The 71,374-nt window shown below is 32.9% G+C and overlaps 2 protein-coding genes across 2 annotated transcripts; both read left to right on the top strand.

Moving 5' to 3' along the window:
- Positions 1 to 17,615: 17,615 nt before the first annotated feature.
- Positions 17,616 to 53,595, top strand: LOC132748281 (cadherin-23-like). The gene is made up of 36 exons (XM_060737854.1): positions 17,616 to 17,796; positions 20,536 to 20,603; positions 21,304 to 21,384; positions 21,812 to 21,990; positions 22,229 to 22,285; positions 25,331 to 25,420; positions 25,800 to 25,892; positions 27,740 to 27,871; positions 28,949 to 29,080; positions 29,283 to 29,361; positions 29,544 to 29,662; positions 29,913 to 30,119; positions 30,426 to 30,590; positions 30,955 to 31,107; positions 32,781 to 32,845; positions 33,225 to 33,483; positions 34,469 to 34,717; positions 35,278 to 35,362; positions 35,649 to 36,091; positions 36,530 to 36,668; positions 37,548 to 37,754; positions 38,066 to 38,376; positions 39,768 to 40,286; positions 40,602 to 40,787; positions 41,906 to 42,122; positions 42,382 to 42,482; positions 43,456 to 43,608; positions 43,942 to 44,070; positions 44,610 to 44,698; positions 45,152 to 45,238; positions 45,705 to 45,773; positions 46,484 to 46,550; positions 48,950 to 49,118; positions 49,533 to 49,596; positions 50,382 to 50,447; positions 50,985 to 53,595. The coding sequence occupies exons 2-36, from the start codon at positions 20,549 to 20,551 to the stop codon at positions 51,268 to 51,270; spliced, it is 5,502 nt and encodes a 1,833-aa protein (XP_060593837.1). The 5' UTR covers positions 17,616 to 17,796; positions 20,536 to 20,548; the 3' UTR covers positions 51,271 to 53,595.
- A 2,930-nt stretch (positions 53,596 to 56,525) lies between these two features.
- Positions 56,526 to 70,546, top strand: LOC132748292 (protocadherin Fat 3-like; the record flags this gene model as incomplete). The annotated part of the gene is made up of 11 exons (XM_060737865.1): positions 56,526 to 56,661; positions 60,143 to 60,235; positions 60,565 to 60,648; positions 62,970 to 63,139; positions 63,417 to 63,467; positions 63,880 to 63,969; positions 64,503 to 64,592; positions 66,851 to 66,862; positions 67,116 to 67,229; positions 69,323 to 69,452; positions 70,461 to 70,546. Coding segments are annotated over exons 2-11 (894 nt in total), but the record flags the coding sequence as incomplete, so codon positions are not given.
- Positions 70,547 to 71,374: the final 828 nt, after the last annotated feature.

The raw sequence follows: 71,374 nt of genomic DNA, 5'->3' as shown, positions 1-71,374 counted from the left end.
AATGAAAAAATACGTGAAGAGACTTGATTCTAATGATGATTATAAAACTTTTGATAGTTTTGCACGCATGTCAATTTAGTATCGAATTTACAGCCTTATTCACGAATAATAATAATAATAATAATAATAATAATAATAATAAGAGTATATAAATAACCAATATGTATATGAGTAACAGTAAAAATATAATCCCGAGGGAAATACTTTTAACCGAGACGTTATTGCATGTTCGCATGATTGAAATTATTGTTGGTACACAGATGAAATAACATATAATACAGGTCGAGTTCTGACTTGGATTCAGACCATTAAAAAATCTAAATAGTTATTTTCATCTGTTATTTAGCAAAATAAGAGATATGCACCAGAGATAAATCTTAAAGGAATCAAAGGATTGTACACACATGTTACATCAATAAATTCAGATTTATTTCAAAATAGTGCGCAGACCATTATATGTGTACATATTTTGGTTTCTTTCTTTGGTGAAGCAATCACTCTCCAGAGTTTGGGGTGATTGCTGGCGGCGTTAATTTCACGAGTTAAAGCATTAAACTATTTGAACCTGTCTAAAAAATATGTTGTGCGCATGGCAAATCTTGAGATACGAATTTAATTAAACGAAAAATTGAATACGTTACGTTAACAAATTGAAGTCGAGTTAATTTACCGAAACCCTCTATTTCTTATTTATTTATCAAAATTAGCTAGTCATAAATATCAAATTAGTTTTATAATGATATATAGTTTATTGCTGCATAAATTTTAATCTCTTTTTACAATGTATTTGTCATAGTTTTTCTTATTTTGTTTCATTTTAAGATTTCTAAAATTAAGGTAAATATACGTAACAGTGCACTGTAACACCGCACTTTGGGGTCAAACGCACTTTGGGGTCCGACCCCAAAGTGCGTTAAACTTCGCACCGCACTTTGGGGTCAAACGCACTTTGGGGTCAAAATCGAGAAATTGACCCCAAAGTGCGTTAATATGCTACATATCAACGCACTTTGGGTTCCAGAGATCTAAAGGTGTCATCTGAGATCTGCTTAAATACTGAGTACTGACTTATTTTCGATCTGCGACATTGAAATATTTGAGGTGGAGTTCAAGATGGCGGTCAATACATTGATGATGCTTAAGTGATAAAACTTTCATTAATTTTACTACTTGAAATATGTAAAAATTGTGTTCATATAACAAAATTACGGTGGCATAAAAGTGACATTTGCATTTTTTTTAGTTTTGCATACATATTATTTTTTAGTTTTGCATACATATTTTTTTTAGTTTTGCATTCTATATTTATTTTAGTTTTTTCGTACATATTTTTTATTGTTTTTCGTACATATTTTAGCCAATCAAAAGAGCCTTCACGCCTCATAAAAGCCCATAGTTGAGTATAAAACTAGCACAGTGGTTTGGTCACATTTCGACCCATTTTTGGAATCGGCCCAGTCGTTTTCGGCCGGGCAAGTCTGGTTTCGGCCGACCCTTTTCGGCCCATTTTTTTAAATTATATGTATTTTTTATGATATTGTTTTTTTTATTATTATATACTATTATATTAGTGTCTATTGGAAAGGGCTGAAGATTGGTGATAAGTTATTAAGTTAGTATTATGAATTTGCACCACTCAACCCCACGCCCTGAGAATAGCGGGGGGGGGGGGCATTGACTTTAAACCAAGCCGACCACTGGTAAAATCTTCGTCCTGCGGGGGATACTCAGATAACAACATTCCTGCCTCATGCCCCGGACGGGGCCAACATCAAAGCACGATTCTTTTTTTAACCCCCACTCCCCCGGGGGCAAGAGAGGTGGTTACAAATGACTGGTGTATTACAATAATGCTCAACAAAAAATCTAAAAAGGTCATTATATTCCACTGATTTAGAAAAAATGCTTAAAGCTAAGCTTTGAAGGATTTTTTGCACATCTAGAAAATTATATGGGTGTGCAATTCTTTTAAGATTTGGCGTTTCATGCTCCAAAACCCCATAAAGGATTTTTCAGGCACTTTGTTGTAAAATGCTAACCACATCGAGACCAATATGCAGAACGCTTTTCTTTGGGTTAACGCGGACTATATATATAGCTAAAAAGCACAGACCCACTTTGGGGTTTGGGAGCTCAAAAGCGCCTTTAAAAATCCAAATAAAAATGCATATTTGTCCCCAGCACCTGTACTGATATTATATATGCAAAAAAAACTTAAATATAAGCCGCATATTTCAACAAGATAAAAAGTGTCGGGGAAAAAATCCGCGACACCCTACCGTCATTTTTATTCGCCGTTTTTTTTCCAACTACAAAATCTTTGCGATAAATTTGCAATGCGACCAGGACAGCTATGAACGAAGCCTATCCGTCCCCAGCTTGTGCCCGTGTGCAAAATGCGGCAGCGCTTTTTAAGTTTGGGAACGCAACATAATCGGATTTCGTTTCATAAGAATTTATTCGAAAGATTTTGTATATGGAAAAAAAACGGGCGATTTGATGTTTATTTCGGCTTGTTGCGTTGTTTATATTACCGTTGATTTAAAATTGACCATGCATCGTGAAAAGAATTATGATCTTCCTTGTGTCGATGGACCAAAAGGATTATGTGAAAATGGATTGGAAATTGGAATAAAATACATGGTGATTATGACGGTAGGGGTGCGGGATTTTTTCCGGGCGAACATTTTATCTTGTGTGTATTATTATTAGTTGTTTTGAAATTATCGAATTTTTTTTGAAAGCGGCGTCTATAAGGATTTTCAAAGTTTTTTTGATATATATAATCAGTACATGTGCTGGGAATGTCAACTATACAATTTATTTGGATTTTAAAGGCGTTTTAGCTCCAAACCCCAAGTGTCTGTGACTAAAAGTGTTGTTTTTTTATACCTCCAAAATGAAAATGTTGGGGAAAAAACGAATGTCGAGCTGAATGTTGTGCTGAATGTCTAGCCAGCTTCACATCCCAGCTCGACATTCAAAAATAGAAAAAAAACGAATGTCGAGCTGAATGTTGTGCTGAATGTCTAGCCAGCTTCACCTCCCAGCTCAACATTCAAAATAGAAAAAAAAACGAATGTCGAGCTTAATGTTGTGCTGAATGTCTAGCCAGCTTCACATTCCAGCTCGACATTCAAAAATTGACAAAAAACAAATGTCGAGCTGAATGTTGTGCTGAATGTCTAGCCAGCTTCACATCCCAGCTCAACATTCAAAATAGAAAAAAAAACGAATGTCGAGCTGAATGTTGTGCTGAATGTCTAGTCAGCTTCACATCCCAGCTCAACATTGAAAAATAGAAAAAAACGAATGTCGAGCTGAATGTTGTGCTGAATGTCTAGCCAGCTTCACATCCCAGCTCGACATTCAAAAAAAGACTAAAAACTAATGTCGAGCTGAATGTTGTGCTGAATGTCTAGCCAGCTTCACATCCCAGCTCAACATTCAAAATAGAAAAAAAGCGAATGTCGAGCTGAATGTTGTGCTGAATGTCTAGCCAGCTTCACATCCCAGCTCAATATTCAAAAATAGAAAAAACGAATGTCGAGCTGAATGTTGTGCTGAATGTCTAGCCAGCTTCACATCCCAGCTCGACATTCAAAAATAGACTAAAAACGAATGTCGAGCTGAATGTTGTGCTGAATGTCTAGCCAGCTTCACATCCCAGCTCAACATTCAAAAATAGAAAAAAAATGAATGTCGAGCTGAATGTTGTGCTGAATGTCTAGCCAGCTTCACATCCCAGCTCAACATTCAAAATAGAAAAAAAACGAATGTCGAGCTGAATGTTGTGCTGAATGTCTAGCCAGCTTCACATCCCAGCTCAACATTCAAAATAGAAAAAAAACGAATGTCGAGCTGAATGTTGTGCTGAATGTCTAGCCAGCTTCACATCCCAGCTCAACATTCAAAAATAGAAAAAAACGAATGTCGAGCTGAATGTTGTGCTGAATGTCTAGCCAGCTTCACATCCCAGCTCGACATTCAAAAATAGACTAAAAACGAATGTCGAGCTGAATGTTGTGCTGAATGTCTAGCCAGCTTCACATCCCAGCTCGACATTCAAAAATAGACTAAAAACGAATGTCGAGCTGAATGTTGTGCTGAATGTCTAGCCAGCTTCACATCCCAGCTCAACATTCAAAAATAGAAAAAAAAACGAATGTCGAGCTGAATGTTGTGCTGAATGTCTAGCCAGCTTCACATCCGACCTCGACATTCAAAAATAGACTAAAAACGAATGTCGAGCTGAATGTTGTGCTGAATGTCTAGCCAGCTTCACATCCCAGCTCAACATTCAAAATAGAAAAAAACGAATGTCGAGCTGAATGTTGTGCTGAATGTCTAGCCAGCTTCACATCCCAGCTCGACATTCAAAAATAGACTAAAAACGAATGTCGAGCTGAATGTTGTGCTGAATGTCTAGCCAGCTTCACATTCCAGCTCGACATTCAAAAATTGACAAAAAACAAATGTCGAGCTGAATGTTGTGCTGAATGTCTAGCCAGCTTCACATCTCAGCTCAACATACAAAAATAGAAAAAAAAAACGAATGTCGAGCTGAATGTTGTGCTGAATGTCTAGCCAGCTTCACATCCCAGCTCAACATTCAAAATAGAAAAAAACGAATGTCGAGCTGAATGTTGTGCTGAATGTCTAGCCAGCTTCACATCCCAGCTCGACATTCAAAATCTGACAAAAAAAACAAATGTCGAGCTGAATGTTGTGCTGAATGTCTAGCCAGCTTCACATCCCAGCTCAACATTCAAAATAGAAAAAAACGAATGTCGAGCTGAATGTTGTGCTGAATGTCTAGTCAGCTTCACATCCCAGCTCAACATTGAAAAATAGAAAAAAAACAAATGTCCAGCTGAATGTTGTGCTGAATGTCTAGCCAGCTTCACATCCCAGCTCGACATTCAAAAAAAGACTAAAAACGAATGTCGAGCTGAATGTTGTGCTGAATGTCTAGCCAGCTTCACCTCCCAGCACACATTCAAAAAAGAAAAAAAGCGAATGTCGAGCTGAATGTTGTGCTGAATGTCTAGCCAGCTTCACATCCCAGCTCAACATTCAAAAATAGAAAAAAAACGAATGTCCAGCTGAATGTTGTGCTGAATGTCTAGCCAGCTTCACATCCCAGCTCGACATTCAAAAATAGACTAAAAACGAATGTCGAGCTGAATGTTGTGCTGAATGTCTAGCCAGCTTCACATCCCAGCTCAACATTCAAAAATAGAAAAAAAAGAATGTCGAGCTGAATGTTGTGCTGAATGTCTAGCCAGCTTCACATCCCAGCTCAACATTCAAAATAGAAAGAAAGCGAATGTCGAGCTGAATGTTGTGCTGAATGTCTAGCCAGCTTCACATCCCAGCTCATCATTCAAAATAGAAAAAAAACGAATGTCGAGCTGAATGTTGTGCTGAATGTCTAGCCAGCTTCACATCTCAGCTCAACATACAAAAATAGAAAAAAACGAATGTCGAGCTGAATGTTGTGCTGAATGTCTAGCCAGCTTCACATCCCCGCTCAACATTGAAAAATAGAAAAAAAACGAATGTCGAGCTGAATGTTGTGCTGAATGTCTAGCCAGCTTCACATCCCAGCTCGACATTCAAAAATAGACTAAAAACGAATGTCGAGCTGAATGTTGTGCTGAATGTCTAGCCAGCTTCACATCCCAGCTCAACATTCAAAATAGAAAAAAAAAACGAATGTCGAGCTGAATGTTGTGCTGAATGTCTAGCCAGCTTCACATCCCAGCTCAACATTCAAAAATAGAAGAAAAAAACGAATGTCGAGCTGAATGTTGTGCTGAATGTCTAGCCAGCTTCACATCCTAGCTCGACATTCAAAAATAGACTAAAAACGAATGTCGAGCTGAATGTTGTGCTGAATGTCTAGCCAGCTTCACATCCCAGCTCAACATACAAAAATAGAAAAAAAATGAATGTCGAGCTGAATGTTGTGCTGAATGTCTAGCCAGCTTCACATCCCAGCTCGACATTCAAAAATAGACTAAAAACGAATGTCGAGCTGAATGTTGTGCTGAATGTCTAGCCAGCTTCACATTCCAGCTCGACATTCAAAAATTGACAAAAAACAAATGTCGAGCTGAATGTTGTGCTGAATGTCTAGCCAGCTTCACATCCCAGCTCGACATTCAAAATAGAAAAAAAACGAATGTCGAGCTGAATGTTGTGCTGAATGTCTAGCCAGCTTCACATCCCAGCTCAACATTCAAAAATAGAAAAAAACGAATGTCGAGCTGAATGTTGTGCTGAATGTCTAGCCAGCTTCACATTCCAGCTCGACATTCAAAAATAGAAAAAAAAACGAATGTCGAGCTGAATGTTGTGCTGAATGTCTAGCCAGCTTCACATCCCAGCTCAACATTCAAAATAGAAAAAAAACGAATGTCGAGCTGAATGTTGTGCTGAATGTCTAGCCAGCTTCACATCCCCGCTCAACATTGAAAAATAGAAAAAAAACGAATGTCGAGCTGAATGTTGTGCTGAATGTCTAGCCAGCTTCACATTCCAGCTCGACATTCAAAAATTGACAAAAAACAAATGTCGAGCTGAATGTTGTGCTGAATGTCTAGCCAGCTTCACATCCCAGCTCGACATTCAAAATAGAAAAAAACGAATGTCGAGCTGAATGTTGTGCTGAATGTCTAGCCAGCTTCACATCCCAGCTCAACATTCAAAAATAGAAAAAAACGAATGTCGAGCTGAATGTTGTGCTGAATGTCTAGCCAGCTTCACATCCCAGCTCGACATTCAAAAATAGACTCAAAACGAATGTCGAGCTGAATGTTGTGCTGAATGTCTAGCCAGCTTCACATTCCAGCTCGACATTCAAAAATAGAAAAAAAAAACGAATGTCGAGCTGAATGTTGTGCTGAATGTCTAGCCAGCTTCACATCCCAGCTCAACATTCAAAATAGAAAAAAAAACGAATGTCGAGCTGAATGTTGTGCTGAATGTCTAGCCAGCTTCACATCCCAGCTCAACATTCAAAAATAGAAAAAAAAACGAATGTCGAGCTGAATGTTGTGCTGAATGTCTAGCCAGCTTCACATCCCAGCTCGACATTCAAAAATAGACTAAAAACGAATGGCGAGCTGAATGTTGTGCTGAATGTCTAGCCAGCTTCATATCCCAGCTCAACATTCAAAATAGAAAAAAAAACGAATGTCGAGCTGAATGTTGTGCTGAATGTCTAGCCAGCTTCACATCCCAGCTCAACATTCAAAAATAGAAAGAAAAAAAACGAATGTCCAGCTGAATGTTGTGCTGAATGTCTAGCCAGCTTCACATCCCAGCTCGACATTCAAAAATAGACTAAAAACGAATGTCGAGCTGAATGTTGTGCTGAATGTCTAGCCAGCTTCACATTCCAGCTCGACATTCAAAAATTGACAAAAAACAAATGTCGAGCTGAATGTTGTGCTGAATGTCTAGCCAGCTTCACATCCCAGCTCAACATTCAAAATAGAAAAAAAACGAATGTCGAGCTGAATGTTGTGCTGAATGTCTAGCCAGCTTCACATCCCAGCTCAACATTCAAAAATAGAAAAAAACGAATGTCGAGCTGAATGTTGTGCTGAATGTCTAGCCAGCTTCACATCCCAGCTCGACATTCAAAAATAGACTAAAAACGAATGTCGAGCTGAATGTTGTGCTGAATGTCTAGCCAGCTTCACATCCCAGCTCAACATTCAAAAATAGAAAAAAATGAATGTCGAGCTGAATGTTGTGCTGAATGTCTAGCCAGCTTCACATCCCAGCTCAACATTCAAAATAGAAAAAAAACGAATGTCGAGCTGAATGTTGTGCTGAATGTCTAGCCAGCTTCACATCCCAGCTCAACATTCAAAAATAGAAAAAAATGAATGTCGAGCTGAATGTTGTGCTGAATGTCTAGCCAGCTTCACATCCCAGCTCAACATTCAAAAATAGAAAAAAAAAACGAATGTCGAGCTGAATGTTGTGCTGAATGTCTAGCCAGCTTCACATCCCAGCTCGACATTCAAAAATAGACTAAAAACGAATGTCGAGCTGAATGTTGTGCTGAATGTCTAGCCAGCTTCACATCCCAGCTCAACATTCAAAAATAGAAAAAAAATGAATGTCGAGCTGAATGTTGTGCTGAATGTCTAGCCAGCTTCACATCCCAGCTCGACATTCAAAAATAGACTAAAAACGAATGTCGAGCTGAATGTTGTGCTGAATGTCTAGCCAGCTTCACATTCCAGCTCGACATTCAAAAATTGACAAAAAACAAATGTCGAGCTGAATGTTGTGCTGAATGTCTAGCCAGCTTCACATCCCAGCTCGACATTCAAAAATAGACTAAAAACGAATGTCGAGCTGAATGTTGTGCTGAATGTCTAGCCAGCTTCACATCCCAGCTCGACATTCAAAAATAGACTAAAAACGAATGTCGAGCTGAATGTTGTGCTGAATGTCTAGCCAGCTTCACATCCCAGCTCAACATTCAAAAATAGAAAAAAAACGAATGTCGAGCTGAATGTTGTGCTGAATGTCTAGCCAGCTTCACATTCCAGCTCGACATTCAAAAATTGACAAAAAACAAATGTCGAGCTGAATGTTGTGCTGAATGTCTAGCCAGCTTCACATCCCAGCTCAACATTCAAAATAGAAAAAAACGAATGTCGAGCTGAATGTTGTGCTGAATGTCTAGCCAGCTTCACATCCCAGCTCAACATTCAAAAATAGAAAAAAAACGAATGTCGAGCTGAATGTTGTGCTGAATGTCTAGCCAGCTTCACATCCCAGCTCGACATTCAAAAATAGACTCAAAAACGAATGTCGAGCTGAATGTTGTGCTGAATGTCTAGCCAGCTTCACATTCCAGCTCGACATTCAAAAATAGAAAAAAAAAAAACGAATGTCGAGCTGAATGTTGTGCTGAATGTCTAGCCAGCTTCACATCCCAGCTCAAGATTCAAAATAGAAAAAAAAACGAATATCGAGCTGAATGTTGTGCTGAATGTCTAGCCAGCTTCACATCCCCGCTCAACATTGAAAAATAGAAAAAAAAAACGAATGTCGAGCTGAATGTTGTGCTGAATGTCTAGCCAGCTTCACATCCCAGCTCGACATTCAAAAATAGACTAAAAACGAATGGCGAGCTGAATGTTGTGCTGAATGTCTAGCCAGCTTCACATCCCAGCTCAACATTCAAAATAGAAAAAAAAAACGAATGTCGAGCTGAATGTTGTGCTGAATGTCTAGCCAGCTTCACATCCCAGCTCAACATTCAAAAATAGAAAAAAAAAACGAATGTCGAGCTGAATGTTGTGCTGAATGTCTAGCCAGCTTCACATCCCAGCTCGACATTCAAAAATAGACTAAAAACGAATGTCGAGCTGAATGTTGTGCTGAATGTCTAGCCAGCTTCACATTCCAGCTCGACATTCAAAAATTGACAAAAAAACAAATGTCGAGCTGAATGTTGTGCTGAATGTCTAGCCAGCTTCACATCCCAGCTCAACATTCAAAATAGAAAAAAAACGAATGTCGAGCTGAATGTTGTGCTGAATGTCTAGCCAGCTTCACATCCCAGCTCAACATTCAAAAATAGAAAAAAAACGAATGTCGAGCTGAATGTTGTGCTGAATGTCTAGCCAGCTTCACATCCCAGCTCGACATTCAAAAATAGACTAAAAACGAATGTCGAGCTGAATGTTGTGCTGAATGTCTAGCCAGCTTCACATCCCAGCTCGACATTCAAAAATAGACAAAAAACGAATGTCGAGCTGAATGTTGTGCTAGATGTCTAGCCAGCTTCACATCCCAGCTCGACATTCAAAAATAGAAATAAAAACGAATGTCGAGTTGAATGTTGTGCTGAATGTCTAGCCAACTTCACAACCCAGCTCAACATTCAGAAATAGACAAAAAAAAATGTCGAGCTGAATGTTGTGCTGAATGTCTAGCCAGCTTCACATCCCAGCTCAACATTCAAAAATAGAAAAAAAAACGAATGTCGAGCTGAATGTTGTGCTGAATGTCTAGCCAGCTTCACATCCCAGCTCGACATTCAAAAATAGACTAAAAACGAATGTCGAGCTGAATGTTGTGCTGAATGTCTAGCCAGCTTCACATCCCAGCTCAACATTCAAAAATAGAAAAAAAATGAATGTCGAGCTGAATGTTGTGCTGAATGTCTAGCCAGCTTCACATCCCAGCTCAACATTCAAAAATAGAAAAAAACGAATGTCGAGCTGAATGTTGTGCTGAATGTCTAGCCAGCTTCACATCCCAGCTCAACATTCAAAAATAGAAAAAAACGAATGTCGAGCTGAATGTTGTGCTGAATGTCTAGCCAGTTTCACATCCCAGCTCAACATTCAAAAATAGAAAAAAAAACGAATGTCGAGCTGAATGTTGTGCTGAATGTCTAGCCAGCTTCACATCCCAGCTCGACATTCAAAAATAGACTAAAAACGAATGTCGAGCTGAATGTTGTGCTGAATGTCTAGCCAGCTTCACATCCCAGCTCAACATTCAAAAATAGAAAAAAAAAGAATGTCGAGCTGAATGTTGTGCTGAATGTCTAGCCAGCTTCACATCCCAGCTCGACATTCAAAAATAGACTAAAAACGAATGTCGAGCTGAATGTTGTGCTGAATGTCTAGCCAGCTTCACATTCCAGCTCGACATTCAAAAATTGACAAAAAACAAATGTCGAGCTGAATGTTGTACTGAATGTCTAGCCAGCTTCACATCCCAGCTCGACATTCAAAATAGAAAAAAAACGAATGTCGAGCTGAATGTTGTGCTGAATGTCTAGCCAGCTTCACATCCCAACTCGACATTCAAAAATAGACTAAAAACGAATGTCGAGCTGAATGTTGTGCTGAATGTCTAGCCAGCTTCACATCCCAGCTCAACATACAAAAATAGAAAAAAAATGAATGTCGAGCTGAATGTTGTGCTGAATGTCTAGCCAGCTTCACATCCCAGCTCATCATTCAAAATAGAAAAAAACGAATGTCGAGCTGAATGTTGTGCTGAATGTCTAGCCAGCTTCACATCCCAGCTCAACATTCAAAAATAGAAAAAAAAAACGAATGTCGAGCTGAATGTTGTGCTGAATGTCTAGCCAGCTTCACATCCCAGCTCGACATTCAAAAATAGACTAAAAACGAATGTCGAGCTGAATGTTGTGCTGAATGTCTAGCCAGCTTCACATCCCAGCTCAACATTCAAAAATAGAAAAAAAAATGAATGTCGAGCTGAATGTTGTGCTGAATGTCTAGCCAGCTTCACATCCCAGCTCGACATTCAAAAAGAATATAAGAAACGAATGTCGAGCTGAATGTTCTGCTGAATGTCTAGCCAGCTTCACATCCCAGCTCGACATTCAAAAAGAATATAAGAAACGAATGTCGAGCTGAATGTTCTGCTGAATGTCTAGCCAGCTTCACATTCCAGCTCGACATTCAAAAATTGACAAAAAACAAATGTCGAGCTGAATGTTGTGCTGAATGTCTAGCCAGCTTCACATCCCAGCTCAACATTCAAAATAGAAAAAAACGAATGTCGAGCTGAATGTTGTGCTGAATGTCTAGCCAGCTTCACATCCCAGCTCAACATTCAAAAATAGAAAAAAAACGAATGTCGAGCTGAATGTTGTGCTGAATGTCTAGCCAGCTTCACATCCCAGCTCGACATTCAAAAATAGACTAAAAACGAATGTCGAGCTGAATGTTGTGCTGAATGTCTAGCCAGCTTCACATCCCAGCTCAACATTCAAAAATAGAAAAAAAATGAATGTCGAGCTGAATGTTGTGCTGAATGTCTAGCCAGCTTCACATCCAAGCTCGACATTCAAAAAGAATATAAGAAACGAATGTCGAGCTGAATGTTGTGCTGAATGTCTAGCTAGCTTCAAATCCCAGCTCATCAGTGATAAATCGAATGTCGAGCTGAATGTTCTGCTGAATGTCTTGCCAGTTTCCCATACCAGCTCAACAGTGATAAGTCGAATGTCGAGCTGAATGTTTAATGACGATCTCTGTGCCAACTTCATGGACTTAGAGAAAATACTCGAGAGACAATTGATTAATTCAATGATATATTTACGAAAGACCGGTGGGGACATTACAACTTCATGAATTCCCGATTACAACTTCATGAATTCTCGATTACAACTTCATGAAGTTGAAATCGTGAATTCATGAAGTTGAAATCGTGAATTCATGAAGTTGAAATCGTGAACTCATGAAGTTGAAATCGTGAATTCATGAAGTTGAAATCGTGAATTCATGAAGTTGAAATCGCGAATTCGCGAAGTTAAAGTCGTGAATTCTCGAAGCTGAAATCGTGAATTCCGTATGTTGAAAACGGGAATTCACGAAGTTTAAATTGTGAATTCATGAAGAAAATCGGGAATTCATGAAGTTGAAATGGCCCTACCGGTCTTTCGTATATACTAGTAGACTTTTCCTGACACGAAAATAAGTCAACTGCAATATGAACTATATCATCTTCGAATCAATTCAATTTTACAAAAGCATCGTTCATTTTCCTCGAATTTTAATTTTGATATATTTCTGACCTCTAAGATACATATGTTATATGTATTATACAGAATTATCAAACTGAACACACGTTCAGTGAGTAAAAGATATTGTCTTAGCATAAGGTTGAAATACGCATACGTATTTAGCGATTGGCTGTATTTAATCAATGACTTACGATTTACTGATAAAAAATCGAACAGGAAGAAATGTAAAAACAAGACAATTGAACATCTTATTAATTGCTTATTTATCGGATTTCCTTGTTGTTGTTTTTTTAATTTTATTTACTCAAATTCAAATTTCAAATTCACTGTCATGAAGTCATAAAAAAATCCCAAAGACAAACTTATTTGTATAATCGAATTTATGTAAACGGTTATACTTTTTCTGTGCCCTTTTAAAGCATTGTGCAATGTATAATATAATGATAATAATAATAATAATAATAATAATAATAATAATAATAATAATAAAATCTTTATTTATAGAAGGTAACATACATATATAAATTGTTATGCTGGTAAGCTGAAAATATACAGCAGCGTTTCAAAATCATAGATTCATTTATTATACTAAGAAAGCCCTATTATAGCCTTATTCGTCATTTTCCGATTATGGACTCGTAGCTCCTGGAATTTGATAGGTCTAGTAATTAAGCGGGAAAATTGGATCATCATCATCATCATCATCATCATTATTATTATTATTATTATTATTATTATTATCATTATTATTATTATTATTATTATTATTATTATTATTATTATTAATATTATTATTATTGCTATTTTTATTATTATTATTATTATGGCTATTATTATTATTATAATTATCATAATTATTATTATTACTATTATTATTATTATTACTATTATTATTATTTTATTATTATTACTATCATTATTATTATTATTATTATTATTATTTTTGGTATTATTATTGGTATAATTATTATCGCCATTATCATTATTGCTGTTATTATTCTTTAAGCGGGAAAAATGAAATCATCATCATCATTTTTATTATTATATGTAACTATTGCTATTAATGCTATTATGATATTATCAATATTCGTTACCATTTATTAGAACTGATATGTTGACAAGGGAAGTAAGCGAATTATACCACATATTACATAATTATAGCAATAGGTTACATCCCTTGGTTCTGTTGGTATTATCAGACAAATCTTTACTTCCTATGTGCATGTTTCTGACCGTGCGTAATTGAGATCTTATATATAGTTTCAGATGATTTATTTTGTCATAACGAAAACTTAATTTGCACCTTTCATAAACATTTAAGACTTTCTTTTCAGTCTTTCGATGTATTACAATTAGATAGAATCTGCTTTCCCGTAAATTAATTTTGACTTGTTAATAAAAAGATATACTTGTGTATAAAAAGTGTTTCTTATTAACTTTTATCAGAAAGTTATGTTAATAATTTGAAGTATATCACATGAAAGTCAACGTATAGTGGAATCAGTTATTGTAACAAGCTGTTGATAATTGAACGCTGATAACAACTTGCACTTGGAATGTTTAAGGGGAGCGGTGGCCTAGTGGTTAAGGTGTCTGCCTCTCAACCCAGGGATCATGGGTACAAGCCCTAATCGTGCCACGACCATGTTTCTTCATATAACACCTGTACTGGTTGGTCCAAGGAGCTTCTCTGTGGGTGATTTCCCACGATTTGTTCAGCTATGTTAAAGTTCAGTACATCTACTTCATATGCTTGGCTAGAGCAAACATCTAAGCCTACTCGATCTTTCAAGACCTTCCATAGTAGGTGTTCTCTACGATAGCCCAAAATCAAATGAACCTTGCTTTTTACATATGCATAGTCGTTCGTGAAACGGTCGAATGACGCACAAATGACGTTCAATGGACGCAAAATGGACGTTCCTTTACCTTTAGTCACACGTTTTGTGCGCTTCAAGACCCTTCAGCGGTCGTTGACAGGTCGCCGAGTCCTTCAATGCAAAGCAAACGAGTAGCGATTGAGTAACGGCTGACTACCGATAGACGAACGTGTGTAACGCTCAGTGAAAGTTGGTAAAACGTTCCATGAACGTTCTTAAACGTTTTTCAGCGTTTGAAATTTAAATGTTGAAGAACGCTGGTCTGAGTGAGAACTTTTGTGCATGTTCAAAACTTTTTTTTTCGGACCAGCGTGCTCTACGCCGATTCGCAGCGATTACAGACGTTTTACTGGCGTTCACACAGCGTTCTTCTGGCGCTATACTAGCAACCTTGGGCGACTTACATCGTTTCCAAAAACGCCATAGAACGCTCACCAGAACGTCATGGTGTGACGGCCCCCTAAACGAGTGTGTCTTTAATTTCATATTTAATTTGATAAAATGTTGATAATTAAAGTCATAATAATTTGAATATATGTCTGACCGATCAGGGATTGCAAGATCAAACTGTACACCCGTACAGTAGTAAAAGATCTTCCTACAAAATATTGTCTTGGCAGAAGGTTGAAATACGCGTATGTTTATTGATTGACTGAAATGAATCAATGACTAACGATTTGCTGATAAAATATCGATCAGGAAGAAAAGTAAAACGTAAAATTGAACATTACTTTTTAAGTTGCTTATTTATCAGACTTCCTTGTTGTTTGCCAATCGTGTGATAATTAAATTCAGATGTAAAATGCACTGTCATGAAACTATAAAAAAACGAAGACAAATTTATTTGTATAATTGAATTTATGCAAACGGTAATTTTTTGAGTGCCCTATTAAAGTATTGTACAATGTACAATAAATTGTTATGCTGATACCCTGGAAATATACAGCAGCGTTTCAAAATTATAGATACATTTATTATACTGAATAGGCTAAAACTTGTTCCTTCGTTTTTTTGTATGAAACTTACAGTGTCTAACATTTTACGAGCCTAATGAACATTTTTACAAAACAATCATATTTTCATTGACACTTTATAAACCCCCTATACAATCATTATATCTTTTTGTGGGCATATGCTCTAGATGTATGTTATTGAGAATCACTGACAACTTATTTTGCCGTGTTTTAAACATATATTAATGTGGCATGCAAATAAAGAAATATGTCAAACGTATTTAATTCGTTGTGACACATCCTTATGTTATCTATGGAGGGGTTTTAAACAGGTAGCTAAGAGCTTTTTTGATTTATTTGTACCAGAGTAGAACAAGGGACAGATTTTATAGTCGTAATCTTCAAATACCTGACTACGCTGTCACATGATTAATTTACTGCTGCGATTTTGACCTTAAACTAAAGGTTATCTACCTAATATACATGCGTATTTACACTTTCACTTCCTATTCTGTTTATGGTACGAAACGGGTATAAAAAAAAGCCCGCATTATCAATCGATGCATGTGCATGCATTTTTAAGATTGTAAATTTCCATTTAGATAGCTTAACATGGGTATTATATATATACATGTATGTTTATAAAAACAAACAACTACTAAAGAGGTTTTCATTAAAGGCGTTCAATGTGTCTGTACACAGTGAGCATTTAATCTATTTTGTAATTTTTGAACTCATTTGTAAATTTTGAATTCATTTAAAGATTTTAATATAACATTTTTTAATAATATTTTACTATAAATAAAAAAATATAAATAAATAAATAAATAAATAGATAACAATAAATAAATAATTCAGTGAAATATGTGATGGTAAAGATAGTTAATAAACAAATCCTCAATGTTGACTTTCGCAATAATATTTTGTTCATGTGTAATATTTCTTTCTTAAATAATTATGTGCTTTATCTACACTTCATGTTCATATTTTACATGCATTTGTATATATGCATATACTCATGTTTTCTTTCTTATTTTCTATGTTAGTATTGTAGTTCTTAACTAAAGGGGGCGTCCCTGGCCGAGTGGTTGAGGTCGTTGGCTTCAAACTACTTGTCTCTCACATCCGCGCCATCGTCTTCAAATTATTTCATGTGAGAGAGCTATCCAGTTAGCGAAAGGAACGTTGGTGGTTCTACTCAGGTTCTTGCTTGTGTTTGATATAATTCACAAAGGGTCATTGAAGGTCTTCCTCTACTTTTAAAGCTGGAAAGCAGTTATATGATCTTTACTATGTTGATGTGATGTACTCTTCATCGGATAAAAAAACCCTTTTTATCTTTATTAATATATCAAGTGTTACTTAAAAAATTAAATAATTTCTTTTGGGCTTGTTCATTGAAACATTAAAAAAATTTTGTATGAGTGAAATTTAGCCCCGTAAAAAAGATAATGAATTTTCAGGGAAAAAAATATAAAATTAAAAATATTTGAAAAATTTATTTTTGGGTTGCGGTTGAGAGGTTTTTTTTAAAAAGGTAGATATTTTTTAAAATTTTTTCCTTTGGGAATTTAAAAAGGGGAAATTTGGCTCTCCCAAGAGGGACGCTCTTTTAAGGGTTGTAAAATTTATTTATTTTTTAAAATATTTCCCCCAAAATAAAAACATTTTACAAAAACGGTAAAATAATTTTTTTTTTTTTATTTGCCTTTGTACTTTTCTTAAAGGGTTTATGGTTTTTGCATAATTTTTTTAAATTACTGTTAATATCAGGGTGATTTTTTTGGGTTTACTACGAAACCAGTAAATGTTCCGGTCCTTCCCGGGTAACCAGAAAAACATTTTTCTAGTAATTGATTTCAGTCAAAATTTTTGCAGGGCCCCAAAAATTTTCTTTTTATGATTCATAATCTTTAAACTGTATTAAAATACCTTTTATTTTGACGACTTCATTGGGTTTAAATTTTTTAAAAATTTAAAAAAGATATTTTTTTAAAAAAACCCAAATAGGGCGGGACTGCTTAAAATTTTTTGGGTTTTTCCTTTTTATATAACCCCCACCCGACCCAATTTCCCCTTATCAATTAATTTCCAATCAATAAAAAAAATTTAAAAGAAAACCCATTTTTGACTAAACGAGGATAAAAACCCCCCCCTGTATTAAGCCGTGATAAACCGAAACTCATGAGGGGTTTTTAAACCCTTTGGTTCATTTAAATTTCCTTCAACTAAAACCCCCAAACATTATAAATACGGTGAAAATTTTGAAAAATGGAGTAAAAACTATTTACGTGAAATTAACATTACTGTGAGAAAACTCTTTAGGCGGCAAAAAAGCGCGGTTATTAAAAAAGGGCGTGGCTCACGGAATATAGTATTAATTTTGAATTTCAGTTTATTAGAACGGATAAAAAAGGTATTTCATTCATTGTGTTTATATTTATTTCACTTATTTCGTAAAATTTATAAATATCATCCATAAAAATTGTTTTCATCTATGGAATAACGTCGCCTATGTATAATGTAATCCCAGGTTCAAACAAGACCATAATGTTCACTTGAATTTAACTTTGGTTTAATTTATTCCTAAGCACGGTGCGGTATGGTTAACTATGACACACAACACACATCTCTTTATAATATAAATAATATTATGTATCTGATTGTTTATGTGTTTAACTTAACACCGGGATAGTTATTTGATAATAGCACATTTTATAATTTACAAACGTTGTCAGTTATGTAACATGTGTTCCTTAAAAAGTTGTTTAATTTTAACCCAATTTTTTATATTAATTAAACCATTTTACTCTTTTTTCAACTGAAAATTGATATATTATATTACAGCCTTCTTGCCCGCCCTAAGATTACAAAAAATGTCGAAACACCCGACATTAACAAAAATAAATTGATGTCAGTATTTGATATTTCAAACATTTGTGCATTTAATTTGTACATTAAGTAAATGTGTTTTTGGAAAGAAAATTAATCACTTCCTAATTTACATATTTGCCATCACATACCTTTGGTTCTCTCTGTCAGTTATAACCAAGCAGTTTAATATAAGCTATCCAAAGTACATTGTTTAATGTATGACACCTTAATCATAACATAACACAATCTGTATTAGGCATAATATACAGCATAAGCATATAATAAGCATAGATTTTCACACGAAAGGGATAAACATGTAAAAGAAGTATAAAATGTTTAAACAATTTACAAAATAATGATACAAATTTACGTGCTTTAATAAGTTAAAATCTTAAGGTCCATTTTTTCAATTAAAATAAATATTCAAATAAATTTATAAGTTCTTTAGAATATTGGCGTGTCATTAAAATTTATATTTATATTAATTTTAATAGAACATGTAAGCCATCTTCAGAAATATGGTTTAAGATATTGTTTTCCTAAGGCATACTAATTTGGACATATAAGGAAGAAATGAAATTCGTTTTCTATTACACTCATAAAGCATTTTATTTTGCATTTTTCTTTCCTTGATATCTACCTATTTCGATTGCAAGGTTATAGTCGATTAAAAATTTTTTTGACAAATTTCTTAATTTAAAAATTTATTTATAACAGATAAGCCCGAAAAAAATCATTTTTGGAAAAATACGGGGAAAAAATTTCTACTCATTGTTTTTGACAACAGGGGGTAAATTCCTGCCCTCTGAAAAATATTTCCATTTTTCCCCTATACAAAAAAATTTCATAAAATAATTGCATCAAAATTTGGGGGGAAACCTAAAATTTTAAAAATAATCTTTAAAACCAATATTTGTTCTAAACCTTTTTTCATAACCCAAAAACTTCTCGAAAAAGAAATTCAGAGAAATTTTGACTTATTTAAAACCCGTTGTAGGGTTTAGGAAAAAAAAATTCAAATTTTTTTAAAATTAACAAATAAAAATTTTTCGAAATTTAAACCAAAAAAACACAAATAGTTTTTTTGTAACAACCAAAAATAAACAAAAATGTTTTGAAAACCATTTTATTTTCTTTTTTTAAAATCACAGCTTTGCAAATTTATGGGTTGATTGTTTAAGCAATGGACTATTCCATATTGTTAAAAACTGTAGTGTTCATATCTTCTATTCAAATTATTATAGAAAACTCTTATTTGACGACTTCTCTCAATATCTTTTTAAACATAGTAATGTATTTAACATCAAGCCCACATCAAGTGACTTAAATTGAAAAGTTCCGTGTCTTTTACAAGATTTATCACAGTCAGATATGAATAACGCATTTAAATCTTTTATAATACTATTTTTTACCGTAAATGTTGAACGTAGATATCGAAAACGCATATAAAAAAGTTAACTTCACAACATATTTTGGGTTGTGTTTTGCGTCGCACCAACACTGTTAAGGACATATGGAGCCTGTTCAGCATTATTGGTGAAGAAAGACCTCAGATGCGCGTCTGAGCGTTATTTTAGACCGACTTTCCTTAAGCTGGTTTATAGCTGTTCTACATGAAAGAATGACAAAGTCCTGGCAGGATTCGAACCCTCAGTGATGAAGGGCAAGTGAGTTAAAATCAACCTTAATCACTCGGCAACGGGTGACCCTACACAACATAACAAACCAAATCGAAAACTTTCTATCATTATTTTTATTTTTGACCCCAAAGTGCGTTGGACGCTAAAGTGCGATGCGAAATGTAACATAGCAGTGTTACATAGCCTTATTCGTCATTTTCCAATTATGGGCTCGTAGCTCCTCGAATTTAATCGGTCTAGTAATTAAGCAGGAAAATTAGATCATCATCATCATCATCATCATCATCATCATCATCACCATCATCATCATCATCATCATCATCATCATCATCATCGTCATCATCATCACCACCACCACCAACACCACCACCACCTCCATCATCATCATTATCATCATCGTCATCGTTATTATTATTATAATTATTATTATTATTATTATTATTATTATTACGTTCAAAAAGTTTGTAATTGGACTTTGATATTACAAAATGCAGCTTACAGCAACATAGTCTTGCACTATAAAGTTTATTGATAAATCTGAGAGATAAATTCTTAATATGTCATTGTTTCTTGATGATAAAATTATTTTACCCATCTACTTTTACATGCTGGGTAAGATATTTGTTATTGTTCTGTTTTAGATTTAAAAAGAATATGAAATACCAGGCAGGATTAGTTGTTTATACGATAGTGATAATGAATATGATAGGTGAGTATCTTACCATCATAAACAGATTCCGTTGGTTTTAGTGTTTTACTATGATTAGTGTTACATTCTTTTTCAATTTTTAAAGACCAAATAACATAGCTTGTGCCAAGCCCAAAGAATATCTTTATAATCTGACATAAAAGAAATTAATTGTCCCGTATTTTAATTCATATTTCACTAATCTCTTCCTTCTGAAAAGTGATGATGTATAATATGTCTTAATTTTCAAATATATATACCATCCAGCCAAAATTAAATTGCATGTCACAGAAAATGCCCCCCGACCCCCCTCCCCCCAACAAAAATGCCTTAGAAATTCTTTAATTTTTATTTAACAAAAACATTTTTTTATATTTGATGTATTTCTATAGTTTCCAAAAGGTTACTCATTTACCAATTATCTTGACCACTTTTATCTCTATTGCTTTTTTGGCAATCAGTTACATTTATAATGATTTAGTATTTGAACGAAAGTCACAATACTTCTTTGTTTACATTTTGTTACTTTTATGGCAAATAATTTCAAAATAAGCGGTGTTTTTCAGGTAACAAGCATCTGATATGGTCTAAAACATTATCTAATGTTATAATACTTATGTTTGCTCTTTCCAAAGAAGTTTAAAAAAATCGTTTCTCAGACTTAATGTATCTTTAAGTAGCTTCATCATCGATAAATTCAGTATGGTATTATGATTCACAGGTCAGTGTCGGTGTCAGGGACGAGCACCAACTGTGAGTGGAGTACCGTCTTATGTAACATTTGATGAGGGCATTGACAATGGTAATTATAAACTCCTTCATAGAGAATAATTGAGTCGTGTCACGACAAAACCAACATATTGGGTTTGCGACCAACATGGATCCAGACCAGCCTGCGCATCCGCGCAGTCTGATCAGGATCCATGCTGTTCGCTTACAAACACTATTACATGTAGAGAAACTGATAGCGAACAGCATGGATCCTGATCAGACTGCGCGGAAGCCATTATGTTGGTTGGTTTTGTCGTGACGCGGCTCAATTCAGTTATATCAAATGAAATAGTAATAGCAATAGACTTTTTCTGTTACTTTATTTTTAAGGTAAAGTAAACACTCAAAGTCACCCACCTGGTTGTAAATTTCAAAAAAAAAATATTGCAGTTCTTTACAGTTGTCGGTTGTTATAATTTATCGATGTTTAATATTATATTGTTGTTTTTTCCACCCAGGTACAGTGTTGTTTACTTTTACTGCAACTTCGTCAGATCAAGATGAAAGAGTTACAGTTCAACCAATAGGATTCGACACTTTAAGTTTGGTTTCAATAAACCAAACTTATGGGAGTAACATCAGTGTTCAAGTTTTAACAGAAGTAGTTTTAAACCGAGACGAGAAGCAAAGTGGATTGGTGAGTTTATATTTGTAAGCCGAAATATTAAGTTTTATAAATGACAATCAATTAAAGTGTGTTGTTTAAAAAAATGTCAATTCTTTTAACACTTCTTCAGCAAATGATAGCTAAACTTCCACCATTCATTTAACAAACATTAAGCCTACAAAATTAAATAAAGTCATACCATTTAGTTATTTAGTTCATACATTATCATACACACAATCTTGTTTATCACAAATTTTACAAATTTTAGCCAGGACGTGGTACTGTCGTGCTTGAATTTGTTGTTACAGATCTAAAAAATAATGTCGTAAGTACATCTTCATAATGTATCATTTATTTCTCCATTTCCCATTTTCTATTTTATATTTACATTTAAATTTCGACGTTACGTCATGTGACTTTCATCATCATGTGACGTCTGTGAAGGCAGTGATTATAATCTGTAAAGGGAGGTAATCACTGTGAGGAGTTTGGCAATGACGAGGGTAACTGTTTACGGCGGTAACGAGTCTCTGCCGAGTTTCCACTAAACAGTTACGTGAGAGCTAGATATTCCCGTCTGTACCAACAGCCGGTGTTTGATTCTTTTTCTTGCATATTGCATGTCAAATATTTTCGGAACAGACATTATGAAAACTGATATTCTCATTACGCACTTTTTTCTTATAGAAGCGTATGAACATACAACTGCATTCACAACGGAAAAATGACGTCATCCTAAGAACGCGATTCATTCATAAAATGCGCGCGTCAATGACGTCATTTAAGCACGCGACTTGTCTTACATGGGGGTGGGGGTGTAAGACAGAGTTTTCTTGCATAGCAGACTGGCGTTTCTGTGAGTTTTACCCATGCCGGAAATTCCATCTAGCATAGGGGGTGCCAGATGAGTCGCGTGCCAAACAACAACGTCATTTTAGCGCACTTTATGAATGAACCGCGTTAAAATGACGTCATTTTAGAAGGGAAATATGTGCTTAGGATGACGTCATTTCGCCGTTGTTATTTAAGTTGTAAGTTCATACGCTATTGTAAGAAAATAGTTATGGATGAAATGACTTTAATTTCCATGAACATATATCATATTGAGGTAAACCATTTTAAATATGAAATAATATGGCAGAATATGCAAGAAAAAATATCTTTGGCAAGCCTCGTTACCGCCCAATGGGCGGGTCCCCTCGGGACGGATATCCCGGTCCGAACCGCAACATATGACAGATATTATTATTCTAGCACCGGTGTAAACGGTAGATAATCCTGTCTGACATGCAAGAAAATGCGATGACGACAGTGCGATAATGCGACAGTGCGATAGTGCGATGGCGACATGGCTGTAATGTGACACTGCGATAGTGCGATGGCGACAGTGCGACAAAGCGATGACGACAGTGTTATAATGCGAAGCACTGTCGTCATCGCATTATCGCACTGTCGCATTATCGCACTGTCGCCATGGCACTATCACATCGTCGCCATCGCGTTATCGCATTGTCGACTATCTCCTTCCGGTACACATGCTCTTGTATCTGATTGGGCGGCTCTTAACTGCTGACAAATAAGCTGACCATATAGAACGGAAAATAATTTTAATTTTGTAAATAGATTTTTTTATTAATTTTTTTTTTGGGGGGGGGGTGTCTTTTTCCTTTTTCTGTTTTTTGATAAGTAGCATAGTAGCATTTTATATCAAAGATAGGGAAACTACTTAAAGAGTTATACATACACGGAAAATGTAATGAATCGTGTAAAACTTTAATATAGTCGAAAGATATCAGATGAAAATGATGTTATGTTGACATTTAAAAGATGCAAAAATGTAAAAAATATTGTTTTATTACTTATATTAACAGACAAACAACAGACAAACAATCAATAATTCATAGCTGGTAGGAAACTAGGGGTTATAAATAACCAACTACCATCTAGTAAGTAGTTGGTTATTCGAATATCCAACTACCTACCAATTGACGCTCCTTGTACTATATTTAGGATTTTATCAATGTCTAAGATGGGGCCATTTTTGGTGCTTCTTGAATTTAGCGCTTATATTTTTCTTAAAGATAATAAATAAATATGATAAACCCTTTACCTCATGAGCATATTGTGAAAAATGGCCTTTTTTTTTTTTTGAAAAGCCTCCTGTTACAAGTTCAAACTGCTATGAAACTATGAAAAATCCTTCAATACTAATTAAACTTGGCGCCTCTGTAACAGCATGCTCAATCTTAAATTTCCTGTTACCATGGCAACGGGGAGACGTCTCAAAATTGCCAAAAAAAACCCAAAAACAACAACAATATTTTGCATTGTTTTTTCCATCAAAACTGATTTCAAAGTGCTGCAACTTTTCAATTGATTGAGATAGAGTAAAAGGCTTTTCAGCATTGGTTACACGTTACCTTACGATCGACCTGAGGCCTTTTTTAGCCTGTCAAATGTTTAAATTTTTCTTGGCGATGAGGGGTACAGCCGCCCCTTCAAACCCCAAGCAGTTTGGGGCACATCCGCCTTCTGGCAACCCCTTGATGTACCATTTTGATGGTGGGGGCGGCGCCGAAAAAATTGATCACTTTTTAACAACATTTCTCAATGTTGATGTTTTGATTGAACAGTTATTACAAATAATAATATAATTTGATCATATTTATATACCCAATACAAAAAAATCTTCATTCATTTCGAATAAACTGCAGTTTAGTCGGGTAATTTTGACAAAAACCCAGCGGTAAGGTGTCTGTCGGGTTACACTTGCGTTGACTTCGAGATAACATAATTATCTTCTTAAAACTTGAAATGATTGTTATTACAGCTTTATTTCCTTTAAGAGTAATCAATTCCCTACCATTTGGAAACAAGATATTGAAAATTGGTGAAAAAATGTTGTAGTTATGGAGTTCATATTAGGATGAATGCTGACAAATTGAGCGGCGAGTTGCATACCATTACTAAATATATAATAATTATGTATAAATTTTTTATTTTTTGTGGGAAATGAAGGTAATTGAATTAAAAGCATATATCAAATATTAAAACATGTTTCAAATGAAAAATACTGCAGTTAATATGGTTTTGAGTAGTAGGAGGGTTGTAAAGTGGGTGAGGGGGGGGGGGGTGGTAGTGACCAATCAACGCGCCGAACACCTATGTGCATACACAAAGAACAATAAAATCCAGTTCTCATTAGTTAACATATTTTATTTATAAAAGCATGAATAAGAATATTTTCACGATATCAGTACAATTATTGTTAATGTTTTCTTGTGATAATACAAATGAAAATGATACATTATTAATAAAATGTTTTGAGAAAATGACCAGTATTGACGCATTCTCTCTTTTTTATTCATAGGTTTCTGCTGAAACGCGGCTTTATATCAATGACATAAACGACAATGATCCAGTTCTAAATCCACGATCATACACATGGGGAATATCTGAAGTTGGTTCAAGTCTATAAAATCACTTCTTAACTGATACTGAAAAGTTTATAATACATTCTTAAGTCAGAAATTAACACAAGTCTCAGTTTGATACAACTAGTGCTCTTATAAGTATATTTTGTTTTGAAAAAGATATTTCGAAAACTGTTCTCCTTAAGAAATATATGATTAATCAAAAGCTAATGTTGTCTCCGCTGACTTTTTTGTTTTCATGAGATAGAAAAATATTTAAAAAGTTGCAGCGGCTTATCTTACAATTTCTACCAACTAACTTACAAATAAGATTTACTAAAATATAAAAAAAAAAAAAAAAATAGATGCTATAAAAAAATCAATAAAAAATCCATACACAAATCAACAACGTATATGTATCTTCAGAGACCTGGAAACGATAAGACCTTCTCTCAGATTTCCGCAACTGATGCCGACTCTGGAAGCAACGGTGAAACTGGATTGCGGTATGCTATGAAGGTAGTTAGTTTTGTGTGTTAGTTAAAGAACCAGCGCATGGTCATGCACAAACAAGTAGGACGAAATTGCTTATGCAGAAAGTAGTGTACATATTAATATTTTGATATGTTTTGCTTCCTGAAGATTTTATTATATACTTGTAACTAGGTTTTCTATTTAGAAAATCCTAGTTATTAGATAGGCGAATAGTGGGCGGGCGGTAGAAGAGGTTGTCCAACATATAATTTCCTCTCAGTAACTAGAGTTAAGAATGAGATTATGTATTAGACTTGATATATTGCAAGCTCATGTGGATACCTTAATTGGTACCGCTTTCGGTCCCCATAGGGGGATCACTGTTACTAAAAATATAGAAATGATTTTGGCCGATCACCAGAGTTAGGAATTAGATATTGTATTCAAACTTAATATTGGGCAAGCGTTTCTGGATATCTCGCTTTGAATTACTCCCCACCCTGTGGTGTACATAATCAAAGTCACTGTTATCAACAATAGAACATCTTTCCGGTCAATAATTAGAGTTTAGATTGCGATATTGTAATCAAACTTGGAATATAGCAAGCTGATGTGGGGACCACCTTTGAAATTGCTTTAGTGACGCTATTAGGTCAAGGTCCAGGTCATTTTAGAAAATTTGTTTCGGCAAATAAATGGAGAGAGGAATTAGAATCAAACTTGAATTTAAAGGAAATATTTGTAGACAACTTGCACGGGATTGTTTCCCCCCAGGGTCAAGGTCAATGTCACTGATATTAAAAATAAAAAAAAATGGTTTCCGGTCAATAACTTCAGTTAAGTATGAGATAATCTTTTCAAACTAAGCAAACAACAAAAACTTGGTACTGCTTTTGGACCCATAGGATCTAGGTCAATGCCACTCTTACTAAAAATAGAAACCTGGCTTCAAGTTAATAACTAAAGGTAGGAATGAGATGATCTTTTCAAACTTGGTATAAACTACGCTTATGTAGAGACCTGACAAGAGTTTTCATTTTGATTACCAATTTATATTTATTATTTAATATTAAAAATTTGAGGGTCAGTATTAAAGTTTAGATGTATATAAATATCTTGTCAATACAAAGTGATACACACCTGCTAAATTTTGCAAAGTATTGTTTTGAGGATTTGTTGAAATAAGTTTTGATTTATCAATGTTTGTATCACTATTTTCATATGCATTTGATATTAAATCTAGCGTGTTGCAAGACCAGGTGAAACATATTGATATAAATTGTAATAGTAGTTGCAATTCCAGTGTTATGATTTACATTTAAAACCTAAATACCATTGCCTACAATAGCAACCACTCCAACAAGGTCATTACAAATTCCTTTGGCTATCTCTTTTCTTCATCAGAAAATATCAAAAGACAAAAAGCATGACTATTATTAGACAATGTAAAGAAACAAATATGCCATACACAATAAGTATAAACTTTTACTTGAATTAAAATTAAAATAGCTAAGATATATGTGTGGAAAAAATGTGAGTGAAGATTACGACCCCGCGAATTTAAACACCAATATCTATGTATTTGTTTTAAGTTTTTGTAAAATATTGTGTTTGTTTTTTTTCAGGCGACTTCACAGGTAATCTTACTTTTTATTTACTACAATCAAGTTTCACTGGATAAATTCAAATAGAATCCAAAATTAGACTCTATCATTAAAATTGTTCTACCAATAAAAAATATGTAAACATGTAAAATAATTATATTTAATTGAATTACGTATACAAATGAGCAAATAACATCTGTATCTTTTATACAAACAATTTTTATTTCTTACAGGATATTCAAAATATATATTTATATATTATATGTAAGTTCATTTTGTATTTGATAGTCGAACTCGACAGCCATTGCATACAATGAAATGTTCGAAATGGACTCAATATCAGGAGTTGTTAAATTAAGTGAGGGGAAAGAGTTAGACTATGAGACAAACAGCTATTACCAGTTCAACATTACAGTGACGGTAAGCATCAATAAGGCTTGTAAATCTTTGTTAATTATGCAATTAAAGAATAGATATTAAAGATAAGATATAAGATTAAAGATTACAATTAAATATTTATTTTTGTTAAAAAAAATTAGAATGCAATTTAATAAATACAAGATACATGCATTAAGGAAATATTTAACAAACAGAAATGATTTGAATTCTTTTCATTGAAGTAAGTTTATTTCATACTTTCCAGTGTTTTATTGTAATATATCAGATGATTATATTATGATAAACCACTAGTGAAATTTATAATATATAATTTTCACTGTAGCCGGACTATATCCGAATGCGGATGAAAAGAAAATCATAACTAAATGGAATAACAGGCAGAAATAAATGCCGTCATACATAAATTGTGCTTCTTTAGGAAAAGGAAGTGATGTTACCATACATCATGTTAAAAGTTTTACAAAATTAGAGAAATTTAACAGAACTATATTTCAAAATTGATGATGTGACGTCATGATGTGATGACCTCACAAAGGAGAATGCGCGACGTTACGCGGCAAAATCAGTAAAAAGTACTTAAAATCACTTAAAAAGCATGAAATAAAAAGAAAATGTATTTGTTTTACATATAAGATAGAAATATATTTCATTCGTGAACACCAGCTATTATATTTTCACTCGTGGCAACGCCACTCGTGAAAATATTGCATCTGGTGTTCACTCAGTGAAATTATATTTCAATCTTACATGCAAAACAAACAAATATCCTCTATATACTTACTTGAATATAGCTTTTGTCGGAATAATCAGTTTTTGTCACAAACCGTTAAGTGCTTTGGAAATAAAAAGAGGCGCAGTTGAGAGAACATTTTAACTTTACCGAATTCATCACACTGTATCTTCCGTGAATCCATGTGTAGTACATCGGTAAAATTATTCTTTAATTCATGTGTGTTAAAATGCAAAGCCAGTATATTAAAACAAATTACACAGAAGAACGATAAATGTAACAAAAAGACGAAAAAACTATATAATGTATTCGAATGTAAGTTCTATTTTAACAATCGAGTTGTTTTTACATTTACTCGGACATAACAGGATGAAAATGGACATGGGCGAACGGGAGAGCCTGGAGATCTGATTATACGAGTTTTAGACGTACAAGATTCACCTCCGTTCTTTACGAGAATTCCATACAGGACCACAATTGTAGAAGAGAACATTTCTGTGGTAATAAGACTCCTTTAAATTGTAACCCAAGTTATCTTCTCAATTTCAAAAGAATCTTCCGCATTAACACATGCCCTTAAACGTTTTGTTTCGTTAACAAATGCATTTCTACCAAGTTAAAAACTACATATTTGTCCTATTTTGAAACTCTGACACCTATATCTAGATCAATGCAATTCAACCGATGACATTTTATATTCAGGATACCACTGTTATCTCGGTAACTGCAACGGATGGAGACTCCGGTGTTCCTAATAGAGTAAATTATACTATACTCAATGGTAAGTTATTAAAATTGTAACACTGTCAAATTATTTAAAGTACAATATTAAAATGATGTCTTACTCGTGAAGAGACTTTGGAATTGAAAGATATTTTATTTAGAATTTCACAAAAATCGAAGAAATACAATGCTATACACAAATATTATAAATGTCATATCCTAGTTGGTATTATTTTCAAGGGACATGTTCATCGTTGTTTGAAATAAATCAGAACGGTGACATAAAAACAACAGCTAACATAGACAGGGATACAGGAGATGTTTACGATGCGTCTGGCGTGTGTATTCTAAATGTTCTGGTAAGCTTTACAATATTTCTATTAAATGATAATTATATTTGTTCATATTTTGTTGCTTGAATTTTTCTCATATGAAAATTCATAAATACAACGTGTTTATAGCGAATTACCGCAAATATTTTTTTGATAAGGAAAAAAATTATTGTTTGTACTTAGTTTATTAAGTAAAATGATGTGACAGATAGAATTAAATATTGTTTCCTGTGCCACCGACCATATGCAAAAACATATAATGAACCTCTTGGAACAGGCCCAAGAAATAGACGATGACCCGAACAAGCAGTTTGGAAATACAACAGCGATCACAGATGTGACGATATCCGTTGAGGATATTAATGATAATCTACCTAAATTTGGAAGCACAACGTATAACGCTACAATCCAAGAAAATACTCCAAAGAACGTTCCTATCACGCTATTATCCCCTGCTGAGATCATGATATATGATGCAGATCAGGTTAGTCTTCTTAACACGTTAACTTGTTTGCTGTTTAAGTATTTATATTCTTTTTACTCGACAAACTTTTTTCTCAAAATTGCTATGCAAAATATTTGGTCGAACATTATACGTATCCGATAAAAATATGTTTCATAAACATGCTTTTACCATTCGATATTGTATGTTCCCACGACCTTACTCGATTCTTTTATTAGTGTTTACTGTTATATTGCCATTTATTACCTTTTCAAAGATATATTGTAATCTATATAAAAGCAGTTTGCTTGTTAAAAGATAAAAAGTTATTTTTTTAATTTTGTGTAGGGTGAGAACGCAAGGATGGCATTATCCCTATCCTATCCAAATAGGACGACATGTAATGATTTCATCATTTCACCTTCTACCATCCCAAAGTCTGGTTCAGCTTTAATTAGAGTCAACAACACAAACCTACTTGATTATGAGACGATAAAGAGTATCACCTTTCTTGTATGTTTAACAATTACTCATATCAATAAAATAATTAGATAAGGCTAATATCGACACTAGTTTTGTTGGGATGTTAGTCATACAAACACTTTTAACATTTTCCTACTTACATCATTTTGAAGCGTTGTATCAATTAGTTATGATACTTTAAATAACTAAAAGAATTCAATACAGATAAATGTAAGGATGAACGTATGGAATACCTTTAGACCATAATCAGACATACTGCTCAATAAAGTACTTCTTAATAGTTTGTATATTGTAACCAGTACTGATAAACGTACAAGCGTAAAAACAAAATAAATTGATTTATTAGATCAAGAGAAGCATATTTCATGTCATACGTTTTTTTTTTAAATTCTAGATTGTAGCTCATGATAACGTAAATTCAACGACAGCAACGGTCACATTGTCGATTACTGACATGAATGACAACAACCCACAGTTTGGTAACTCCAGCTATGAGTTCAGTATAAAAGAGAACACCAAATCAAATGTTTCTGTCGGAAATATAACAGTAAGTTATCACGAATGGTTATTCGGTTTACCTTAAATGTTAATCTTACATTAGATACTTTAATTGTCTTTAGTTTAGATTTTTTATAATCCATATCAAAAGTGCCAGAAAATTGCATGAGTTGGGGTAAAAAATTATTTTTGTTAAGCCAGCCGACTACACGCCGCAATTCACCAAATTGATAATTCATTCCTTTGCAAAAACACGGGATACGGAGCTCAGATAATTTCTGTCACTTGCTAATGATATCAGACTCTGAATCCACGTTTCTTGATGCGATTTTTGTGTCGCTTGCTACAGAGTAGCCCACGACCAAATGATATCACCACTCCGTTGTCAATATGTCCGTCTGTCCGTATTACTCCTAAAAAAACTATTGGTGCAGTTTTATCCAAACTTTACAGGAATCATCAGTACCAACTCTAGTTGCGCACTTCGTCGGCATTTTTCAGTTAAATGATTTTTTGTGAGATTTTTTGGCTCTTAAATTATTTTTATTTTGAAAGTTTGTCGGGTCTACTGTTAGATCACTTAGTCTAATACAATTTTAATAAAAGGTTACATTATTCATCGGTACTTCAAGGACTTGAGCAATTTTCTGGTTGAATTATTTTTGGCTGAGTTATGGCCCTTGAATTAAAAAGACGTTTTGGTCTGTAACTGGTTTTTGTGTTGCCTGCTACACACAAGCTAATAGATGCTACAGAGTTGCCATGACTTAAAACTTGTCCGGAACAACTGATACAATTTCATCAAAACTTGTCGTGAAGATCATTACTATTTTCAAGTTCAATGATATTTGTCAGAGTTATTGACTTAACTTATTTTTTTAAGTTTCGTTTGGACTACTGCTCGTATACTACTAATACAATTTGAGTGAAATAAACAGGGTTGACAGGTACCCCAAAAACTTGTGCATAATTAATTAATGGATTTTCTGATTGAATGATTATTGTCTAAGTTACGGCCCTTAGACACAGGCAAAATTTTCATTTCTTCGATTTAAATTTTTATTTAAAAAAAAATGTTCTCGAAATGAATACACTAAGCAGTCAGGGGAACCAAAGTTTCCTTATAAAGAATGAAATGGTGGTTTCCCACGCGGGTCAGGTTAGAGAATTTAGATTTTACAATAGTTGTTACAGAGTCCAGAGCTTTTTTTAATTACATTACTTGTTTTAAAACTACTTGGTGACGCTGTCGGCGTTTCAAGCCAAAAATATACCAGTATAGTATCTAAACGGAAATTCATGCAAGGACTTAAAAATGTCATTTTAGCATGATTTGAGTAAATAAGGTCAATTTAATATTTTTGTCATTCATTTGTTCTAGATATCCCTTTAAATAAAAAGCGTTTTCCCCCTTAATGATTTTGTGTCTCCTGCTACACAGAAGCTACGAAGAAGTCGGTATATATAGGGAAAAACTCACCACAACCGCTTAATTGGCTGCATGTTATTGTGTTCATGTCAAAGCGATATTTTGTCAAAAAAATCTGTATTTTAGTATTCAGTTCTGTACTGTAGGCAGAGTCGAAACTGATAATATAATATTCTTAAAGCTTTGAATATAAATGAGCTAAAACTGAAACGGTTTGGATTAAATTAAACACATTTAGAGAACGCGACTTGATAATTTCATTACACATGCTTTTTTACCTGCTTATTTCAAAGGCAACCGATGAGGACTCTGGTGAAAATAGCAAAATCATATTCTCTATATCAGGTGGAAATGGAAGGTATGCGTACAACTTATCTCATGAACGTCTCATACATACCGTGGTATAATATACATATGCTTACGGGTGTCAGTAAAATTGTTATTTTATTACAGTAATTAGAATCTTGGTTACCAATGCATTTCTGAAGATTTATGAGGTGCTCAGATGCTACCATTGAGTACAACAATATTTAAAAACATGTCATAATTGATTTATAATGGTGACAAATTACAGAAATACGAAGGTTTGATGCAAGTTAAGGTTTTTCAAGTTGCTATAAAACAAACAATCAGTCCGGCTTATACGATGAAAAAAATGCTTTTGTACGTAATTCAAACTGTACAGACTCATTAAATGTACATTTAATTATTTAACAGTAGTTATGTTTCATCTACAGGTTTAATGTGTCTGCCGAGACTGGCAATATTGTTACTAACTGTGGAAACTGTTCAGTAGATCTTGATCGAGAAAAGGTTGATATATTCTATATGACGTACACAGCAACTGACAAAGGTGGTAGGAGCAACTCTACATCTTTGATAATACATATTACTGATGAAAACGATAACGCACCAGTGTTCAATAGACGTGATTACTTCGCGTATATTGATGAGAATGACGAGAAATACAATACCACACCTATAATTAGACTTGAGGTACGCCACAGTATACATTTTTGTCATTTTCATTCTTTATTAATTTTACGCAATAAGAATGAACATAAATCATTTAACAAGGAAAGCTAATGAGCATACCGTAAAAGATATTATTCATAATGTAAATAATTTAGGTTGACATCAAAAACATATATTTGTCAAATATATATACGAACAACATATAAGAATACTTTAAACTTTTTATATGAGAAGATTAAAAAATTATTGCAGTTTTCTTTTTTCCCCTTTTTATTGTTCACGCGTTTAAAATTTATTTTTTATGTAATATGTCTCTTATAGGCCCATTTGGCCGGGGGTATACTAGTATTAAGTTCATGTTTTGTATGTCATTTCTTTGTATGTTAACATATAACACATTAAAAAAATTTATTTACTTACTTATATAATTCACCTAGTGTTGATACGTACAGTTTATTTAAACATACTTTAGATTTAGAACAATACTTAAGTGTAATTAAAGAACCAAAGTATAGAATAGCCTTATCTAGATTCAGAACATCGTCTCATAATTTAGCTATAGAATATTGAAGATATCGTAGTATTCCAAGAAACGAACGTTTTTGTGAAAATTGCCAATTGAATCAAATAGAGAATGAATATCATTTTTTACTTATTTGCCCGAAGTTCTCCGATTTGAGAAAAAAGTATCTTAAACGATATTACTACACATGGCCGACTAAGCAAAAGTTTATCAATTTAATGTCTGAATCATCGTTAACTGTAATTAATGGTTTAAGCAAATTTATATATCATGCTAACACTTTAAGAAATTAATCCTATCAAATGTGATCTGTATTTTATTCATATGATTGTAAGGCTCTTCTGAAAAAATCCATGTACTTGTGTTGTTTGTGTTTATATATTTTGTACTTGCTATAAACATGTATTTGTTAAATGCAATAAAGTTTTGAAGTTGAAGTTGAACTTATAAGTAAATATACAATGGTTCTTTTCTTCTTTGCAGGCAACAGATCGCGACGAACCTGAAACCAATAATAGTAAGGTTATTTACGATATTGTTCATCTATCTGAGATTGACATGAATTCTAATATAAGCATACCAAACAAGTCCATCGGAGAAATATTTCTCAGCACTCCCGTCGATTATGAACGTTTGAATAATAAGTCTGGAATAATACAGGTCACTGTTCAGGCTAGAGATTTAGGTGATCCACAAAAGGCAACAAATGCGAGTGTTTTAATATATGTACAGGTGAGTTTTTTGGGTTATATTCATTTTAGATACTTATTGTAAACACTCCTATGAGGAATCTTTATTATTTAATTGATTAACAAATATCTAACACATGAAATGGAAATTACCTGAACATAGTAAATAACAGTAAAACACCTTCTGTTAATATGTATTGCAAAATAACAAATGACATAATACCCTTGACAAAACAAAAAACGTACGTTTTAAGAGCGTTATGAGACGTTATTTCTATGATAATTATAAACATGTTAAGTAACGTTTGTGAGCTAATAACTAGATTATAGCCTTGTTGTACATAGAAATTAAAACGTAAGTGATACATTATTGAATGGTAACTGAAGTTGGCATATTATACTGTTATGCAAACATAGAGAAGTAATATACAAATAAAAAAAATCAACGTTTGAGAGTGACGTATACCTTACCACATCTGTCAACACAGGACATTCAGACGGCACCCAACAAGGCACTGAGTTTCTGTTATAAGTGTATATATGCAGTGCACTTTGTTACTGAATAAGCAACATTCATCGTTTCCATTGTTTGAATTATTGCAGGACAAAAACGACAATGCACCGAAATTTATTGATTCACTTGTCAATATGACCATCACGGAAAACTCAACATCAGAAGTTGGACACCGTACGTTTGTGTTATATAAAACACAAAAATAGTATTGTTTAGTTAGCTTTAATTAAAAAAAAATAACAACAAAAAGATTTTTTTACATTTAATATATAAATTGGTTTAATGATTTATTTTAAAATTTCTTAAATCCTTTTTTCCCTTCCTTTTTTATTATTATATTTGTAAACATCTGCTCTTAATAAGAATCTCAATGCTTAGATTTTCTGATTACAAGGAAATTGAAGGTCAATTTGGTATGTTTGAGTAGGGGATTAGATTTATAATATTATTGCACTTTCAGTCACAATCGTGGGATCTGTTACTGCGACTGATGCCGATGGAACAGACCCGAACAATAAGACTCAATACTTCATCCAATCTGGTGCAATGGATCACTTTGCAATAAATCTTACTACTGGAGATATTTATGTACAAATAAATGCGAAACTAGACAGAGAAAATATACCAAAGTATAACATTACAGTAATAGCTATTGATCAAGGTTCACCACCCATAACTGGGACAGCTAGAGTCGTTATAGACATAATTGATGTTAATGATGACCTACCATATTTCAATAGACCAAATTATGCCGAGAATGTGTATGAAAATAAGATGGGCGGAACAGCGATTATAACATGTGAAGCCTTTGATAAGGATAACGATCACGAGCTTCAATATTCCATTGCTGATGTTCACGGCAGAGACGAAACGGGTGCACAAGTAAATGAGTCACTTGTTAAGGTAATATCAATGTTTTATAACCACTTGCCTCTCACCGCCTTGTGTTTGAGTCCAACTAGGGACTTTGGTTTTATCTCATGAGAAAGCTATTAAGCTAGATAACAAAACGTCGGTGGTCCTACTCAGGTACCTTCTCGTGTCATGAAATATTGCACGAAGGGGCACCCAGTGAATTTCTCAATCAGTTAAACTTGAAAGCCCCCATGTAACCTTATAGTATACGTGTGACTTAATACAAAACCTGGCATGACTGATAAAATAACCATATGAATTGTTATGATATAGTAATATTTTGAACTATAATACCACATACTGTTAAGATATATTTTTAGATTATACCTTTTTATTCTGTAATTTAAATCCTATATAAGATAAATAGTTATTTTTGATAATATACCTAAATGTTGATCTTTTCAAAATTTTATCTCTTGTTTAAAGGATTTCTTCGGAGTGAATGAAACACACGGTATAATATATGTCAAGTCTGAACTGGATAGAGAGGTAGCTAAAATCATTGTTCTGACCATAATGGTCGAAGACAAAAAAGCCTACAACCCGTCTCCACAAAATGCAAAAGGTATTTCCCCCAATTTTCTGTAGAACCATAAAATCTCCTCTTTTTGTTGATGTGTATTTACGCATACATCAATATTCAGAAGATGTTTTAAATAACCTTTTCGTGTAAATAATTTGTTCGGATAAGTTACAAAATAAGATTCTAATTTTTTTTTAATAATTCCTTTCACTTATTCGGCTTTGTCAGAAAGGAAACATTGTTAGTCCATGTCAGTTGATTAACTGAGCATCTATTTAACAAATTATTTTTTAGCCTGGTTTATAAGTTTAAGTAAAGATTATTTTTATAGCATTCAACAGTAAAATTATATTGCTTCCATAATATTCATGGTTGATTCTCAAAAGACGCGTTACATAGAATGTCTCTGTTATCTAACGCACAAATAAATGGTACAAAAAGAGAATAAAATGTTTCGGAACAAAATATAATGCTTATATGTTAAATGACGTTCTAACCGTTAAGCAGTTATTATGTGCACGCGAATATACTTAATATTTTTCTTTCATACAGGCATTTTAATATTATTGTTATTCTAATTCAAACATTAATTTCTGAAGCTTTTACATAGCTTTTTACATTTTAACTAATATTAAACCAATTAAATTATCAGTTTCATCTATATAGTTGCACATTTTCAATTCAAATTTCTGAGGAGAGGTTCATCAGTTTGCGGATGAGATTTGGCCTGTTAATTAAGTATAATTGAATGTGAAAGATGATTAACGCACCAGAAACCTGCATAAGCAGTATTACATCGTCGTAACTTAATAAGTATCAAAATAAATAGCTGAAATGTACTTCATTTGCTTGGCATTATAAAGGAATCTTAAATTGGCAAACATTGACTTTATAGACACGTATTTCTTTGTTGCTTTTCAGCTTTACTTACCATAACACTGTTAGATATAAACGATAATGCACCAACATTTTTACAAACACCATACACAGTCAATGTCAGTGAAAACGCCCAGAATCCAACGATTCTTCTAACAATAACTGCGATTGACGTGGATGAGGACAATGAGATAAGTTACCAGATAACCGATGGGGTCAACAAATCTTCATTTCACATTAATCCTTCTAGTGGTATGTAAAACATTGTTAAATGTGTCTCAAGAATTCACCTTTTAAATTGATACTGATACGCAGGTTCAGTTGAAAATGAAATGTCAAAACCAGTTCATGTTGTAGAGACAGATTAACAATGCGAGATTATAATGTCATTTCACTTGATGACCTGTTAATAATTATTAATACTTTAGTTTTGATTGAAGAGTATCTTGATAAAATGTTCATTATGCGTCTATGTAGTCTTTGAATACCATTACTTTCATAAATCTATATTGAAAAAAAAATACTAAAATACAAGTTGATCAAATATTGTTACGATATTTCAGGTGTATTTAGTAAAGTTGGACAGCTTGATAGGGAAAAGGTTTCGAATATAACTTTAAACATAAGTGCAACTGATAATGGAATACCTAACATGAGCACATTCACTACAATAGAGGTTACAGTTCTCGACTTCAATGACAACGAACCTGAATTTGTAAACTTCACAGACGTAATAAGCATAAATGAAGATATACAAACAGGGACCCACGTTTTAGATGTTATGGCGCATGATAACGACACTGGTCCAAACGCCAACTTAACATTCTCTTTTGAAAACGATGTTCTTGGAAAATTCTCAATAGATCCAATTAATGTAAATGTTTTTCAGTATCAAATTTCAACAAAATGTATATTTCAATGTTCAAATATTTCATTTTTGAAGCAAAAAATATCCTCTTAAATTTCTAATTTAAAGATATACAGCCAGTTTAGAATAATCGTTTTGCAAAATTCAAATGAGAATTTTGTTAACTGCAGGCAGCAGAGATATAACACTAGACATTTCAAAGATTATAATCCTAGCTATTGTTTCTTCCATTAAGTCCAATTTGGTTCCAATATTTCCACTTCATGCAAAAGTCTTGTTGCCGTGGTAATCGAAAGCAAAAGCCTTTTTCCAAAAATCATTACAAGTCTTATCCTTATATATCTCAGAGCGTAGAAACTTGATGAATGGTATGAAGGGAGCGTCCTTGGCTGAATGTGTAACGTCGTTGATTTCTACCCATTTGTACCTCACCGCTGTAGGTTCGAATCCCGTCAGGGTTCTTTCATGTGAGGAAGCTATCAAGCTAGCTTACTTGACGTCAGTGGTTAAACTCAGGTTTAGGGTTAAGAAATAATGCACAGAGGGGCACCTTACGTTTTCCTTCACCAGTAAAGCTTGTAAATCGCCAAATGACCTCTTCTTTGTTTGGTGCGACATAAAACCAAATCCCCCCAAAAACAGTCATGAGATAAATATTGACCCAGCCCTGTTGTTGTAGTTAATGCTTAATGAGGGTCCATCCGCCCTTTCGCGCACAAAATGCAGCTTTCGCTGTCGAGTACGGACCCGTGACATGTCACCAGTCATGCCCTGAAAGAGTTAATTTTGAAGCACCAAGTGGTGATAATTTACCTCCATGCTATTTCCACGGAGTATTACCAGCCCACGGCTTTTACTAACTTTTATATGGAAAAACATTTTCCATTCAGAACGAATAATGCATAGAGGCTATATATTTGAAAGCTAGCATTGTTATCAATTTACGTAAATATATGTCCTACCCTGTTAGTCACTTAACTCTCTTGAATTAAGCAATTTATATTCTTATTACAAAGATGTTATAATTGAGTCATTACTACACTGACATTAAATTTGGATTAATAAAATGTATCATTAAGTGATTACGCCTGTGACATAGTGTCAAACTTGTGCACACTATTAACTGTATGTTTCATATTAAAGGCACATGTATAGTAATAAATGTAAAAAAAACTTTGATATGAGATGGACCTTTAATTTCAATTTAATTTTTAAGTAATGGCACTTGTCTATTAGTCTTTTTTCTCAAAAGCCATTGGGACCCTCTTGTGTGAGGCTTTGATATATTGTATATCTTTCAGGAACATCATGTAATATTTAACATAGCAAAATATCAGTAAGAGCAAAAATAGGTTTTGTTAAAGTTATTATACGAATAATTTGTTGTATGTTTTCAGGGTAGTATTTTTGTAACAGATTTGTTAGACCGAGAATCTATACAGAGATTTGTGTTAGCAATCAAAGTGCAAGACAATCCCCTGAAAGACGATGAACGAAAATTTAAAACAAAAGATTTAACCATTATTGTTAAAGACATAAACGACAATACTCCAATTTTTACGAAAACATATTATTCAACAAATATAGTGGAAAATACCAAAGTTGGTGAAAGTGTGTTAACGGTGTCGGCCTCTGATGCAGACGAAACGGGCAACAACTCTAAAATAAGTTACAGTTTTAGCAATGACACATCACCTTCAGGTCTTTTTAGAATTGATCTTGATGATGGAGATATATACGTCAACATGTCATTGGTAGGACATGTAGGATCCTATGTCATTGAGATTAATGCAATGGACCACGGAGAACCAATGCTTCAAAATAATTCAATTGTGAACATCACTGTGCTCGACGTCAATCTTAATAAACCAATTATATCAAATTTGCCTGACAATAATACCATTTCCGTTTATGAGGTAAGTAAATCCACCAAACAAATTTATTATGAAAAAAAATCAAGAAAGCTTAGCTGATTTGGTGTTTTGTTATAACAATTATTTTTTATAGTTATATAATATTGAATAATCTAAGGTCTTGTGGAGAACCTCTTTCTTGTAAGTAGAACTTTTCATAAACTCAAAAATAAACCCAGATAAATAGTCATAAAATTTAAATATTCAAATTCTTTTGAATTTATAGCAGAACCAGCTGGTTGTGTGATGTCATTGTGCCATATTTATCTGTTTGCTATCATCAGTTTTAAATTAATTTACTCATATTTTAATTTTCAGTGTGTAAGAAAGGGATCTGAGCTTTATGATTTTAACTACACGGACGCTGACAGTGGTATCAATGCGGAAGCTTTTTTCAACATCAGCAAAGTAGATGATATCATTGCTGATACGTTTGAAATAAGTCCCGATGGCATTTTGAAATTAAAGCGGAAACTTGATGCTTTGCAGAAAGATTCATACAGAGTAATTAGATTATCTACATACTAAAATAAATTTATTTTCACATGATTTGACATAAACGCAAGATTTTGATGAGTTTAATGTTTTTTTACTAAGTTTTTACATTAATCCTTGTTAATCATGCCACATGTAGATATGTTTCTCAATCTAAGTATTTAGAATTACCTCGTCTCGTACGAACCTGTATTAAACACACGCAAGTTATGTCTAGCCATATAAATGTCTTGCCTGCAGATAGTAATTCCCATTCAATTTTTTCACAAATGTGTTACAAGTGTGACAAATGATAATTATTTAAATGAAGCTGAATTTTATATTGCTTTAAAGGTTTTTAACTTATCAGAATTTTTGAAAGACATTTATAGATTTATGATATAGAGCAATAGTTTTATGAAACTATCAAAAAATCATAGATATATGTAAATTCATCTCAATTTTACAAGCACGGTGCCATGCCACATAGCATTTTATCTGCAAGGGGCAAAACACCAATAAAATACACTGTCCAGATTTTATATTCCTACATGCATGTTTATGCATTTTATTATCTGTAAACGAATAATGTGCAAAACCTTCTCATTTTAGTGTGAAACATATACATGTACATAAAAAGTATTTTACGCAGCCTAACTTTACGAAAAGTAAACAAAAAATGTTTTCCTGGAAACATTTTGTATGGGTTCCTCACTAAAATGAGCGGGCTCTCCAATATCACATGAAAACTAAAAACAAATATCTAAAATGCTATGGCAGAAAATAAAACCCGTACCGTCTGTATATTAGCTTTCTGTCCCAAGCTGTTCAAAAAAGGAACGATGTTTTGGCACCGTTACAACATTAATTACCGGCATACAATTAAAATTTTTTAGTTCGTTATAAGAATCTTTTTTTCTCTCTTTTTTTTTGGGGGGGGGGGGGGTGTTCATATAAGATTAATTCCAGACCAGGCTGTAATTGTTTGTATTTTAGAATATAGGTTATTGCAAAACCTGAAACACACTTAAGTTTTTTTTATTGTTTTCACATAGCCATATGAATAAAGTATACCAATAAAATAAATTAACCGTGATCGCTCGAATAAGTTTGAGAGGTGATTTGATTTAGAATTTTGTGTCGAACAGTTTCAGGTACAAGTCACCGACAGGGGAATTCCACCATTGTCCTCGGAGAAAATATTCATCACAGTTAAAGTTATTGACGTTGATGATCATCTACCATCATTTAAGAATATTACTACAACTTTAAGAGTTTCGGAAAATCGCCCTGTTGGTGACTTTGTAGGTGCTGTAACTGCAGATGATCCGGATGAAGACTCAGTGACGTGTTACGAAATTAATGGTAAGCACTTTTATTTAGTATACAAACATATGTTATATTTTTGAGCAAATAATGATTAAACAATTTTTTTCTTCTTTTTGTTCATAAATAGGCGTTATTCAAAGTGTTTTATGATTTTACAAACTTTTCATGGTTGTACAGTTATTCTCACTACCTTCATTTCTACATTGATGAATTTCGGTAGGAAAACTAATTAAACTAATTTTAATGACGCCATGTTTATTTATTATTTGACTGATTTATGGTTGTCACATTTCAGAACCAGAAATGGCTCAACTATTTGCAATTGGTAAAAAGAATGGGAGTATCGTCACAAGAGTGGAACTGGATTATGAAAACAAAACTTCCTACACTTTCTCTGTAAAAGCAACTGACTGCACTAGCATCGTTGACATAAGTGAGTGTGGGGACATCACACATTCGAATCAGAAAATGTTATAAACACTACCAGAATTACTGTTAATGTAATTGATGCAAATGACAACCCACCGGTTTTTAAATTAGATGAAATAACATTTGGAATGAGAAGAGTCACAGAAGTGAATACGACGCTGGATTTATCGCTTAAGGTCAATTTTATTTAACCAAAAATACCTTTAAAGATTATTTTTTGAGCGTTTAAGTGATTTGAATGTTCAGTTTACAATGCCTATTAGCGTTGATACTTTATTGTAATTGCAGTATAATCATACAGTGACGGATAATCATTTTTTATATTTTCATTTTTTTGTAGTGTAGAAGTACACTGAATTCAATTTATAAAGGTTTTGTAAATTTCCCGATGAGAGGTCATTTTCGATGTCTATGAATATTTTTTGTTGGGTTGTACGTCGAACCAACAAAGTAGTGCGCATATGGCGACTTTCCAGCTTTACTCATAGATTTAGACCTCGGGTGCCCCCCCCCCCCCCTCCGTTCATTATTCCAAGCACGAGCGGGCACCGGAGTAGAATCATCGACATTTCGTTAACTTACTTGATAGCTTGTTCACATGAACGTATCCAAGTCCCTGACAGGATTCGAACCTTCAGGGGTAAGGTGCACCTAGAAAAATACATGTGACTTTGCTTGTATATTTTCATTATAAATGGGCGACAATTTTATACAATAACGTAAAAGCTGTTAAAGGTATATTTATGTGTACTGGCATGATATGTGTACTAGATAATGATATGAAAACAATCCATTGTCGAATGGAAACAGGTTTATGCATCTTATATATAGCTGTTTCTTTTCGGATAAGAATTTTCGCGCCATAAATTTATATCTCAAACTACTATATTGTATTCACTTTATACAATTTTTAGCAGTCTATATAATTTGGTTATTTTAGACAAGTGACTATATAGAAGATGAGGACACTGATGTGAATGGTAAATTTGTTTGGGTCTTCCAAAACGCTGGGGACATACAAACCAGCTCATCATTAAGTGGGATTGTGCCCCCGCTTAGTGGAGTAATGGATTGCCCTGGTGACAAAAAGAAGGTTACTTTATATCCTATATTGACATTTGCCTTGAAGATTAAGCTCATTGGTGACTTCTCGTACTTGTAATGAAACTGTTCAAATTCACTCGCATTATTTTGTATGCTTCAATTATCGAAAATTTGTTAACGCTCTTTCAAAAGTAAACTTGGTAATGGTATAAGACACATATAATTTTTTGCATTTTGAGAATATTCTACTCACATGACCTGTGATCCTTATTAATTACATACTCCTATTGATAGAATATAGTTCGGTCTTTTTTCATATGTATTTATCTGTATCATCGATAAATTTATGTTTTTTAAAGATTATACTTTATATTTATTCCAGCATATTATCTGTGTGTCTGGTAACGGTTCGTTAATAAACAACAAATATTATAAGGAGGATATTTCTGGATACCTTATTGTTCCTGTGAACGTCACAGACGCGGCCGGAAGTGACACTGTGAATGTGAAAGTAAGAACGTTTTAAAGTGTTTTCTGTTTTTTTGTTAATGTATTTAAATATAAATACATTTAATATGGGTGTCTATAATACAAGGTGAGAAATGTTATAGAAATCATTGATATATTTTGTTGTTTAATGAGTCAAGTGAACTACGTGAAAAATCAAAGTAGATCTATATGCAGTAAATGTTAAAGAATGAAGAAACCAACAGTCAAGAGAAATGGTTATTACATCGCAATATCCATAAGAAGTTTAGTTCTACTTTTTAATTCAGTCAGCATATTTTAGTAGTTTCATTGACAACATTAGCATTATACGGAGACGTTTTACCACAGCTTTTCTATCAGCAACAGTGTGAACATGTTGAAAAAGGAAATCCTCTGAGAACAGCGGTGAAAGCAATATATAAAGATTTCATAAGAAAAACTTCCTAGCCAACTAAGCACTTTAGCTTTTTAATCTTCAACAAATTAAGAATTAAGATCAATGAACTCCTATTATATTTTATAGAACTGTTTCAATCAATTATATTATTTTGTCTACTTCAGATATTTTTAATTGGGAATTCTCAGATTCTTATAATGACAGTCCTGGGAGAAAAGGAAAAAATTGCCGAGACCAAAAACCATATTTTGAAGTACAATTGTTTTATTACATTAAAAGTATTCTTTTAACATTAAAACCTCAAACTCGGCATTTACTGTGTAATATTGTTTTTCATCAATGATTTCTGAAATTGCTATTAAACACAGTAAACCGTATTCAACATGTACAAAAATTAGTCAAAACATTTTCAATTAAAGATACATAATCATAAATATTATAGTGGAGCTTTAGTTCTTAAGGAAATGAATTAATGCTTTATATAGAATATGATTTATATCTGGCGATAAGTAAGTGAAATAAAAATTATGTATGATTTTTTTCTCAATCCCAACTAAAGATAAATTATTGCACCATTAGAGCTTATACAAGTTAACATTCAACTTTCGAGATACAAATGGAAGACATGTCAATTTTATAACTTATAATAAATCAACAAAAGTGCTTTATGTATTTATTTTATTTGTCTTTTTTTTTATTTTCAAAGGATATATAGTGATGTTACAGGATATAAATTTGTTTACGACTGGCTCGAGGACCATAAAACTCCTGACGGGAGAGTGGAAACATTCAAGTTTGTTTTATGTTCATACCTTTTTAGAATACAATAATTTTAAATGCACACAGATACAACAAGATTAAGCTTTTTATTTAAAAAAATATTTTATGCGGAATACTGCATTTATAAAATGTTTTAATATAGAAAAAATACTTTTCTCGTTTCAAATAATACTACTAACACTAGTATTCAAGATAACAATGACAAAACGGTTCAAGATACTGTATTAATTCACTTTTAAATTATATGTACTTTCATACATCAAGAAACTACGGTAGAAATTAGAAAACGGTATATTAGAATAGCATGACATTTTTTGTGTTTCTTTTTCATTGGTTTTACTTTTTATGCTATTTAAGACGGTTATAAAGCAGTGTTAAAATTCAATATACATTTAGATTATTCTATAGACTACTGAAAAATGTGAATTTGCTATTTCTTAAAATGTTTCTGTAAATTATACGCTCTTTGACTTTTCCAGGACAGACATTTATTTCCATGTCGTTGATAAACAGACTGATCGTGTACTTTCTGCAGACGAGGCCATAAAGTAAGTGCACTGTTTCATTTTGTCTTATAATGATAATTGAATTACATATTATTGATAGTGTAAGATTTTCAATATAAAATACTTTTATTGAGAAGCTCTAAAAAAGAAGTCTTCCCACAATAAAGAATACACGCGAGTGCAGGTTGGCCTGGGTCGGCTTTCAATTTTTTATTTAACTTAAAAGATCAACGAGGAAAGGCAACCAAAGTTCACTAAACGCTGAGTTGCACCCAATATACCAAGCAATACAGATGCACTGGCATATAATCCAGCAAGGTTTTAAATAGGTGTCTGTTACAACATATCAACTATAAATCACACTTCTTATTTTCGTGACAAACTATGTGAAACAACTGTTGTTTTTATTACATTGTATTATCTTCCACTCGATTTATTAAAAAAGCAAAATGAATCAAACGAAAAAAACAAATAATATAATGTTTTGTATTGAGATCAATATTGAAAGGTAAACCATGCAGTGATCATAGAAAGTGAAATAATAAAGACGAAACTCCATCATTGAAAGACATAAATATAAATATTATTTTTTGTTTTCCAATCTATATACGTGTATTTTGTGATGTAAAAATAATATACACTTGTAAATTTGCTTAATTATATGTTTAAAATTACTTTAATCACTTTCGGAAAAAAATGTTTCTCTTGACTCTTAATGCATAAAAATTGATTTTGTATCTCTAATATCATAGGATTATTGACGGTGATTATGAGAAACTATTACAAGCAATGCAGCAATTCAGTGTCTTACAAGTTGTGGTAAGTGCTTTTTGTTGGTTACGAATATGGATTACTTTTAACTGCCTTAAATTTCCCTGCTGTAGACGGTTGTTTACTGAACTATTTTACTAACATACACCAGGTGGTTATCTACCTGGGGTCCAATCGGACTGGTCGATAGTAAAGACTGCAGTCCCCCAATACTCTATCTTTGGTCCACTGTTATTCCTAGTTTTCATCAATGACATCGTAGAAGATAATGGGCTCCAAAATAAACCTATTTGCTGACGATACCAGTTGACATAGTAATGTTGACTATCCTGCTTCTGCTGCTGAAACACAATAATCTAACATAGACAAGATATAAGTTTTGGCCAAAAAAATGGCCGGCTATCTTCAATTCATTTAAGTTTTAATATATGGTTATTTTTCGTTAAAGAAATAAACATTTGCAACCCCACTTCTTATGCATAACCAACATAAAACGACCGTCAACAGTCACAAAATTATTGGCCTCAACCTTTAAGAAGATTGCTCGTGGCATTGTCACATTAACTATATTACCGACCGGGCTTAGAAGAGATTACACAAAGTTTAAACTTAACCGTAGATCTCTTGAAGTCATCTTTTTATCTTTCATGCGACCGTTAACTGCACACGTCATGAGAAACTTGTTTAGGTAACCCCTCTTTCGTGTGCAGTGATACACAATGCTACGAATAGTCAGTCTATTTGAACACGAACAACTGCCAACTACCCTAAATACTAAATAGTAATTGAAACTCCCGTCCTAATGAAGTATAAAATTCATAATCACTGCCCTCTTTCAAATTCCATTTGAGACGAAACATCTCTAAATGTCAAATTTATTTCTATGAAGGCGATAGAAAATGACAGATCTATCATGCTCGAGTTCTCTAAATCAACATCCATTTAAGAAACATAGTTCTCCATTTCCTCTTAGTCACTGTGGCATAGTGAAATTTCATAAACTTTTACTTTAAATGTCAACGCTATATTGATACATATGTAGGACCTTTAGTTCAAAAAGCTTGTCCGCTCAATTGCTTAAGAAAGCTTCGTTCAGTAGTCTTCATATTTGGTATTCAAGTTGGTTATGACTAGTTGATGACCCCTATTGATTTAAGGTGACTGTGTCAAAGGTCAATGTAACAGGGGCTTTTACTTCAATAAGCGTGCCTGCATAACTGCTTAAGAACGCCTGTCCACTGTGAATTGATTTTGACGTCAGAGGGCAAGCTCACATCTTAAGCATAAAATTACGTTCTCATATATTCATCATAAAACATCCCCAGGCAAAACTGCAGCCTATTCAACCCGTCGATCTATCCGAATAATCCACAATATAGTTATTCTTCTTCTCTATATTTATGGAAGTTTTCTCCTTATTATATTTCTCTCTTTCTTAATATATTTATTGCCCTTTTTCATTCTTAATAACAAATTGATGCGGTCTTGTATTAATAATTCTTCCCTTCTGTTTTATACTTTTGCTCTAAATTATCACTTGTAACTAACCATTTTATGCATTGTTAATCTATAAGGAGAATACAATTATAAGCTCAGCTTTGGACCAAACCCTTTTTTTACAATTCATGTATGTATTGTGTACATTATTTATTGGTATTTTTATTTATATATACTTCGAAGTTATTTGTTTAGTTTATGTTTTTACTATTTCAAGGTATTATGCAAGTAAGGGCGCTCTTCATTTCGTTTCGTAAGAGTTACCCTTATCTTGATTCCATAGCCTTTGTTTTATGTATTTCCTTATTATATTCTATAATAATTATAGCATATTGTCACAAAGAAACTTATTACTGTATTACTTATAAAGAAATCATTTAAAGTATCAATATTTGGTAAATAAAATATTTAGTTCTTGAAATTTTCTTTAATAGGACCTACACTTTCTATTATATTACAGAGACCCCGCTCCTTTACTCCACTTTTTATCTCCATTCTGATTTCATTTTTTTGTCTATTTATCTCCCTTTCACCCATGTCGAGAAATTATTCAAATTTGATTTAGGTACTGCATTACACACTTGACATGTTCAGCTCCTCTTTATGATCCTTTACAAGTTACGTCATACGTAGTATGTATTTAATATCTTCTTGTAAATATGTGGAAGGAATTAAATGTAGGTGCAATGAACTGTTGCTACAAAACCTATGTCATGTTGTTACTAAAATAAATTATAAATTTATATGTTTTTACAGGAGAGAGTTTCATATAAGCTTTAAGCTTTCTACTCAATCCTGAATGCAATTTATATATTGTTACCTTGTCTGTAAATATTGATGAAGAAATAAATATTGTTTAAACCAAACCAATTCATTCATACTGTTTCTTTCTGTAAGTGATTGTCAGCATGGTCTTTGGAAATAAAGCTATCTTTTTATTAATTTTACAGTCGAGCCTTCAGACAAATCCAGGGGAAGATGACTCTATTAAGACTGTTTATATTTTGGCAGCGATTATTGCCGTTCTTGCATTGACAGTTGCCATTATTATCTATGTCTCTCTTACAACAAGGAATACATACAAGAGAAAGTTAAAGGCAGCTACATTAAAACCACAAGGTATGTTAAATGTATATGAGCCGCGTCATGACAAAACCAACATAATGGGTTTGCGACCAGCATGGGTCCAGACCAGCCGGCGCATCCGCACAGTCTGATCAGGATCCATGCTGTTCGCTTACAAACCCTACAGCAAGTAGAGAAACTGATAGCGAACAGCATGGATCATGATCAGACTGCGCGGATGCGCAAGCTGGTCTGGATCCATGCTGGTCGCAAACCCATTATGTTGGAGTTATGACGCGGCTCATATTTTGTTTGATAAATATGTACTGACGAAGACTGACAGGGGAGGCAACAAAGTTCCAAATTACCTGAGTATAAAAGAGCCATGCTTAATCAGTATCATACTTGATATTCTTTTAATTTGATATTTATAATACTTGCCTACACTTGTGACATTTACCTTTTCAGATATTCCTGACGTGTCTGAAAAGAGCAAAACAGTCATTCCCGGTAGTAATATGTACTCCAGACAGTAAGTTATAGTAAAGAATTTGTAACTTTATCCAAAAGTATTTCAAACAGAGGAAACACCCGATTAAATAATAAGAAAATAATGGACTGAACATTGGGGTGATAGTAATCTACATTGTCTATTCAAAAATTATTTGAATTGATGGTGACAGTGATTTTTACAACCTCTTTAAACAATGAAGAGGTATTCCTTTATCAATTATTTTTGATATAAGTTATTGGGGGAATGTTTTAAAATCACTTTTTATAGTACATGCAAGATTATTTTATCGCATTAATTATTTATCAATATATTTCAAAATCTTGGGTAATGTTTTGAAATTATTTATATTTATAGTGCATGTTAGTGATTTTTATCGCACTAATATTTTCTCAAAACATAAAAGGAATGATTTGATAAGTAAAACAAAATGTTTTTTAAACATAAGTTCTGGTAAGAGGATGCATACAGTAAGCATATCATCGAGTAATTATGTGAATATTGCTTGGTTTGGTGAAAAGTAAGGAAAAATATATGAACATCCCGCTACCAAGCTCTGACGTTTTCAGTTTTCTTAGTAAAGTGTTATAGAATCAATGATCTGGAAGGTTAAGAAAGATATAATTACATATACTTAGATGAAGTATGGGATAATTTACCTATTTTTATACATAAAAGTATAGTGCAAGGAGCATAGGTAACAGAAAATATGATGTATTTTATACTTGATATCAAGTACTTCTAATAAGTAAGTAAGTGATCATTTATTCAAATGACATAACAGTTTTACTTTGACTTTCTTTCAGAGCAAATCCTTTACTTGACGCTGAGATACCTGACAAAATAGAGTATGATAATATGAGCATGGGAAGGTAAGTTATTAACAAGTAAATCATTTGCATGTCTGTCATGTGAAGCTTTAACTTGCTTCGCTAAACTAGAAATAAACTGTCATTATAATGCTCCTGTTTTAATCATGGTCATAATGGGCATTTTAGAGAGTATTTATATGAAATGAATGTTATAAACACCATTGGAAATAAGATAAATGTATTATGTTCTATTTTGTCTATAAATGAAATGATAATCTTATAAATAATAGTAATTATTATCTCATGAACCACGGTGCAGGAATATGATAAAGCTATGTAATGAAAACAATTCTACACTAGTGTAATAACTATGCAAATATGGCAGATGATAACTTAACAATTTTCGAATTCATACGCATTGTCAATAACTTAGGTGAAAAAAAGAATTTGTATATATTTGATTGACCTTTTGTTTGTTGAAAAATAAAAACAAACGCATTTCATAAAGGTTTGGCACAAAATGTTTAAATATTTTACTGAATGCTTTACGAGGTATGTATTCAAAATATATAATCAAAAGTATTTTATCTTTTAAAGTCAAAACTCCCTGGACACAAATAGCGTTGGAACACCCAGGAAGGAAGGTGATTATGCCCAGTTAGAAGAGAAAGAAGTAAGAATGGATATGTATATGGAAGATGAAGATTATTCTAAAATACCCGAGAATCCTCTAGAAGCTGCCCTGAAGCAATACGATATGCAAAATATGCAGAACAAACAAGAAAATGACAGTACTGACGGTATTGTATCTCCACACGACATGGGGTCGTTACAGTTTGAGAACAGAGCCTACCTTGAAGAGCTCGAAAGCACAGAAATATAAACTGTTGATAAATGGATATATATTTATTTGTCCTTTTTATATATTTTATTTAATATTTTTTTTGTTCATTGTATTGCATAAAAATTTTTGTGATGTTATCTTTAAAAAATTTATCCGGAACAGTTTAAAGCTAACATTAGAGTCTAAAATGTGCATTTAAGTATTGGCGTTTTATTGAACAATGTAAACAGAAACAACTCAAAAATATATTTTTAGCGTCTGATTTAGATAAACATGTGCTAACTAACGAATTGTTTTATCTTATAATGACTTGTTTATGGGAGACATTAACATTAATCCGGAAAATATTATGCCATTATATTTGTTTTGTTTTAGCAATGTGCTTGTTTATATATTTAAGTCGGTTTGTTTTAAAAGGCATCTCCGATAAATCACTACTCATTTGGGTGAAAAAGACTCAGTTAAGGTATGACCATCCTAATGCATTACCTACGCTTTGAAAAGTATTCAAATTGGCTAAAACGCTGCTGTTAACTGCATTGTTCGAACCACAGAATGGGCCAACTATTTTTTTCTTTTTTTTCCCTTAAAATCTTATTACAAATATGGCACTTGATATTTTCAAAGTCTAATAGAATCAAAACTACACGGTAAAAGTATTTAATAGTTTAGAATATGAATATACTATTGAGAATGAAAACATCCCCTATCATTGGTAAATTTTAGGGATTTTTAATTATGCTCTCTAAGTAGAAAAATAGTCAAACACTTGTTAAAATGGATAGGGTAGGGAATATTTTTTATAAATATTTTATAAAATTTTGTTTTGCTTGTGTGGATTGTTAGCTGAATGTTATTATTTGTTTCGTAACAAAAATGAATTGAAAAATTGTCATAAGGATGATATTGTAGATTATTTAATGGGTCATCATTCCTGAAAAATGGCTCTACTAACTTCAAAGCTTAAATTCAGAAAAGTGACCATAACTCGTTTACCGTACAGTAAAGTTTGTTTAAATTTTGCATGCAAGTGTCCTTCAAGGCATATATCTGACGTATGTTGTCCCTTTTTCAGTTCCTTATAGTGCCCGTTAGGGTTGTCATATCTTAATAAATACAATTAAGAAGTTATTATGCAATTTATGTGTAGAACTTTTATACTCATTGCTTTGTTATTTACGATCATTTCACAGTTTTTCTGCAAATATATTTCTTTCTGTAACTAGTCAAGATTTGATTACGTTATATTCGACACTTGTTTTACAAAAACTGTAGATTATCGTTGTTGAACTGTTGGTGCTTCATAAATGTATATTCAGACATTCAGAACAACGTACATAAACAGAATGTCGATTCTTGTCGCATGTCTGGTTACAATGTACTTTGTACGAGGTTCACTGTGGTCAAAATGTCTTAAGCCGCACAATTTTGAAATTCTTACGCTGATCTTTTGGAGCACTTAAAACAGAAAAATATGCAAAAAAAATAGATATACATTCGGAAATTAATTGAAAATCGTTGTTTTTTTCTGTGCGTGCAATTTTCAGGCCATTTGAGTTTAAAAACATAGCAACGCTTTTCAATTTGGCTCACGTTTTACGATTTCAATAAATATTCTGGGAAAGGGGAGTGAGCGGATGATCTGGCATTTTGCACACAAGTTATTGGATCTACATGCAAATCAACATTGAACTCGAAAAATTGTTCCCAATGGAGTCCCTTTAAAACATAAGATTGTAATTCTTACAAAGATCAACTGGGGCACTTAAAACCTGAAAATATACAAAAGATAATAAAGATATATACATGTATTAAATTCAAAATTGAAGTGCAATTTTTACCTCGGTTTTAGCTTAAAACGTTTAAACGCTATTCATGTTTGGGTCATTTATGTGAAATATATTGATTTTTCTAGAAAAAAGAAGAAAGCACTGGCACTCAAGTTGTTGGTCCAAACTTACACCAAAAAGTACACAAATATTCCCACTCCCGTGATGTAAGTACCACACCTCAGTTGTTTTCCAATAATTTATCAACTGGGAGTTAGTCTATTACGTGCATTTTTGCACGTTTGTTTTATTAACTTTTGCCCTGCTTGAACCTTAATTGATTATACTTTGCCACCAGTATACAGCCAGGTCAGCTTACACTATGACGAGGCTCTATCATCTTGATATGCATTTAAGTTAGATAAGTCTATTTCAGCTGGTTAATGGTTGTCATTGTCTGTCGGAAACATACTCTGTAAATAATTATGATTCTGATATTATAATATCATATCAAAATATTGTGTTTATCATATTGGCGAAAATGTTTAACTACGGTATAACTACTTGATGACTTGATGAATTGTACAAAAGTAATGTTGATCAATAAAGATTATGTTTGTTTATTGTTGTTTTTATGCCAAGTTTAAAACAGGTTTTCAGTCATATCCCGGTTGTAGGCTTTCCTGGATAAATAGGGATAAAGTATTACCAAGTTTTAGCAAGTGACAAACTACTCTTTCCCATGCTTTGTAAGTCAGCGATGAGAGACAAATGACCATAAGACTTCATGTTCCATTTGTCTGTTTGCTTGGTGTTAACGTCTTTGCTAACACATTACTGCTAATACCGCGCCAAACACTAAAAAAGAAGTAGACCTTAAATGAGTTGGAACAAGTGTGTTTGTAAAATCTTAGAATAAAAGGTAATCGATCAGGGTATTAGATGAAGGCAAAATGTTCTCTAAGTGAATTGACTCGATGAAATATATCACGACCATGTGCAAGATCATGACATTCAAGAACGAAATGTTTGGCAATAAAAAATTATTGCAAGCTATACAAAATGGAGCATTGTCTCCTGTTAAATGGTAAGAATGTGTCATTCTAGCATGTACAGTTATTCGTCTAAGAAGCAGAACTTGATCACGACGATTAAGGAGAGATAAAAATAATAATTTATCAAGACAAAGATTTATATCATAAAATTTGTTAAATACAGTTATGCCCAATTCGATTTTCATTCAGACAAGTGAAGAAAGTTTACTTATTGAGGGCATAAAACCAGGTAACAATAAATCTACTGGTTGAGAATTTAAGGATTCTTTAGCCAAAACATCTACTTTTTCCTTTCCTGTATTCCTACGTAGCTTTGGGACCAACATAATTAGATTGACTTTTAAAAGGTTTAAGAGGTTTTTAAAACATCATGAAATCGCAAAAGGAGTTTCTTAGTCAATACATTTTTGGACTTAAGATGTTTAATCGAAAATAACACGGAGAGTGAATTTGAAAACAAATACAAATTTATTACCATTATGATTTGAAATGTGTGATAATGCTAGATCAATGGCTTTCAATTCTGCAGTAAATATAGATGCATTATTAGGTATTCACAATACAGACGGCTGCACATTCAATGCAACCATCGTTAAAGTTGTCCGTATTAATTTCAATAAAATGTTCATGTACTTTTAATTTTGAAAAAACATTGAGATCAGTTGTCACGGAGAAATGACGTCTCAACCAAGGCTTGACAAGCATTCCCTGGATTTCTCCCTATCCAGTCAAGCTTGTATAATCTCTTCCTTTGTGTTTCAAATGTTTAACTGTTAAATCCAATACGACAACGAAATATTTTTATTTTTGTTATGTAGCAAGAATTATAAAGACATATGTATACGAAATAATGTTTTCAGATAAAAGAAATAAAAAAACACCTTGTACAAGACATCTTGTAAAAATCTTTAACCTACGAAAATGTTAAAGTGGCATAATGCTCATTTTTCCATTGTCAGATTAAGCTACCTTGACTATATAATTCAAGATATTGACTGTTATAATGATTGACCAAAAGTTGATACTGGAATTTGATTAGAATGAAATATAAATTTTGCTTAATAAAATTACTGCCGATGGATATTAACAAAACATTCCTTGGGGCATTATGCGAAGTAAATTATAAAATTTAAAGGAATTATGGCAAAAGTTATTTTGACTTTTACCTGTTTACTCATTTTATACCTTTCGATGGGCATAATATAACTTTAACAATATTTAGTGGGATCACTCAACTGTCGAGATCAGCTTTATGTTTTTGATCAAATTTTATGACACGATTGATATAATGGGAGGGGGTTGGGTGTAATTACTTTCTATAATATCATACCATAAAATATTTCTAATTTGATAAAAGGAAATTACACATAATTTACAAGTATGGTATTTTTTCTTTTTTTAATTACACGCTCTTTTGAACCTTTGAAAATGAAATACGCTAAAAAATTACGGTAATATCAAATTAGAAATACCATTTAACAAAGTACTTTTACCAGTAGAAAACCTTTGTTTCTTTTCTTAACATAAAGTCAAAAAATAAAATGATTGTGTTAATCGAATGTCATGTTGTGTACATCAGCTTAAACTACCCAAAAGTATATCGAAATGGAAGTTTATAAACTGTTAGCTTATTTATCCATTGTGAGCATCCCCATCAACAAATGACATGATCAACAAAGTTTAAACAAACATGTATTTTGACGAGAAGCAAAAAGTCTCTGATATCAAAGATAAAAAAAATAAAATGCAAACTTTGAGCTAGCTTTGAATTTTGAACTAGCTAGCTCGAAGATCAAAATTCAAAATTTTAGAAGCTGTATTTCGATTTTGATCATTTAAGGAAGATTGTCTTAAGGCTCATAATTCTGAAGTTGAATTTGGTCCTGAATTAGAATTCCTGCAAGCTCTTAGATCGAAATTGATTATTTCTAAGCTTACATTTGCATTTTCAAAACTACATGGTTAAACCTTAGCTTTGGTTTATACAGAATTTATTTTAGTTTGATTGTTTAGGACTATAAGTTTTGACACACTTTCGAATCCGTTCCTGGAACCAAACCAGTACTGAGCAATGAGTGTAAAGTTTCTTGCTGAAGGAAACAACGACTTGCCCCTGACGGAGTTTGAAACACGCGGCTAGCGATCAGTAGATTACTAGTCCGACGCGTTAACCTCTCGGCCATGCCCCACGTCAAACTTTAGCTTTATGATGGTACTTGATATTAAGTTATTTATACTATATTTTCGAGTCCGAGATAAAAAATAAAGGCGTATTCATGCTTGCATCGAACTATTATAGAACCAGATCGTACTAAGAGTTTGTTCAAAACTCTACAAAGATCTCGACTGATAACTATAAAGGTGGCCTAGATACCCTTTTCAAATCACGTACGAAAACTGAACAATGAGACACTCGTAGTACTAAATTATCAACCAAACAAGTGTTTTTGACGACCAATTTTCAGATTTGGCACTCACTTATCTAATGACAAGCTAATACAAGTTCAATAGGCTTGTCAAGATTTGGTAGAGTAAATATAAATTGATAAAATATTTTAGGATCATAATATTTTAAGTGTATGAACAGATCTAAAAAGCTGTGTTTGGTGAGTACATTTACGTTATGTGTTCTGTATTAATTTTTTTCAATATTGAGTCACAAATGCTTTTGTTAGTACATTTTTACTGACTCAAATAAATAAAATCGAAAGAAGTAAAATACAGTATACAAAATTTGTTTTCTTTGTAAAGTGAAATATACATAAAAAGTTGATTAAAAAATATCCAATGTTTCTTTTGATATTAGAACTTAAACTTTTTGTGTTCTATGTGGACATGAGTTCGTAAAAATGCTCATCCTAAAAGTCAACAAGTGAAACAAACTTTTTATGTAATAATTTGCTCAAAAGGCACATTTTTTAAATACGAATATTGATAATCGGTTGGTACATTATTTAAAAAAGATTGAAAAAAGATAACAGACGTGCAATATTTATTTCTTTTATCAATTGAAAAAATATATTCTTTCCAAGTTATAAAATGAATAAAATTAAAGTATCTTAACAAGATAATTGTGCAAAACAATAGGACTATGATGGCCATGAACAGTTTTACATAATAACTACAATGGCGGCTTTCCCCGAGTGGTTAATGCGCCCGACTTGTAATCTAAGGATTGCTGGCGGCGCGGGTCCAAACACCGTCAAGGGCAAGCCGTTGTTTCCGTAAACAAGAAACTTTTCACTCATTGATTAGTACTGTTAGTTCCAGGAATATATTCGAGAGTGTTCTAATAAGCTTAGAGTTTCCAACACAATCGAATTGAAATGAATTAGTATGAACTTAGTAAGTTGAAATCCACAAGTTATCGTTATTTATAATGAGTAGTTTACTGACTGTAAAGAAATTATTTCAACAAATCATTTAAATCTTGTTTTAACTAACTTAACAGTTAAATTCTTCTAAATTTGGATGGCCAAAATAATTCAAATGATATTTCAATAATAAAACTCAAGAAAAAATATACAATAGCAAGAAAGGTTTGTATCATTCTTTATTTTATTTGAAGATGTTTTTAAGATTTAACATATACAAACTTGCTCTATAACAAAAAAGTACTGAAAAGTACTGACGTCGAAAATTAAATCTTTTGCTATCATTGCTTTAAGAGTTTATGCTGAACTTTATCATTTGATTTAACATGACTCCATGATGCATCAAAAATTAGAAAGGGATAGACTGAAGTGGTCATATTTTGTTAATCAATCAATCTCTTATTTCAATTTCAGTTCATATGTCTTTATTCATACTAAATTTCTTTTTTATCATATCTCTGCTTTATTTCGAGTTTGACAATGTGAGAGCGTGTCGCAACATTGACATTTTATGATAAAGAGGTTTGTTTGTTTATCTCTATCATTTTTTTTGCTTCCTGATTTAACTCGACATTTATTTTGTCATCAGAAAGGTTCACATTATCATTTAGTTAAGGAAATGTATACGTAGATATTCGTGATTTGTATATATTTTGATTAAATTGGGAATATTTTATCAAGTACACTTAAAAGTATCAACTATGCTCTTACAAAGTATCAAAAGACGCCGAGATTCGTGATAAAAAGACTTTAAAATGAATAGAAATTATCTCACTGAATATGTCAAGAGCTCACTGACAATGTAAGATTATAGACGGAAGTCGAATATAGTCAACTTATGGCTTTTCTCTTATCAAATTTTGTCACTCAAATCAAAGCACAGGGGAGAAAATCACCGTTATATAAAATCATGTTTGAACTCTTAAAGTCTTATTAATCAATTATGAAGTAGGATTTTGATCTTTGAATAAATATTTGTGTAATATTTTAAATCAAAAGACATACATTCACTGGTTTTAATCATAGTATAAGGGAGGACGTCCGGACTAAACAAAAAGGGCAAAATTATATCGAAATTCACAGAACTCGAAAAGGCCTGCGATGCTCCCAATCGAATTGTTATCCCGTCGACTCGAAGATAAGATATGTTAATATTCAAAGAAATCGTGAGAATATCAAAAAATAATGAACGAATATAAAAAAAAAAAATGTAGCGCACCAAAGATTGGCTTTAGTACTTGATAAAATTGTAAAAAAAAAACGTTTAAAGTTTTACTGTCTGGTTTAGGCCTGTAAACGGGATAAGATTTGTTTGGGAGTCCAAGTGGGAGCATTTAGGAAATAAACTTGTTTTCAGGACTAAACTAGGCAGTAAAACATAACTTTTTTTCAAAAATTATATCAAGTACTAAGGCCAATCTTTGGTGAACTACATTATTTTTTGAAATTCTAACGATGTTTACAAAAAAGTTTTGACTTTTTACTCGAATTCCTTTTCTTCGAGTAGATTTCAAGTAGCTGTTGAACATCTGACGTCATCTTCTAAAAGTGCGGCTTTTCCAGCGTTTGAATGAACGTTGATGTGTACATCATGTTGATATCATTAAAAGACTGATTGTATCATTCAAAAACGGGCTACTAGTATTTATATATTGATAACTAATTTTGGTGATTTTACTTTCCCTCGTAACAAATATCAATTTATACTAATGATTAAGAGAATTGGCAAATCCTGCAATCCATGCATACGCATTCATCACCATTTTCACTGTTATTATGCATTGAATATGGCGCTGGTTATTTGGAATTAGTTATAATTAAGTTAATTGCAACAGGTGTGCTTAATAACGTCTTATCCCTCTTAAAATGGTTTTTGTTCCACACATTATTTTAGGGTACACACCCTTTGTTACGCATTGTCCATACACTGCTAATCATTTTTTTATAAAATGCACGACTGTCTTAAACTGAAGATTCAAAAATCATTGCCACAGTAACACATCTGTGGTTGTTACTAAATAGAGCAAAACTGCATAATGCGCATTGGGGTTCTTAATATGCGTGAATTGAAACTTGCATTTACTTGTGCCGTCCACTTACTTAGTCGATAAAATCAAATCTCCAACGCTTGAATTTTCCATGTCTGCCAACCTTTTCAGTTTCAGCTCAAACTTCTTCTCCAACAGGCAGATCTTGATCCGACCAGTTTGGAAGACAATTAAGTGTATTTATTCATTTTATGATTGTCGGGTATGTAAAATGATGTTTATCGGTTACGGGAGGTCTGGCATTGTCTTTTCAATAATTCCACTCTAAGCTATAAAGTTATTGAATTGCGGCCTGTATTTCACTGAGGCAGACTAACTGCAGACAAAGGGGAAAAATTGTCTTAGATAAAGAGTGAGCAAGAAGGTCAGCACGGGTTGGTAACCACACGGGTAAGGACACACCCATGGGGCTGAGGTAGTGCCAATTATTAAACAAATGGGAGTTTAAGTCCAACCATAAGTTAAAAAATGTAGGGGTGAGAGAGGGGAAGAAGGAAAATAAGGAAGGGGTAGAGGTGCTAACCGGACATACATTGGATAAGGTTTATTCAATAACTTTACTTCACCCTTTCATGTTGTATACGTTTTATTCATTGTTATCATACTGTCGCAATCGTTTTCATAATAAAACTTAAATGATATAGAGTTAAGTATCAGTTTTGCAGGTATATTTACTTAGAAGTAAACCGGAATGGGAATACACGTCAATGATTTGAAAAGCAGCACATACATTCGGGCTGTCCTTATGTTATTGATAGGTAGGCCTTTTTTAATTCAGTTTTATCTATAACATATCAATACAGATTCATTTTAAATGAAGCGTTGTTCTTTTTGTGTTTTAAATAATATATCGTTTGATCCATTCATTGTACCGGCTGTCACACTTTCCAGTTTCGTTAAAGTCATAAGGATGTACAAAAATAATGATTCATAGATTCATAGTTCTTGATATGCTTGAATGTTTTGTTGTTGTTGTTGTTTTTGTTTGTTTGTTTAAGCATATGGCAATACAAGTTTATTACATAATGCATAAAACATATTTACTAAACATTTGAAAATTGTTAGATTCATGTTGCGATTCTTTTAGCTTTTGGTTATGCAAACGCTGGATCGCCTTATATAGCTAACTCTATCCCCTACAACTCATATTCATCTCAATATGAGAATTTCAGTAAGTACTGTGATCTTGTTTCAATATAACTTGCGTAGTTTGTCGTAGAACTGAAGTTTAATATTGCATCTGCATACCGGCATTTACTTATGAACATATAAAAATAGTCTTATCATACAACACGATAAGTTGAACCGAGAGTTATTAATTTTTCAGTATAAGTAGCAGAGATATTAATGAAAGATGCGTAGAAATTTGTTGCTTATGTAAGATTTTTTTTGTTAACATATGAAAGGTCAACATACTAAGTCTCTCCCTTTCCTCCAACAATGTTGAAATGTGCATAAATAGTAGTTGTACTGAATGTATCCAAGAACATGAGAAAAGCAATCAATCATTAGATGTTACATAGATGAAGGTGAAAATTCAACCATCTGGTATCTTATGATAGATCCTATTAATCTCAGTACTGAAAAATAAGGAATAGTTATAATGAGTTTTATGCTTAAACTACGGTACTCCGTTTGGACAGTCGTGATTTTTAATTTAGTCTGTTACCGCGATGCACGATGTTACGATGGTGAAAACGAGATGGCACGATGGTATGATGGTGAAAACACGATTGTACGATGATGAAAACGCGATGGAACGATGGTGAAATCGCGATGGCGCGATAGTACGATGGTGAAAACGCGATGTTATATCGCGTTTTCACCATCGTACCATCGTGATTTCACCATCTTACCATCGCGCAATCACTATCGTACCATCGCACCATCGTGTTTTCACCATCGTTTCATCGTGTTTTCACCATCGTGCTATCACTTTTTCACCATCGTACCATCGCGCTTTCACCATCGCGCCGTCCTGTTTTCACCATCGTACCATCGCGTTTTCACTATCGCGCCATCGTACCATCGCCTTTCGGTCAGTAAAATCAATACACATACAGAAAGATGTCAGATTCTGTTACGAAAGATAATAAAGACAAGTTTAGAATACTTGATATTTAATTTGAGTTATAAATAATAAAACTTGTTATCTTTACATTAAATAAATTGTCCATTTATGTTGTGATACTGTATATAGATCAACGACTATTTAATATATGGTTATGTATGCTATATATATATTTGCATTTTTTCTCCTGCTTTATTTAATATACCAATTTGAAACTGTATATGTACAGTGCACAAGGATAACAACTTTGTTTAAAATTTTTGAGTAATTGCCTTTTGTTAATTTCATGTTCCAAATACTTAGATCTAAAAGATACACAAATAGAAAGGGTTCAATTATGAGAAGGCACACATTGTTGATAAAAATATTACATTGCGCATGACCACCGGAAGACGATGGCACGATGGTGAAAACGCGATGGCACGATGGTGAAAACGCGATGGTACGATGGTGAAAACGCGATGGCAAGATTGTGATAACGCGATGGTACGATGGTAAAAACGCGATGGCACGATGGTGAAAACGCGATGGCACGATGGTGGAAACGCGATGGTACGATGGTGAAAACGCGATGGCAAGATTGTGATAACGCGATGGTACGATGGTGAAAGCGCGATGGCACGATGATGAAATCGCGATGGTACGATGGTGAAAGCGCGATGGTACGATGGTGAAAGCGCGATGGCACGATGATGGAAATCGCGATGGTACGATGGTAAAAGCTCGATGGTAACGATGGTGAAAGCGCGATGGCATAATGATGAAAAACACGATGGCGCGATAGTGCGATGGTACGATGGTTGAAACGCGATGGTACGATAGTGAAAACGCGATGGCACGATGGTGAAAACGCGATGGTACGATTGTGAAAGCGCGATGGTACGATGGTGAAAGCGCGATGGCACGATAATGAAATCGCGATGGTACGATTGTGAAAGCTCGATGGTACGATGGTGAAAGCGCGATGGCATAATGATGAAAACATGATGGCGCGATAGTGCGATGGTGTGATGGTTGAAACGCGATGGTACGATGGTGAAAGCGCGATGGTACGATGGTGAAAACGAGATGTAACATCGCGTTTTTACCATCGTACTTCCGCGCCATCGCGATTTCACCATCGTACCATCGCTTTTTCACCATCGTTCCATCGTGTTTTCACCATCGTACCATCGTGCATCGCGGGTACAGACTAAATAAAAGTCACCATTGTCCAAACGGAATTCCGAATTAAACAGTACCGTCTTCTTACTTAACTTTTCATGGTCTTCCAGTCCATGTTCATATGTTAAAAAATGATATATACCATGTCGTTTAAAAATAATTAATTACAAACAATTAAAGAAATGAACGATTTTTCAATTATAATTTGTATTTCATTTTAATATTCGCTGAATCGACTTAATTCTAATGTCTTACAGAAGGGACTGTTTGTAGACTTCACTTAAAGGATTCTGATGGAAATGACCACATCAGATTTAAACCGGACAGTGACAAAACAAGCATTAATTTCAATTTTGAACCAGATGGAGGTACAAATGATGTCTGGGTCAATATAACAACAAAAAAAGAGTTAGACAGGGAAACTTTAGTAAGCAAACCGTTTGTTTAGTTTTCAATAATGATAGATTCTAGTGCCAAAATAATGTTGTTTTTCTTTTTCTTGGGAAAGTCTGAGACATATGCCTCCTGATGTCCTACATTACTTAAAAAGCAGTTAGGGTGTAAATGTGAAATGTGATTCAAAAATGGTTTAAAAGTTTTACACGGTGTTTCATATAGCATCTGCATAAACATACAGCATTATTCGGTAAACTATTCCAGCAAAAACACAAGCTTAGTATTGCCGAAATTCTCTCTACTTTTAGGGAAGTACGATAAAGATAGAACTTATAATTACTGATGATCAACACAACGAGGTATGAGTTTAAGAGTTTTTAGGCTCTCTCTCTCTCTCTCTCTCTCTCTCTCTCTCTCTCTCTCTCTCTCTCTCATCTATATATATATATATATATATATATATATATATATATATATATATATATATATATATATATATATATATATATATATATATATATATATATATTTACAATATTGAAAGATTTTAATCATTCCTTAAAATTTAAAACAAATCCAAACATGACCAGACATGAATTCATCTGAAATTATGTCAAAGTGGAAAACACATTGAAAACGGGAACGATCATTGAACAAGCAGTATATTCCGCTACTTTTGACTTTTTTTAACTTTGTTAGATTGATAACTTTATCATTTACATATGTCAGCCGCTTCAAATTTTAAATATATATATATTGGTATACTTTCAGATTAAATATGAACATTTAGTTTATATACTTGATGTTAACGACAATTCACCAGTGTTTCAAAGCTTGCCCTACACTTTTGACATAGATGAGGTATAGTATTAAACAAAATTTTCCAATGTGTACCGGAGTATTTTATATTTTTACAGGTTATGTTGTTTTAAATATATTTTATAATAAAGAGTATATTTAGCAAGTGTTAGTTATTAATTTCAATAGAGTAAAGAATGTATAAGACAAAATTATAGAACATTAGGGTTTTCGCCGCATATTTGTAATGGTGGTGGTGGTGGTGGTATTTTATGTACAGGACCACAGTTCAGCCACAGCATCGTTCATTGGCATGTTGTCAAGCAGTGTATCAGTTATAGTCACTTTTGTATGGAAATATGATAACTTCTGTACATGCCAGATCAGAAGTACAGTGCAAATGACCGTAGAAAGAGCTTCATGATAAATCACAACAAAAGTATCTGCATCGTCGGGAATCGAACCCGGGTTGCCCGATTCACAGTCTACCGCTTTACCTATTGCGCTAACGGGACTGTTTTTTTTTTATATCAGTCTATAACTGTTATACCTTCTCTTTTATATTGAAGTTTGATTTCATTAAATTGTATCAATAGCTTCCTTGCAACAAAACAATTGTTTACTCAAACATCAGGGCAACGGACAGAGACAGTGGACCGAATGGAACAGTGACCTTTTCTATGAAGGTAAATTGCCGATTAAGTTCAAAATCGTATGCTAGTATTGTCATCGTTATGACGACCTTTGTAGGAACAGATATATTACAGATAACATGTCACACGGGTGTCACAAGCACATATTTCATATTTGTTGTGACCGTAACTATAACAGTTTAAGTAATTGTAGTGGGTATAATTCTGAAGAGGTGCAAGTTATGTAATGGTGAAAATAATGTAATAATAAAATAAAAATGTAGTGTTGTTATGATCGTGTCAGTTGTGTTTGAAGTTGCAATGTTAGCCAAGCTTTTGATATTGTTACAGCGAAAGATATAATAGTGGTAGCGTAAGTGGCTGTTATGTAGTGGTCGTCTTTGAGTGGTAGTGTTAGCTATTGATACTGTAAAATTGAAAGTTGTTTAAGAGGTATTAGTTGTAACGATTATGATATTGTAGTAGTGGTTCTGATAGAAATATGGTACTAAGGAATGAATGCAAACCAAAACAAAGGTATCATTTTTATAGAAAACCGGTTAACAGAATGCGAAATTAACACCATTTCGCGAAATGAACATATCGCCTACGAAATGGACATTTGTTTTACAAGTTATGGTTTAATCGTGATAAGTATTATCGTTTTTTTAACAAACTTTTAACATATGACATAAAACTACAGATTGAAACATTTAATATTACTATTTTCCTATTTTATAGTCATATTTCTGAAAATAATCTGGCCTTTACGAAATGGAGTTCGCTTACGGAAAGACATTTGCTTTACAAATTATAGTTTAACTGACATTATAAATAGAATTTCTTCTATTAACTTACAATCTTGGACGACAAAAATATATTTTTTGTCCGAGGTTTAACATAATATATAAAACAGGGTTTTTATTTGAAACCGTTGATGTATAAAACAATAAACTGAACTATGTGACATTATTATAAGATTATTTTCAAATGTACAAGTATAAATAATGAAAATAGTATTACCAAAATTGTTTTAATAGTAATTTCATGTCATATATCACTTCGTTATTAAAAATGATATTAATTAATACACTTAAACCAAAATTAAAAAAACAAAACAAACAAATGTCAATTCGAAGTCGAAAAAAATCATTTAGCGAAATGGAGTCCATTTCGCATTCTTTTAATACTGATAGAAAAAAATCTATCATCATTATCGTACGTGTGTAGAAAATAAAACTTGTAAAACTGTTTATGAGCAACGAACATTATGTTGGTAATATTATTGTGTTTGACCAATGAAACGTATTGTAGAAAAATGTTTATCTGTCATTTCTTGTGAGAAATTTGATTCAACATTTTTCCTCAGTTTATTGAACACGCCTCTATCATTTCTCATGCAGAATACCTATATAAACACAACAGTACTTTATCACACCAGTGTGATAATTGTGAAACGTGGCGAATGTGCCCATCGTTTTGGATATGAATTCATTGCAAATTGTTTCTCATACTATTTATAGTTTATACATAACTATATCCTTAGTGATGAAGTTAAAAATTGAAAAGTTGAATTTATTAATGAGATAACAATTTTATTTAAAAAAAAATCTTATTAAAGCCCTATATATACAAAGGCATAGACGATTAAAAAATTGAACGTTAATACCATAGCATCAAAATTACGTTCCGCTTTTTGGGAGTGTATAGAAAGGATTTTACCAATCTCATCACATTGTAAAGCATGTACCTGAAAAGTAATCCTATAAAATTTTACACCGGATTCTGATACAGACAGAAATATTAAAGTTAACTGATTAGTTAACGAGCCGAGTTTCCGCGAAATGTTACTCAAGAGACCGTTATTACCGTCTTTGTCGCAGAAAATTCTTTTCCTTAAGTCATTTACAGAAAGACTGTACCTAGTTCTTTTTTATTTGTTTTTAAATATTTGCCGTCTGTTTAGCGCAGTAAAATACCCCAAGTTAAAAAATTTCTGACTATTTCCCATATAACCAATTTCTTCCGATTTTGGAATAAACCGTTTTAAAAGGGGATAACAATTATCTTAAACATGAAATGAAATGTTTTATCGGAGTTTTATCAAAACAATATATTAATAGAAATAAAATAATATAAAACAATATATATATATAATGTATAAAGATATAAATAACAATCGAACTTTATAAAGACAACATGTTGCTGTTTATCTTTTGATGTACATGTACATTTCTTTACAACCAACCAAAATGTAAAAACAAAATGATCGACTTGTTTTTATTTTTACTTTATTTTTCATTCCATTACAGCCAAAGACACAGGTAGGAATTTGTTTCTATAGAAATAAATGAAATGAGAAAATGATATTAACAAAATCGTTCTATACTAAGCCTTTGTTTAGCTAAGTGTCAATTAAGAGCTGATTTTGACCACACGATTAATTATATATATGAATGGTTGTTAACATTTTTTTTTACTTAAAAATAAATTTTCAGTAATTTTTTTGTTTGTAAATTATTCTTCTCAAAAGCTGACAGACAGAAAGATGAAAAATCAGACGCATTTATCTTTCAGACAGCGGAGTACAATAATACCTTTTTGATAGACCCTGCAACTGCGACTGTTTCATTAGTAAAATGTTTATCGTTTGAAAGGAATACCTACTATCATTTTGTGATAACTGCAAAGGTATATTATGATATATTATAATAATGATAACACAAGTTCTTTAAAGTTGGCGGTCTAGCGGATTGAAGTTGGCACGAACTTCGTGGCATTGCGAATTTGCGGCATAGTGTTAGTGAGGGTTAAGTTGGCGGCATGGTGGCATAGTGGCATAAAACTATAAAACTTCTTTCAAAGTTATTTTTCTGCTAAAGTATCATTTAAATGGCAAGAACAGTTAAGAGGCATTTTGTTTTTATGAAATTGCTTTGGAACTTTTGGCCACCAGGCCGCGGTCTTCACCAAAGCTTAAAATTTCCCAGGCCGTAAAACAATATTAACTTCACGTATATGTAAAACATATGATAAAGATTTTTTAAAAACTCTTTTTATAATTGTGTTATATTATGTTTAAAAAAAATACAGGTATAATTGAAATGGTTCAAAATGATTTTACAACGTTTAAATGTTTTCTCATTTATGCTTTCTGATAAGGTTTTGTTCACAGTAGGTAATCAGAATTGTATGTCATTCGGAAAATGCTGTCTTAAAATAGAAAATTTCGAAAAAGGAAGAATGCTTGTCAGTGACATGTTAACGCTTGATTTATTTACAATGCCATTCGTGTAGTAAGTCAAATCAGCGCCATGAATCACGAAGAATATGTTGTAGTGTTTTAGTGCTGTCTGATGTCGATTCTACTTGAAAAGCATTCTAAAATATATTTAATGTATGCATACATGTCATAGTAAAATATTATATTCATTGCAATTTATGACATTCGTTTTAATTTGGTCGGAATGAGATACATGCCTATGATTGATGCATGTACTGTATTATTTCTTGCAAATCCATAATTATAAAATTTACGTATATTGAGATAGATGCATCCATAACAAACTGATTTGATTCACACAAAAAACTTCGGTCTCGTGTGAGTCAGAACCCTCTCATAGTCAGACTATTTCAACATCCAAAGACAGAGTTTGGGGTACTTTTGTTCTGGGTCGAAATAATGATATCCGTCATAATTATGTTGCTGTTCGGATCGGAATATCCGTTCTGAGAGGGACACACCCAGTGGGCGGTAACGAGGCTTGCCATTGATATTCTCACATAATTATTTACGGTCATCACTTTTTATTAAAAAAAAAAAATGCGAAATTTAGCCCGCAACATCCGAATTAAATACAATTCGGTTGGCCGCCTTACGTGTTATATGTCAAAGAGTGTAAACTCAAACAAGCCCATTGATTGAAATATTCAGCACTGGAGTTTTAAAACTGATTTTAAATGTTTGTTTAATCCCCGTGTTAGAATAAGTAGATATATATCCACTTTGAGAAACATAAATAAATAACACATGGGTCTGTGGGTAACAGTAAAGATATCATCCCGAAGAAAATAATGTTACCCGAGGCGCAGCCGAGGGTAACAGTATTTTTACGAGGGATGATAATTTTACTGTTACATACAAACCCATGTGTTATTTATTTTATTAACCTGAACAAATACTGTGATGATCTGAATTTGTCAACTTAATCTAACTGTAACAAAAATAAACCAAGAGTAGCAATAACGATGCTATCCTACAGATGTCTGTCCGCCAACTTTATCAAATTACCCTTTGTTGCATGCTTTAATCGTCTGCATGTTCCAGTTTGACACAAAATTATTCACATTTCAATTACTCCCCTTGAAAACGGATGTTTATTTTTTGACTATTCAACGAATAGATATTTCATACGCGAAAAGAACTCTAGGGTGCAAAGAACTAAATTTTATGAGAATCATAGTTACTTTGGTGATGCCCTATCGTCGAAAATAAGAATGAATCGAGAGAAAAATGGCTGCCATTTTATTTCATTTTATTTAGAAGATAGACGACATGACCAAATTTTATACTGTTAAAAATACTGTTACCTATGTAACAGTACAAAATTCTTAGTCATGTGGTACACTTGCATTAACAGTTAGAATAACTGCCAGAGGCATATGGGAAATTAACATTACGAAAAAAGTGAGGGGTAAAAATGTTTATTATCAAGAGTTTTTTCATGTCCCCTAGCCAAGCATAATTTTCAAGGTTTGCTCATTTTATGTTATTTATTAAATAGGATGGTGGACCAAACGGCGGGTTAATATCAACAGCTGATTTGATTATACAAGTTAAAGACGTGCAGAATAAACCACCTTTCTTCACTGGTACATATAGAAAAACTATCAATGGAAGTATTGCACGTGTATGTAATTCTTTAAGATGTGTTATGTATAACGACGTATTTTAAGACTTGTCTTGCTGTTCTAAATAGTTCAGCTGTCATTAAAAAGTGTAAAAACATCATGCATGTAAATATATAATATATATTACATATTAAGAAATCCTATTCAGTTCAATTCGTTAAATGACATACAATATGTATTTACAATGAAATTTGTATGACGACTCTAGTTGACATAGCTTTCAAAATTTATTATTAATTTTCATAATATTATAATTAATATCGCAGCATGCTTAAAAAGTTGAGTTCATAATAATAGCCTTATAAGGGAAAAACATTGAAAAATGTTAATTTCACCGTTCAGGATATAATGTGAAATCATTCCACTGTACTTTCTGGCAAGCTACAAGAGCAATGATCAGTATTCATATCAGTTTGTTTGTTAAATATATTAAAAGATAGAATATTAGAGTGAAATAAAAACAAAACTTAGGCGATAATGTGATAAAATATCTTAATTTTCTGTAAAAAAATAGTCAATATTATAGGACAGCTTTAATTTTTTAAGGGAACTGATGTAATTCAAGTCAACGCGCTGTTGATGGTGATTCAGGGATTTCTAACAAGATATATTATTCTGTTCTTTGTAAGTCACCAGTTTTTTATAATTTTTATGAATTAAGTTTTCTACAGTTAATTGTAGTAATAAACATGAATTACTTAAAGTTTATGGTTTAAATTGTCATGTATTACCTTGTCCACGGACAAAGATAAATATTTGATTCATTTCAGAAGTGAGATAAATTGATATAAATGCACTGGTGGAACAGAATTTAACATAAATAGGAGTTTTTACCAGTTACTTACTTTTATGGATTATAATAAGATTTCCTCCCTTCCAAAAACCAGCTTTAAATCATTTTGTATTGTGAAAACAAAATGCAAAAATAACAAAACAATACGTTAAATTTTATGTTATTTGTTTTTTTTTCTATTAAAACTGTTCATAATTTTACTTTTTTTATATACACAGATAGCAGTTGTGGAGACTTGTTTGCTATAGACAATCACACCGGTGTCATTTATGCTGCAACGAATGTAGATATAAATACAGGACAAGTCAGCCAACATTTTTTGGAAACTCTTGTTTTGACCAAAAGAAGTCCCGTATATTATAAAAAAAAGGGAAAAATTTTTTTTGGGCATCCCCACTTTTAAAAATCAAATAAAAAAACATTGGGTTCATGTCTTGTTTGAAAACATCGAATTTAAGATTTTCATTTGAAACATTGTTTCACGTTTTCTAAATCATCTTAACAATTCTCATGGTTTGCTGTACATATTATGTTGATTTTATTAATGTTCTTCTAGGCAAGTGAAAATAGAAATGCCACACCAAAAATACAGTACGGTTACACAACTACATCGACAAATGTTTACGTTAAATACTGTTGGGTGTTAAACAGACAACACACTTCCGAGTGTCAGTCAAGCCTGCCAATAACGCCGGTACTCAATATACAACTACAAAACACATCACCCCTACCAATATATACGCTTTCTTGCAAAGGTACTAAGTCTTGTCGCTAAAAATAATTCACATTTTCGACTTACATCTTGCCACACAAATATCAAATATAATCACACACGATTACGGGTTTTATTACAAATAAACCTTATCAGAATTGTAACAACCTCCCTGCTTACTTTATGAAGGTACAGTTATCATCAGTATAACACGTCAATCTATTATAAGGATCTATAAACTATTCTTTTCCAAACAATACCTTTAGTGTTATCGCCAAACTTATTTCTGTATTTATTCTTAATGTATAAGTGATTGCGTCTTAAAAAATCAATTTACCTCCAAAGAAGTCCATAAAGATAAAGCTTTTTCACTCTTGCAGAGGACTGGGACTTTGACAATCCTTGCAATAAAAGCAATAT

The sequence above is a fragment of the Ruditapes philippinarum genome, unplaced genomic scaffold, assembly GCF_026571515.1.
Source record: "Ruditapes philippinarum isolate M1 unplaced genomic scaffold, ASM2657151v2 ctg3947_1_1_1_1, whole genome shotgun sequence".
Classification (NCBI taxonomy): Eukaryota; Metazoa; Mollusca; class Bivalvia; order Venerida; family Veneridae; genus Ruditapes; species Ruditapes philippinarum.
This window is presented reverse-complemented; position numbering and strand designations above follow the sequence as displayed.

Excerpts from the sequence above, each read along its gene's own strand:
- LOC132748281 (XM_060737854.1), top strand. The coding sequence starts at position 20,549 with ATGAAATACCAGGCAGGATTAGTTGTTTATACGATAGTGATAATGAAT. Across the intron at positions 30,120-30,425 it reads TGATATATGATGCAGATCAG|GGTGAGAACGCAAGGATGGC; the intron begins GTTAGTCTTCTT and ends AATTTTGTGTAG. Across the intron at positions 33,484-34,468 it reads CACCTATAATTAGACTTGAG|GCAACAGATCGCGACGAACC; the intron begins GTACGCCACAGT and ends TCTTCTTTGCAG.